The sequence below is a fragment of the Adiantum capillus-veneris genome, chromosome 2 (genome assembly GCF_014529385.1).
Source record: "Adiantum capillus-veneris isolate H3 chromosome 2, ASM1452938v2, whole genome shotgun sequence".
Classification (NCBI taxonomy): Eukaryota; Viridiplantae; Streptophyta; class Polypodiopsida; order Polypodiales; family Pteridaceae; genus Adiantum; species Adiantum capillus-veneris.
This window is the reverse complement of record NC_140932.1, coordinates 177,358,470-177,430,558: the sequence shown is the minus strand read 5'-3', so window position 1 is coordinate 177,430,558 and position 72,089 is coordinate 177,358,470.

The following is a 72,089-nucleotide window of genomic DNA, read 5'->3' as shown; positions in this document are numbered from 1 at the left end:
CTTTCTTTTGAGAAAACCCTTTTACCACAAGCCTAGACTTGTACCTTTTCTTCCCACCTTCTTCTTCCTTCAGCTTGTACACCCATTTGTTTTGGAGTGCCCGCTTACCTTTAGACAACTCAACCAACTCCCATGTTTGGTTACGATGTGGTGAGTCCATCTCCACTTGCATGCTCTTCGTCCATTCTTCTTCGGATTCATGTTGCATAGCTTCTTCGTATGATTCTGGCTCTCCAGAATCTGAGATCAAGAGATGGTTGAAGGAAGGAACAAACCTTTCTGGAGGTTTACTTGCTCTTGTAGATCTTCGGGGAATAGGTTGAGGCTCCTCATTTGGTTGATGTTGTTGCACATTGTCACCGTTTGCAGTCCTTGAGTCTTCACCGTCCTCAAGCTCCATGTACTCATCACCCGTTTCTTTTGTTTGTTTTCTTTCCAAGTAATCTTTGTACATATTTTGTTCGTTAAAAATTACATCCCTACTCCTTAATATTTTACCATCTTCAGGATTCCATAGGCGATACCCAAAGTCACCTTCTCCATAGCCAATGAAGAAACACTTTTTGGACTTTGCATCTAGCTTTGATCTTAGGCTTCTATCTATGTGCATGAAAGCCTCACACCCAAACACTTTGAAAAATACATAATTCACCGGTTTACCTGTCCATGCCTCTTTTGGAACTCCCCCATCCAATGCCGTTGAGGGTGACCGATTGATTAAGTACACAGACGTACTTATAGCTTCCGCCCCAAGCTCAAGTGGTAGGCATGCATGTAGCCGCATGCTTCATGCTCGCTCCATGATTGTCCTATTCATCCTTTCCGAAATCCCATTTTGTTGAGGTGTCCTTGGGGTTGTCCTTTGCCTCCGAATGCCATTGCTAGCACAAAAGCTTTCAAAAGCTTGGCTGCAATATTCGCCTCCATTGTCGGATCTGAGGTATTTAACCTTGGTACCTGTTTCATTCTCCACAAAGGCTTTCCACCTTTGAAATATGGAAAATACATATGATTTATTCTTCATGACATAAACCCATGTTTTTCTAGTTGCATCGTCTATGAATGTTACATAGTACAATGAGCCACCAAGTGATGGTGTACTTGCAGGACCCCAAACATGAGAATGAACCAACTCAAGTTTTTTATTTTTTCTTTCAATTCCTGATTTTTGAAATTTTACCCTCTTTTGTTTACCATAAACACAATCTTCACAGAACTCTAAGTCCACTTCTTTCAAACCTGGTAGAAGCTTCTTTGTTTGAAGGATTTGCATTCCTTTGGCACTCATATGCCCAAGTCGGTAGTGCCACACCGCAGTGTCAACTTCTGTAGTTGTTGCACAAGCTGAAGGTTGCGTGCTAACAGTACACAAGTAAACTGTACCGACTTTTTCACCCTTGGCAACCACCAAAGATCCCATTGAGATCTTCCACCGTTTGTTTCCGAATGCAATGTTGTGACCTTCGTCGTCCAATTGTCCTGTAGAGATCAAATTTTTACGAAGAGAAGGAACATGCCTAACATCTTTAAGCTTCCATTCATTTCCGTTAGCAGTTTTGACAGAAACTGTACCTTTGCCGATAATATCACAAGCTTCATCATCTCCCAAGTATACATACCCAAAATTACCTTTGGTGTAATCTTGGAAATGTTCCTTGTGTGGTGTCGCATGGAATGAAGCCCCGGAATCTACTATCCAGGAATTAGACACATTGTCTAATGAGAGAATTAGAGCATGTTGCTCTTCATTACATGCCACATTGGCCTCTGATGTTGGTTTGTTGTCTTGAGACTCAATCTCCTTCTTCTTCTTGGACTAGCAATCCTTCTTGACGTGGCCTTTCTTGCCACAGTTCCAACATTCAAGAACTGACTTTGTGCGTGACTTGCTTCGTCTTGAGCGATCACGACCCTTTTGGTTTTTGAACCTTTCCTTAGGCCTTCCTCTTGTTTCCACTGATAGTGCAACACTTGATGATTCTCCTGTACTTCTCCTTCGCATTTCCTCGCTTAGGAGAACACCCACAATGTCATCAAACTTAAGAGTATTTGTACCGGAGATAGAATTACTTACAGCCATCACAAGGCTATCCCAACTATCCGGTAGAGATGATAGTATAAGGAGAGCTCGCACTTCATCATCAAAATTGATTTTCACCGATGGAAGTTGACTTATGTTTGTGTTAAAGTCATTTACGTATTTTGCAACTGAACCATTATTTGCCATCTTTAGATTGAACAAGCGCTTCATAAGAAATACCTTATTGGATGCCGATGGTTTCTCGTAGAAGTGATCAAGTGACTTCATCAAGTCCTCCGTGGTCTTCATCTCCAAAACATTGAAGGCCACCGTTGACGCTAAGCTTAACCGGATTGTTCCCAGTGTCTTTCGATCAAGGAGAATACATGCTTCATCTGCCATCGTTCCGGGCTTCTTTGCAAGACCGCCTAGTGGCGAATAGAGGTCCTTCTGGTAGAGATAGTCTTCAATCTGCATCTTTCAATGTCGGTAGTTTTTGCCATTGAACTTCTCAATCTTGAGATTCCCTTCCTCCGCCATAACTCCCACTCAATTCAAGGAATCCTTTCCTTGAGATAATTTAGCTACGAGTAAACCTTGCTCTGATACCAGTTGTTAGGAAATAAGACATAGCTAAATAGATAAATGAGTAGATTACTTAATGGAGAGAGACAGATTTACATACACGAGATTATAGAGTAGAGAGAGAGAGAGAGAGAGAGAGAGAGAGAGAGAGAGAGTACACACGATATACGTGGTTCACCCAATGTGGGCAACGTCCACGGGAAAGCAGCCACTCAATGGCTTTAGTACTTCAAAACAAGAAGTAGTTTACAAAGGGATTATACCCTTAATGGAGCTCCCGCCTTGCTTCACTCTCACCACCTCACACTCACCTTGTTGCATCAACTTCACACTCTATGAAATGTGTGTAGAAATGGCCTCCTTTTATAGGCCAAAAGGGCTGCCCTCTCTCATGAGAGGCAGCCATGTGTAGCCGCCCTTGTGTGAATAAGTCCAAATCGGACCCTCCAATCGGCCCATGTGTGGCCGCCCTTGAGAAGACAAGTCCGCTTTTGAATTCGGCCACCGGCCACCGGCCATTGACTACCGGCCATCGGCCAGCCGACGGTTGTTTTCCGACCACTTTCTGGCCGCCGTCTGGCCATAATATTCCGGCGAGGAAAAAAAAAGTTTCGGGGGCGGAAGCTCCCGAGGCCCCTAAGGTTGCCCCTGATTCTTGGTCGTGAAAATTTTGGTATCCGGCGAGTGATTTTCCTTCACGCACGATGGCTTCTTCTCATAATGGGGGCCTTACAAATGTGTGATTTTACCACAGAAAATTAAAAGGGTAAATCAGGCTCCATACTTAACAACTATTTAGTCACTTACGTATCGAGCCGAACATTTCTTGAGGATATGAGTAAATGCCGTCAAAGAGCGATTGAAACTGAAGCAAGAGACTATGCTCTCATTGGAAACCAATTGTATCGGAGAGGTAAGGATCAACATTTACGTCTTTGTACAAATAAAGACGAGAATATTCTGATTATAGAACAAGCACATGCTGGATTAGTTGGAGGTCACTTTTCTAGTGAGACCACTGCAAGAGCAATCTTAATGGCAGACATATGGTGGCCAACACTTTTTGCTGATGCCAAAGAATATGTTCGAAGATGTGATGCTTGTCAACGAGCAAAAATGCCAACACGTGTAGATAGCATGCCCTTAAGACCAATGATGGGGGCTAGAGCTTTCGCAAAATGGGGTATAGACTTTTTTGGGTCAATACAACCACTTGCTTACAGAACCCAAGCTCAATATATTATTGTAGCTATGGATTAATTGACTAAGTGGGCCGAGGCTAAAGCAACTCAAGAAAATGATGCCAGAACCACTGCCACATTCTTATATGAGTATGTGCTCACAAGATATGGACTACCAATAGAAATTGTCAGTGACAGGGGAACTCATTTCCTCCATGAGGCAATTGAGTATTTGCTTAATGAATTTATGGTCATCCATAACAAATCAGCTCCCTATCACCCACAAGCAGACGGACAAGTTGAGCATACAAATAAGATTCTTAGCTCGGTATTGACTAAAGTGTTTAGTTCAGGAAGGACAGACTGGGAAATGAATCTCCATGCTGCTTTATGGGCTTATCAAGTTTCATTCAAAACAGCTTTAAATGCTACATCCTTTAACCTTGTTTATGGCCCTGATGCCATACTGCCAATAGAATTTCTATTACCCCCGACATTAAGGGTAGCAAACGATCTTGAGTGGACTGGACATGAATTCTCAGAAAGACTTGAAGATTTAGAGAAGCTAGATGAGCAAAGGCTAACTGCTATAGCTCACATCTATGCACAAAAGCGAAAAAAAAAGCTTTTTGATTCCCATCTAATTACAAAAATCTTCAAAAAAGGGGACTTAGTTCTAATCTATTCCCTTAAGCAACACATTCCCAAGTTTAATAAAAAGGGAAACAGACCGTTTATCATTGAAGATGTATCTCCAACTGGAGCAGTTAAGCTATCCACCCTAGATGGTGAACCAATGGCTAATTGGATTAGCGAACGTCATTTAAAGAAGTACAATTTTCCGCTAACCAATAAATTGTTAGAAATAATGCATGCAGCCAAGCAAAGGAAGATAAAACGATAGCAATTTATTGATGAAGCCCAAGAAGAAGCTCGGCTTCGGGTACTAAAAAAGAAAGCTACTCTCAATAAGCAACAAATACCTATTCCCATCAACACATTGGAAATAGATGACCGACAATGGGAATTGCCAAAATATGCAATGTCAACAGATAAGGAATGGTTAGATGGAATGACCTTCGTATCAAAGTACAGCTCAACAACCATAGCATGAATGCATCGTCGATACAGGAGCTTGAGTAAATGCAGTCAGTTATTCCACGTACAAGAAAGAAACAAGTCAATCGTTGATAGCAAGAATAGAGACAATAAAAGGATGCAACATGAACCCAACACCAACATTGTGAGTAGTCAACTTAAACGTGATAATACATGGATGTTCATACCCTCATCAATTTGTATGTTTACCAGATGAACACATGAATGAGACAATGATTCTAGGAATCTCATAGATGTGGACATACAAGGCAGTACCAGATTGGGATACGAATTAGCTCAAGCTATCACCTAAAGGCGAACAACTCATTAATCAATCTTCTCCATCCTATCGACAAGCAAATGCTACCAGTAGCATGCAAGGAGTCATGCAAATTTGGGTACCTAAAGCACAGCTTAAGGACAAACCGATTCAAACCTGGGTGCCCAAAACATCATCGACAATACCAAAGACGGCTCCAAAGGTTAAAACACAGAGATGAGCATCTTCGAGCAGGGAACCTAAGATGAAATGGATTCCGCAAACGGGAAAACCAATCGAGCAATGGCAAGTTAAGCCTCAGAAACCTCAGCCACACCATTTTGACCAAGACAAATCAAGGTATCAATGGAAAGTAAAAGCTCGACAACATCCAAAAGTGATATCAAAAGCTCAAGAAATCAACGTGCTAAAGCATCTTGATGACACAATCAAGCAAAGAGCACATAGGCTACAAGATTTGCTCTTTGGAAGACAACATCAGAAAGCCTCGACATAAAAAATCCTTAAGTTAATTACTCAAGACCCAACTCTTGCACAACATAATGGTTTGAACTACATTGATCTTCAAAGCATGGTAGAGCCAATTAAGGCTATGCATAGACACGATTGTTCAACCCATGCACACAGTCGTCCCGGAGTACGCCATCTATGAGGGGTGGAAGAGTACTAAGTAATTAAGGACAATGTTTGAAGAGGGAGAAAAAAGTTTGATGTTAACGTGTGATTTTTTGAAAAATTACCTAATAATTTCCTTATAAATCATTAATAGGGGAATTTAATTGATAATATCTCTCCGATGAATGTAAATAGTGTATATACTATAAAAAATAGTCATTTTTTGATTATTTTTTATCATTTTTTCCAATATTGAGACTTAAACATGGACAAATCCAACAAAAAACAAGAAAGCCGTGTTTTTCAATGGATTTTCTTAATTATTGGATTTTTACTTTGCTTTTATAGCACATTATGTTATTTTCTTTGATTTTTTCAATAAACAGGTAAAACATTAATAATAAATAGCAAAGGAGCTCAAATGGAAAAATTGAAGACACGATGGTGATAAAAAAGACAAGGTAGACAAGCACGAAAAATTTCAATGAAATCGGAAGATGGAAGCAGGAAGCTTAAATTAGGCGGCCAGACCTACTTTTGCAGAATTCTTGCAGAATGATCTATAGGAATTCGATTGGGCACATTTTTGAGTTTAACATAGATTTCATGGCCTAGTAGGACTAACTGGGGAATCTCACGAAAATTGATTCGGGAAGTCCGAGTATAGATGTCCAAGGTAGTGTAAAATCACCTCATTTCCACTTGTTGCCTTTGGAGAGAGAGCTTTTTGACCTCTTTCGCGCGTCTTTTCTGGAGTATACAGTCACCTGTTTTTAGCACCGTCTCACACGAGACATGATGGATAAGTTCTTTACTCAATGATCCATTTTGTACGGTCGGAAGCTAGTCTAAACCCCTAGAAAAAACCCTAGACTCTGAGCAGTGCACGAAGACCTACGACCAAAAATTGACCATTGCGGCCTGTCAGCTCAACCAAATCAGCTGATATTTGAACTGTAGCATGCCCCAACATAATAGAACACTTCTATATCACCAATTGACTATTCGGCAAGGGTCAAGGGGTCCCAAGTAGAAAAGCTAGGTTTTTGACAGATGCGAGAATTGCATTCTGACTCCACAGACAGCTTGCATACGAGGTCTATACACAATGTATATGATTGGTTTTGTGAAATCAATCAAGCAAATCCCTCGAAAAGTAGAAAATGGCTCGAAGGCTATAAAGCATCACATTTAACATACGAGGTCAATCTGACTCCAAATGGGCCAAAATTGGATGAGTTGCTTCACGACTATGTTACGGATAAGTCCATAGCCTCAAAAGCGACTAACCAACTCAACAGGCAGTGTAGTCACAAAAATCAGAGATTTCAGAGTCAACAAAGCACAAAGTGATGCCGGCAAGACCAAACTTTACCAAATTCAATTTAGGACTTGCTTTAGGTGTATAGAATGTGTTTAGGTCAAAAATTTTAAGTTTTACAAGAAAAATGTGACTGTTGTAAATAATCGCGATTATTTACTTTTGCACTATTTTGGCTTCAAAGTTGCATCATCACCTCACCTATCACTTATACACACCTATTACATGCAAAATTTCAAGTATGAGCCAAAATAATCAACTATAACTTGGAAAATTGCCAAAAAACGCAAAGAAGTCCTTGCAAGCCAATTTCTTAGTTATGAGCCACATTTTTGATCCAAATCACCTCATATCACATACACAGGGTCTAAAAAATGCTCATTTTGGAAGAAAAGTTAATCATGATTACTTACTTTTGGCCAAAATGGGAGAAATTTGTAATTTTGCCATCATACATCCAAAGTACATGATGTCCTAAGCCCACTAGCCAAGTTTCAACAAATTTGGAGCTTAAAATCTCAAAATCTTTTACATCTAGTGTTTCAAAGACCTAAAGCCTAAATTTGGCACCATTTTTACCCAATGCACTCAAATGAGCCCATATTTCACTCAGAGTATGTATTTGGTATATACTTTAAGCCTATAATGCCAAATTTGCAAAAAATTGAAAAAATTACTCACCTGTAAATAATCGTGATTATTTACTTTTGTTGCATATTTTTGTATTGACTTTATGAATTTGATCTTTACACGTTTTTATGCATCTATGCATGTTCAAAAATTGATTGGAAGCACATTGGACTAAAATTGTCAGCATTTCTAACTGAAGGACATTTCTAACTGAAGGACATTTCAGAGAAACTCTGTCAAATTTGCTAACTTTGACACTCTATTTACTCAACAAGATCCATGAAAACCGCAGAGAGGGCCAAGAAGAAGCTCTCGCAAAAGGAGAAACTGCAAGAGCTACCACCATATCAACTAGACCCCGATTCAATCAAGAATGCCAAAGCAACCTACCTCTCAAAGGAACAGCTTGAAGAGCACAACACCACAATGTTCACAGGCAGATTTAAGAGTGAGGAAGGACATTAGGTAGAGCTGCAACTTCTACCAAAAGAAGTGTATGATGTCGTTGCAAAGCCCGAGACCAAAGAAGCTAACCGAAGGCTAGGACTCAGGGATTTTTATGAACAAGAGTTGTGTGGAGTGGACTTTCAAAAAGCTTATGAGCTTTTGTCCCACGATCAAAGAAGATGGAACCGCTCAAATCTCTGACCAGCAAGGGAACAAAGTTGAAGTGGTGGTTATCAAATAGATAGTGGCAGAGGCACTCAAACTGCCAACATAGGGAATGACAATGAGGGCAATGGATAGAAAGACGACAGGGACCTTCACCAAGGAAACCGTCGCTGCAACATTTGTCGACCTCATTCAAAAACAGGTGGAAGAGCCCGCAAGGTTGTACCACCAACATTTCCATTTCCTCGCCAAAAGACCGCTAAGGTATACAACACCAAATCATGCACGTTTGCCACAACCTTTACACAAGTCCTCAAATCAACAACCAGGCAACCAATCGACCATGCACAGTATACCTTGTCCACATTGAAAGGGACAAAGTGTAAGAACTAGGAACTAGACTCTAGGATCCTCCTCCCAACCTCCCTTTATATAGGCGGGCTCTAGCCCCTTGCCCTAGACGGATCCCCTGTCCACACTGCCTAGTCCGTCAACCCGAAGGCTACTTCAGCCCATAAAGTTGTGTCAAGGGACGACACAGGCGAGGAGGGGGGGAATCTTAGTAGCAAGCTAACACGGATACCATTTTTCGGAGCTCCCATGTAAAAACACTTATTATTTTTGATAAATCAAGAATATTATCACTCCTATTTTTTGGATAAACATTGTAATTGATGAGCCGGGGCTGCAAGCTTCCAGATTGTATCAACCTATCATTGCCTATCTTTAGTTAGAGCTCCCAAATTATTAGTTTTGACCACCAAAAACCTTGGCTAAAGTATAAAAGCCAATTTTTGTAAGTTATTTGTAAGTTTTAAATAATGAAATACACAATGTGAGCTAACAGCGCTCACATCTCTCCTTCTCGCGCTTCCTACTCCCTCTTTGGTTGTCACATTGCAGTCGTGTTTGTTGTATTGCAACCGCAGGTAAGAGCTCTACACATTGATGTAAATACATCACAGTATTTTGTAGCTTTTGCCGTCGCCAACGCGCCGGCCTAATTTCATCATAAGTAGGAATTTACACTTCAAAATAAAAAACTAAGCATAGGCGGGGTTTTGGGGCATCATTGCTAAGCATTTAGGTGCATTCTGGGTCGAAAACAACTGGGTCAAAAATCCATTGTTGCTAATAATCACGATTTTGGCACTTGACCTAAAGTGGGGTTTGACACCATAGATACCATCCCAAAGCTCTTTGAGATACATAAAACACACATGGGTGCGCACACAAACACCTAAACAAAATCTAGAAAACTTAAGCAATGCCGATGACAATATAACGACAATTTTTTTGAATTTCCACTAACAGAATGCTTTACAACGTGGAATTAGGATTGGTTACATTGATCTATCAGATCAACTTAAAGACAGTGCGCTGCCAACCCTCCACTCCTCTTGCACTTTCATCGCTTCTTCCATCTGCCTACCAATGTGAAACAATAAAAAAACTTTTATTAAGACTGACATTTGGCACATGTAGACAACACAAAAATTCAAGAAGGTACTAGAAAGGTTTGCAATGCAAAATGCAAAACCAGTTTCTACACCTTTGGCCGGTCACTTTAAACTAACGAAGAATATGTGTCCAAAGACACAAGAGGAGATAGCCTATATGTCTAAAGTTCCATATGCTGCAGCGGTAGGTACACCCCGACCCTCTGAGTGATACGCTCGTTTTGAGCTATCACACACTTTAATAAAAAAACCGATCATTAAAAAACATTAAAGACATAAAAAAACGAGTGAAAACGGACGCCTAAAAAAGTAAGCGGTTAACCTTCGAAGTTATTCACCAGCGCTTGTAGGGTGCCAAAGGCACATGCATCTGCGCTCTGGTCGTGTGCTAGAAACGGAGCAACTAGAGAGAATTTTGACTTACGTGAGTTCTCAATATCCACAGACCTTAGGTTCCGGGCCCTCAGCGGTGACCCAAGGTAGTACAAACCAAGACCCGAATATAGCGGCTAGTGACTCTTCCTCTGATTATGACATCATGGAGGGTTTCCCAATGCCTAATCCCGATAGCTCAAGCCAAGACATGCATTCCATGGGCCCGCGGTCCAAGCCGAGCGTGCTTAGCCGCTTGAAGGAAACCTTTAGTAGAGCCACTCGCTCCGAACATGGAGCTAATGATGTAAATGAGGGAAGTGGGGAAGTAAATTTTCCATTCATGACCGACATAGAGCCTATGCCCTTAGAGAACGTGCACGTGAATAATTCATTCACTGCACCTCCTCACTCTTCAGAACTATTCTCCTCCAAGGTCATATTACCCGATGGTAGAAGCCTTGCCGAAGTGCAAGAGGTTGAGTGGTATATCCATGCAACGAGGGAAAAGGAAATCGAGAGCTTACGCAAGGCGGAGCAACGAAGAGAGTTAAAAGCGAAAGCCCCTATGTCAATATCCTTTCTAAGAGAGCAATCGAGTGCTCCTGACTTAGCAACCGCTAAGGGCCAACCCCTAGAAAGCAACATTGCATCTAGCTCAAAGGACACCCCTAGCACCTCAATCCTAGATGGAGCGTTCTTAAATGAGGACTGGGAGTACGAACTACAAACGGAAACTCTAACCGACTTATACACATGTCACACCTATCACGTGGGTTGGTAGATGTCCTACAATCCACAATTGGTGCTACTAGTGTGGAGGATCAACAACAAAGAATTTGTGAGGTCATCCATAGGGTCATTGAGTTAGAGAGACAGAACAAGGGGATCAACATGCCTTCAATGGGTCTCATGAGATTCTTGGATACAGGTTAGGCTAAACAACCGACCTTATCACAAATGGAGACTCCCTCGGTAAGTCCGTTGGATCCTCCATATGTTGTTTCTCCTGGGGTCTTAGTGCAATCTGAGCCCACAAGTGATAGCTTTACCTTTCCAAGTCTAGCTCATCTTTCCCTTGATGACACCACGGCTACCATGCCTACCCCAATGATGGGCATGCCAAGAAATACGCCATGGACCTCAATTATTAGTAAAGAACCACTACATGGTATCTCAATGCCTGCAACAATACCTACAAGTGTGTACCAATCGTATGCACCTATGGGTCATCACACTCATGCAGTCCCTATCCCTCCCATTATTTCAACAACCTATGCTCCACAACCACAACACCCAAGTTCTTATTTCCATGGGACTATACCGGCTAGCATTAGCATGTCACATCCGACGTCTGCTATGCCTAGGGCCACACATATGAACTTTGGGCCGCCATATGGCACAACACCGTACCAAACATATGCCTAGGTCTACACATATGAACTTTGGGCCGCCATATGGCACAACACCGTACCAAACGTGGAACCCAAGGGTTTCTTATGCGCCAAGCCCAATGCCAATACCTACTCCACATGTAGTCTCGGAGCGCCTTCACCCACGGTGCCTGCTCACTTAGGTGACTTGGCAACATTTGCTCAAGCTATTGGTCGATCTATTGCTGAGAATATGCGTAATACACCTGATAGAGAGCCTAGAAGTAAGGCAGTACAAATAGCCAAGCTCACACAAAAATTTAGTGGAGACGGGGATGTGAGAAAGCATATCGAAGTGTTTGAACAAATATACGATTCTCTAGGAGAACACAATGACCTGCATAAGAGCAATGCTTTAAGCTTAACCTTAAGTGGAAAGGCTGGGGATTGGTATAGAACCCTAAGGGTGGAAGAAAAAACAATTTACCCTACTCTTAGGAGACTGTTCTTGGAAGAATACATACGAGAGGGAGTGCTTTGGGGTGTAGCCTCTCAGCTCCAAAAAGCCCAACGAGAGGAAGGAGAGTCAGTGAGAGAATTTATTAGTCGCTTGAAGCATTTGAATTCTCGCTGTAATCCAAATGAGCGCTTCAATAATAATCAATTGCTTGATAGATTCATTAGGGGATTATGACATGAGGATATCTACAATGGCCTAGTCATTAGAGGTATCACCACTTGGGAAGCAGTCACCACCAATGCGATCCAATTGGAGGATAATTTAATGATTCAAGGAGAAAGAGTGTCTGTTGAGCCTAAATCTATTAGCTCGCAAGGATCATGGCATCAACCAATGACCCTAAAGCCTATTGCTGAGGAGCCAAAGATATCTGAGATGACTTTAGCAAATCTCACCAAGGCCATTCAAGAGATTCTTAGAGACAATCGCGCTCCGCAAAACATTCATATGTATCCGAGAAGAATGCAGCAATGGTGCTCAGTATGCTATGGACTGCATAGTACCAGTGAATGCCCTATGTTTAGAGTAAAATTCAATGGGAACTACAATGCCTGTGGGAGGTATGGTCATCAAGCTAAGGATTGCATAGTATTTAAGCGCGCGATGGCCAATAGACCGACCTTAGCATGGACAGACACACGTCGAGTCCCTGTACCTCTTGAACAAACGTCACAACACATGGTCCCTAGGGTCCAAAATGTTGTTCAAACAACACCCTTACCACCTCCAATTCTAGGACCGCAACCACCACATCCAAGAATCACTTATGTGAATCAAGTGGGTTGTGAGTCATCTATTGCTTGTTTGGAAGGCTATGAGGAAGATATAGATCCTAATATTGCCTATGGGATGGATGTGCTTGAAGAAAGTCCACAATACTACATGGAGGACTATTGGGGACAAGTCAAACCTGTCTATCAAGTATTCGCTCTTGCGGCAAGAGGCCAAAATATCAATTACACTGCTAAGAGACCACCTCTTCAATGCTATGAGTGTGGAGGTCCACATCGTGTAGCCGAGTGTCCTATTAGGCTACAAAAGAACGCCACACTAATGCAAACCAATCAAGCGAGCACGTCTACAATGCCGATACTCATGTGTAATCGATCTGGCATAGATCATTTGATGGCCCAATGTCCAAATAATCCGAATGCACCGAAGATTACACTATTAAACTGGATTGAAGTTACCGAGGAGTCATCACAAAGTACACATGTGGTTCCAGTAAACGTACTCACAGGATTGATGCTCCAAAAACAAAATTATATTCTTGAGAAAAGAGACACGGCATCAATTGCCCAATCTTAGAAAAAGAAGAAAACACGAAGGAAGAGATTGCAAAAAGCAGCGAAGTCCCCAGTTCAAAGACCAACATAGGGACTGTTGACGACCCCATATATATATGAATGATGCTGAAGAGGATTCTGATTCAGGTGAAACCATGGAGACCAAAACAACCACTAAGATAGAAACCAACAAGGAAGATCTTCATGAGCCACAATGGCCAGGATCCAAGAAGAAGATAGGAACTTATCCAAAACCTACAGAGGAGATTGAGCGAGTCAAGCAATTAAGGAGTTTGGTAGAAGATGCCCAAAGGGATCTAGAACCAACACTTAGGCAGATCCAGATTACAGACACCGTGTTCCCTATGCAACAACAACCTCACCAAGTCCATAGACCCTTAGCCATACCTAGTGTCATCCAAGAAGAAAGTGACTTAAAATCATGGGAAAGTGGCCATACTCACTTCTTGATGGAAAGAATGTTTATAGAGGGACTACCTGATCCTATCAAAGAAATTGAGATCCCATCTTCCCCACGTCAAGGGACTGAAGTCCAAAAGGTGCCGTTAAACATTGCCAAATTGATGGATTTCATGTCTTCAGAAGTTAGAACCACCATCATGTCCAAACTATATAAAGACCCTGAGCTAGTCTTAGCTCTTTGAGCCTTCCTCAATGGGGAACTAAAGTTTGGGCTACCACAATTTTCACATATGGATGGATCTGGGGAGATGCCAAAAAGAGGAGGAACACTTAGATCCGCAACCCAACCTAGATGAGAACCTTGTTATAGAAATACTTGTTAACAAGTTGGGACAATACTTTGAGGGTGATGAATCCAATGCGACCATACCATTCACCACTAAGGGATTAACTGTGAAGGGAATCATTGATGGTGGCGTTGGGGTTAGCATTGTGACTAAAAATTGTTGGGAAACTATGGGAAGACCTCACCTTGCAACCACAACCATAGTGGTGAAGATGAACAAGGGGTCTATTGTTAAACCTATTGGGATGCTAGAAGATCTCAAGATCAAGGTATTTGGACATAAAATAAGGATTACCTTCATTGTTATGGATTTCTCCAAACACACTATGGCATCGGAGATGATCTTAGGACGTCCTTTCATGAGGGAAGCAAAAATGGTGCATGACTGGTCTAAAAACCATGTCTACCTACAGTTCCAAGATTCTGTCATTAGAGTGGATCTTGTAACTGGTCAAGCACATCTTCTAGGAAAGAGGCTTATAATTGATCGTAGATCTGACACCATAGTTCACTCGGCTCCATTGCAGTATTGTTACACGTGTAAAGCGGACACTGATGTTGGGGAAGATTCTTCTTATATGGATGTACTACCTGGGATGAATGAGTCGGACAATGTGGATTGGGTCCACCTAGCAACAACCATAAACAATTGGAAAAATAGGAGGACGACTTGGGTAACACCTGAGGGGGATGAAATGCCCGTACCCTTAAATATGCTACAAGCAATGGATATAGCTTCTGACAAGATTCATCCTCATATAGCAAAGAGAACATACAAGTGGGTCCCTAAATCTTCTTTAGCGACCATAGCTAGTGCTAAAAAACCAAATCCTTGTAAGAAACGTCTCACTCGCCCCAAGAAATATAAGGAAATGTGGCATTGGATTCCTAAACGACTATTGGAAGCCCAAGGATACTATCAAGGAAATGATCAAATATGGGTGCCAAAATGTAGATTGTGTTCTTACTTGTCACTTGACCCATGTGAGCCCAATCCTGTAGCTCCAAAACAAATCAACGATCGCGGAAAGAAAAAAATCACAGAATGCTACACACCCGCTCCAGAGCTAGTTTGGGTACCAAAGAAAGAACGATTTGTTCCACCTAGCTCAGGAAGGGGAGAGTTCCATGAAGCTTCTAGCTCCTCATGTAATGCATCCATAGAGGTAAAAGCTTCTCCACAGCCTCCACCTACAATAGTGGACCTCCATGAAGCTACAAAGGAATCCACACCTCCCAATGTTCAAGAATCACCTGATGAACCACTTCAAGTTCGATCCTGGGAGAGTACCTTACCACCCTTGCAACTCGACGAGGCACCTAAGGTAATAGAAAACTACTGGAAAAAATCCTCACCCAGTACCAACTGGAACAATTGGTTTCAAAGGGTGACGAGCACATTTCAAACGGTATGACCTACCCAAGGAAGGGGGGAAGTCTTTATTCACGTCAGCCTATTGAATTATTTCCCTCTCAACCTTTCTCCCTGACCTCTCAATCTCCAAATCTTAGGGAATGTATATATAAAGCCTTATACTCACAAAAAACAAAAATAATAAAGAGCAAGAGCAATTAGCAAACGAGTATGCATAATAAAAGTCAAAATATTGACCCAGACCTACACATTCACATCCGGTACATTGAAACAGAAACCTATGTCATAAGACACCTTTGATCCTCATCACTCGAGTGATGGAGGGTAGGTAAGATAAGTATGATAGGAGTGTTTCTGTTTTAGAGTTGAGTGATTAACAGAGTTCTTTTTTACCACTGATGTGCCTCCTAGAGGTATTCTTGTGTTTCATAGTGTGTACATGAACATGTTACTGTGGTTAGGATTTGGACCTTCATGGAATCTTTCTCTCATTCACACTTCAAATCAAGCACAACCATCAACACAAATACGTGTTTCTTGTCCATTAGCATTGGCCCTTATCTTTTTGCATCCATGTTTGTCTGCTTTAATTGTGATTGGTAGTATAATATTCAACACAGTTGCTTAGTATCAAACATTAAATTCAATGTAATTTTTTGTCATAAGCACTTGTCTAGGTTTAAAAATCAAGCAATCTGACTAAGCTAGTTTGACCAAGCTAGGCGTTAGAGATCTTCTCTTAATACCATGAGGAATGGCTTCGTAATTATCAATGGTTACTTAGGTTCTTAATCCGATTTGGCAGCATTGTGTGAAATGTACTAAGGCTTTCTAGTGGGTTTAGTCCGTATTGACCTTTAGCTTAAGTATTATAAAGGGAGTTTACTAGTGTGATGAGCCTGGGGAGGGTAACAATGTTATATGACCCCCCAAAGTTACAAAATTAAAATGTTGAAAACGAACAAACAAAAAAATCAAAGTGCCACAATGTAAAATCTTAAGCTAGAAAAGAAATCTCAGCTTGATTTGTTACTTCACTCACATGTATCGCCTATGGTACTAGAGCCCTAGAGGTTCCCAATGTGGGTGCTTTTCCTTGAAAAGCAAAAAACCCAAGGGATACAAATAAGCACGCACATCAAAATTGAATCACTGTGAAAAGACTTTGGGGGGTCAAAGAAAAGGTAATCAGTCAGGCAATGATTTCATGAGAAATTTCTTTTATCGTAGCTTAACTACAAGTAGTTAGCCCTCGGACATGAAATACTTGGCTCTCACGATTAAACAACTTAATTGACCAGAGAAATTGAGAAGCTTGCCCATGGTATTAATAGTCGATCTTTAGTGCCTTTCGACCGTTGAATGAGCGACCCCGAACTTGTTTAGTTTTTTATCTTCCCAACTATTTATGCATTTGATTATATTGCAATTTAATGTTTATTGTTGATAAATGGTTTAAAATTCTGTTACCAATCAAATTGTCTGCCTACAACTGCATATGCTTTTTAATTGTATACGAGAATGCAATTACTGTGCCAATGTTGTTTGATTTTGCAGTGACTGAAGAAGGCTAAGGACATTCATCTCAAATGCTCTTCCACCTCGACGAACAAGCTTCAACTGAATAGCTTCCAAGGACGGAATCTACATTAGGAATGGGGGCATGTTAACCTTCACGCACATTCCTATCACCTAAGACAAACACCGTATTATTTATTTGGTAGAGTCAGATACTGGGCTTGTCGGTCCAATAGGAAAAGGGTAAGAGTGATCGGCAATGAGAGGCGCACTCTAACTGGAACATTCAAGGGATTAGTTGGCTAAGCATGGGCGCACAAGTGTGAATGGGGCGAGCTTATATAAAAGTCAACTAAACCTAAAATTCTCTCATTCTCTCATTTGTGCAATTGAAGAGTGCTCTTGCTCCATCTCCATCTTCTTCTTCTTCATCTTCTTGTGTGTGTGTGTATGCATGAGAGAGAGAGAGAGAGAGAGAGAGAGAGAGAGAGAGAGAGAGAGAGAGAGAGAGAGAGAGAGAGAGAGAGAGATAGAGAGAGAGAGTGCGATCGAGCATTGTGGCGGCACGACGGCGCTAAGGTGGTTGAGCGCGGCGTAGCGGCGTCTCCTTCTTCTTCGTGGCGAGGAATACTCCACTACAGCAAGCGTAGAGCGGTGAGTGACACACCATCGCCATCTTTGAGCTTACTAGTTTATGCTAGTTGCGTGCTTGGAGCCATTTGTGGCTCGCACACAGTGTATCGGCAAGTTCCTTGCATTGACACGTGCGACAGACGCGCACAGGCAATGTATTAGACAGAAATGCAGCCTCTCTTCTTGGTCAACCCCTCTTGCCAATTACTCATGCTCACCTCACATTGGCTCATTCAAAGCTTAGCCAATCACAAATTAGAAGCATAATTGATAGCCTTGTGACATGTGTCCCGTCTCCTCTTTTGTGAGAGCTTTAGGTAATTAAAACAATTTATTAAACTCTCATTAGAACTTTTAGTCTTCTGGCTAATAGGAATCAGGCAAGCCATTGGGCTGCTTAATGCTCATTGGACCCCTTACTTATATTGGTTATTTTATCAAGCATTTAAAAATTAATTAGACTAATTTTACTCTAGCCTAATTCTCATTGGTCCACCTCTATGCCATCCAATAGGATTTAAGAGAAGATTAGGGGCAATTCGCCTAGGAGTCTACAATGTGTCTAGTATTCCCTCTAGGGGGAAGCTTTGTAGTGTGTGTGTGTGTGTGTGTGTGTGTGTTTCTCTCTCCTCCCCTACTGTTAGGGCTCGCTGCCTCCTTGATAGGGATGTGGGAAAACTTTTTAGTCTTCCCATAACCATCCAATTTTCCCCTACTTTGGCCATTTGACAATTGAATTAAAATTTTGGAACCTTAGCCTATGGAAGTCTTAATGAAGCTAAACATTAGGTATTTTAAGCTCCATTGATGCACATTGCTCTTTTGCAGACTTCCCTCCTTTGGATCCCTACTAAGACCGATATTCTAGTTTTTACTCCCCTAGAACCTCCCTATATTACATGATCTATTTTAACATGAGAAAATCATTTGGGAGAATTAGATATTAGTGTTTATGATAGAAATCTTCATTTTTGTCCCATCCAACTCATGCAAGTATAAGTTGCATTCCGATATACATGCTTAACCATATAAGGACCAAACCATCTCTTTGAAAGCTTTCTTATTTTTGAATGTTGGTTGTCAAGACTACTGTCATACAACAAAACACAATCACCTCCCTCAATAGCTTTAGGTCTAAGCCTATGCCTCTTATCAAATTTGCCCTTATTCTTTAACCTTGCATCTTTCAATCATGCTACTGCAATTCCAATATCTTGAGGACTTCTTTCTAAGTGATGTATGTGCAAAGCTTGAAGGCCTTCCTACTCATTCGATTCTCCCAAGGCAATACATCTGCACTATGCTTCCATTGTCATCGACAATACGGGTCTCAAGGACTCCAAGAATAACAGTTTTCTTTTTATTAATGCCCTTGACTTGCATCGTACTCGGGGATAGGGGCGGTTTCCCTAATTGACACCAAACTCCATAGGATAACAAATTGTGTTTAGCTCCCGTATCTAATAAGGCATTGTATAGTACTTTCCCATAGGGGCTATTTAGCTCAATTGGGTATCGTAGGGGTGGCTTAGATTCTAATGAGTCGTCATCTCTGTCCTCGAAAAATACTTGCGTGATTCCCAGATTAGCCTCTCGTTGGCGTCTAAGACGTTGTTGTCGTTCTCGAGCCTCAACTCTTGATTGGATTTTTTAAAGCTCTGCTTGTTCCTTGGCAGCCTTCTTTTGATGGATGGCTTTCAACTCTTCCTGGCTTAGAGGATCATAATATCTTTTGAATTTACTCCCATTAAGGAATCCAATGGTTTCAACTCCATCTAGAGTCTCCACACGTATGGTACCTTGCGGGGTAATTTCACACACTCGATATGGTCCCTTACCAGCGTATTTCAATTTCTTCTTTTCATTACGTACCCCGTACATAAGAACTTTATCACCAACCTTGATGTCTTTATCCTTTAAATGGCTATCAAACCACTTCTTTCTCCTATCCTTTTTTGCTAAAGCATTTCGCACAGCTAATTGCCTTTCTTCATCTAGCCTTTCCAGGATATATAATCGCTCCACTAAGGGGTTACCATCCCAACCTTCTTGAGAAGCTACTCGAAGACTAGGAATGACAAACTCCCATGGCATAACTCCTTCTTGGCCATACACCATTTTAAACGGTGTGCAATTAATAGCAACTTTATAAGCAGTACGATAAGCCCATAAAGCTGATGTAAGCTTTAGGTCCCAATCAGTGCGATGAGCCTCGACTCTCTTTGTCAAAATGAAGATGAGAGTTTTGTTGGTACTCTCAGCTTGGCCATTTGCTTGGGGATAATAGGGTGTAGACTTGTGGTGAGATATCATGAAGTTTGATGTGAGTTCTTTTATTACTTCATTTATAAAATGAGTTCCATTGTCACTCACAAGTTCAAAGGGGCATCCAAAACGTGTGATAATGTTCTCAAAGAGGAACTTAGCTGTTGTTTTTGCATCCGCCTTTCGTGTTGCTTTTGCTTCAGCCCATTTGGTTACATAGTTGGTAGCCACAATGATATATCGTGATTGCTTGTTACGTGCAGCCAGACTAATCGGTCCTACAAAGTCTAAGCCCCACTTTTCAAAGGGTTGGGTTACCTTGATGGGATGTAGAGGCATCCTATCCCTTCTTTGTGGCTTGTTGAAGCGTTGGCATTCATCACATCCCTTTGCAAACAGTGATACATCCTTAAACAGAGTGGGCCACCAATAGCCTGACTGTAAGATCTTTCGGGCAGTCAAGTTTCCTAAAAATTGACCACCAGCTACTCCCATGTGTGCCTCTTGTAGAATATATAAATACTCATCCTCGCGGGCATAGCGTCTAAGAACATCATCTTTTCCTCTCTTATAGAGGGTTCCAGCCAGTAAGCAATAGGGTTCGCATTCCTTGATTAATTTTCGAGCTATATCTTTTCGCAGTTCTTTGGGTGGAAAACCATTAACTAAGAAGTTAACAATCTTTTCACTCCATTCAGGCATTGTCTCAACGATGAACAAAGGAGTATCAGGCAATTCATCATCAACCCCCGTAGGAGCTTCGCCATTAGGGATACAAGATAAATGATCCGCCATGACATGTTTCCTCCCAGGCCTCACAACAACGGTGAAGTCAAACTCAAGAAGAATTAACAACCATCGTGTAATTCGACCTGTGGAACACGTCTTGTTTACCAAATATAGCAATGCTTGATGATCAACATAAAACACAAACTTGGTAGCAAGAAGGTAATAGTGAAATTTCTTTACTGCGTAAATCATAGCTAGACCTTCGCGCTCTGTAGTAGTGTAGTTCATCTCGGCATCATTTAATTGGCGACTTGCAAAGCGAATAGGGTAGTCCAATTTATGTTCTCCTGGTTGAGTTAGAACACACCCAATAGCAAAATTTGATGCATCAATATGCAAATGAAAAGGTACATTCCAATCGGGTGTTCCCAGGATTGGAGCACTTGTTAGGGCCTTCTTTAATAACTCATAAGATTGATGACATTCTTCCGTCCAGTGAAACTCGATAAGAAGCATGTACAATGGATGCGCTATCTCGGCAAAGTTTAAAATAAATCTTCGATAATAACCAACATGGCCCATAAATCTTTGAACTCCTTTATAGTTCGTAGGTGGTGGCAAGTCGGCAATGGATTTAATCTTATTCTCATCTGAAAGTAGGGCTTTCACTCGTAGTATGTGGGCCCAAGGAAATTGAGCACCATTGTTGATCCCTTCTTGGATACATATGAGTGTTTTGTGGAGCACGATTACCCCTAAGGCTTTCTTGGATGGCCTTGGTGAGATCTGCCAAAGTCATCTCAGATATCGTTTGCTCTTTCACGATTGGCTTTATCTTCATTGGTTCATGCCCTGATGCTTGCGAGCTACTTGACTTCGGCTCGGCAGACACTCTTTCTCCTGCAATCATTAAATTATCCTCCAATTGGATTGCATTCATGGTGACTGCTTCCCAAGTAGTGATACCTCTAATGACTAGGCCATTATAGATACTTTCATGTCGTAGTCCCCTAATGAATCTATCGAGCAATTGGTTGTTGTTGAATCTCTCGTTTGGATTGCATCGAGAATTCAAATTCTTCAGGCGACTAATGAAGTCTCTCACGGATTCACCTTTTTCTCGTTGGGCTTTCTGGAGCTGAGAGGCTACACCCCAAAGTACTCCCTCTCGTATGTATTCTTTTAAGAACAGTCTCCTAAGAGTAGAGTAGATCGTTTTTTCTTCCACTCTTAAGGTTCTATACCAATCTCCAGCCTTTCCGCTTAGGGTCAAACTCAAAGCCTTACACTTATGTAGCTCATTGTGCTCTTCCAAGGAATCGCACACATGTTCAAAGACTTCCATATGCTTTCTACCATCTCCGTCTCCATTGAATTTCTGTGTGAGCTTAGCTACTTGAACTGCCTTGCTCCTAGGCTCTCTATCAGGTGCACTACGCATGTTTTCCGCAATAGAGCGATCGATAGTTTGAGCAAATGCTGCCAAATCTCCTATTTGAGCAGGTATAATGGGTGTATGTGCTCCTGGAACCACATGTGATATGGGAGTTGGCCTTGGCCTTGGCATACGCGCGGCTCTTGGGTCCCAAATTTCGTATGGTGGTGTACCAGACGGTGGTCCAAAGTTTACAGGCGTGGCCCTAGGCATAGGGGGTGCCTGATATGGCATGTTATTATTAAATGGCATGGATCCACTTGTATAAGAGCTTGGATAATTCCATTATGGATTGTAAGCTCTTGGAATAATCGGAGGTGTGGGAGCTACATGAGGCTGAGGTACGACAGGTGCACATGATTGATACATACATGTAGGTATAGTTGGGGGCACTGTGCTACTAGGCATCGGTGCAGTGTGAACAAATGAACTCCATGGTGTACTTCTTGTCATGCTCACCATTGGGATATGCATGGTAGCCGTAGTGTCATTAAGAGAAAGATGAGCTAGATCTGGGAAGGTAAAGCTGACACTTGTGGGGTCAGATTGTACTGAGGCTCCTAGCGAAACAACATATGGAGGATCAATGAGGCTCACTGAGGGAGTCTCCATTTGTGATAGGGTTGGTTGGTTGGCCTTTCCCGTATCCAAGAATCTCATTAGGCATTTTGAAGGCATGTTGATCCCTGTGTTCTCTCTTTCTAACTCGACAATCCTATGGAGGACATCACAGACTTTCTGTTGTTGCTCATCTATGCTAGTAGCACCCGATGTGGATTGTAGAACATCTAACCAACCCACATGATAGGTGTGTCCTGTGTACCGATCAGTTAAAGCTTCTGCTTGTAGGTCATACTCCCAATTTTCGTTTAGGAATATCTCATCTAGGCCTGGCGTGCTGGAGGTTTCGCTTGGAGTGGAAGCATTATTGCTCCACATAGCTTGCCCCTCCATGACTGCTACCTTGGGAGCACTCGGTTGCTCGGCTGGCATGATTGTTGTCATAGGAGCCTTTGCTTTCAGGGCTCGACTTTGTTCTAGCCCTCGTAGGTTCTCAATTTCCCTCTCCCTTGTTGCTTGCATATAGCGTTCGATCTCTTGCACTTCGGCAAGACTTCTACCATCGGGATAGTAAAACCTCAGAGGGAGATAGTCCTAAAGGATCCGGAGGTGCAGTGGATGGAACATTCACATGCACACTCTCAAGAAGCATAGGGTCTATTTTAGGTATGAATGACGAATTTACTTCCCCACTCCCTTCATTTATTTCATTAACCGCATGTTCGGAGCGAGTAGCTCTACTAAGGGTCTCTTTTAAGCGGCTAAACATGCTGGACCCGGGCTGTGGCCCATGGCATGCATGTTTTGACTTGAACTATCAGGGTTTGGTGTAGGATACCCCTCCATGACTTCGTAGTCAGAGGAAGAATCACTAGAGGCGATATGAGGATCTTGGGTCGCGCTACCTTGAGTCCCGGCCGAAGGTCCAGAACCTAGGGTGGAGGAATAATGGGTGCCCGCGTAAATGGAGACACTACCAATATGCTCGTGCTCTAACACTCGTCGAGATCATAGGTTCATATGACTTGGATCCCCTAGAAGTGTCAGTGAGGGCCCGTGAAGGCTGCTCACCTAGTAATTTTGGGTGTTTTGCAACCCAAGTCTTTTCTTACTTTTTGATGTTTTGGTTCTTTTTTTCTGACCCAGCTATAGAATAGAACGTATGATAGCTCAAAACGAGCGTTTCGGTCAGAGGGATATGCCGTGCTTTACAGCCCTCCGTTTGGTCACTTTATGCCCTCGGAATACCTAAAACCGTCAATTTCTAGTAGGGAATTAGGCCCAAATTAGAGAGTCTAAGGGTGCAAGTGGGAAGAGAAGGGAGGAGAGTGGAGGACTTGCCCCACATGCTCTCATTCCCTCTTGAGGGGGTAGGGTATATATATAAGAGTGAGTCTAGTATATATCATAAGAGTGAGGACAGAGGCTTGGGCTTGGGCTTGGGCTTGGGGAAATGATCCAAATCCCGATCAAAATTTTAGTGTGGCCACCCAGTCACTCACGCTTAAATATTTTTTTTATTATTTATTATTTATTATTTTTTTATTTTTATTTTTATTTTTTTTGGGCGACGACTGCGTGCGGTTTTGGTGACCCTTTCTTGGCCACACACACTGTCACCTACCTAACCTCCCAGTCAATAGCTCACAGCTCACAGACAGCTCACTACCTTATCTACTTACTAACAGTGCTGCTAACCACTAACTAATCTACTAACTAATCTGTTAACTGCTTGCTGACAGTGAACTAACTGTCGACCTACTTCCTCTCTCACTACCTTGCTATGCAAACACTGTGTGCAGCCAAACCTTGACAGAAAAACTGTGTACAGACTGTGTGCAAACATAAATTGCTAACTGCCTACCTACTTATTCATTCACTGCAAACAAGCTAACGACTACTGATTGTGCAAATATTGTGTGCAAACAGAAAACACAACATTATGCAGAATTCACAGAACTTGCAGACAACATAGAAATTAACAACTTGCAGAAAAACAACTCATTCCTCTTCCTCTTCCTCTTCTTTCCTACTACAAACAACTCATAGGAGAAGCACAAAGTGCCTCTTGGGCTTAGTGCAGGGCGATTCCCCGGCAACGGCGCCAAAAATGTGCGCTCCTTGCCGCACTGTCGAAGCAAGGGACTTGCCGATACACCGTGTGCGAGCCACAAATGGCTCCAAGCACACAACAAGACTAAGCTAGCAAGCTCAAAAGAGGGCAATGGTGTGTCACTCACCGCTCTATGCTCCTGCCGTGGAGGATTCCTCGCCGCGATGAAGAAGAAGCTGCAGTCGTGCCGCGCTCAACCGCTTCGCCACCGTCGTGCCTTCGTAATGCTCGATCGCACACACACTCTCCCTCTCTCTCTCTCACACATACACACACACACACGAGGAGGTGAAGAAGAAGAAGATGGAGATGGAGATGGAGATGGAGATGGAGCAAGAGCACTCTTCTATTGCACAAATGAGAGAATGAGTGAATTTTAGGTTTAGTTGGCTTTTATATGAGCTCACCCCATTCACACTTGGGCGCCCATGCTTAGCCAACTAATCTCTTGAATGTCCCGGTTAGAGTGCGCCTCTCATCGGCGATCACTCTTACCCTTTTCCTATTGGTCCGACAAGCCCGGTACCTGACTCTACCAAATACATAATACACGTCCGTCATAGGTAATGGGGTGTCCGTGAGCCGTGAGGGTTAACAAGGCCCCGCTCCTACTCGGCTCACATTTCAAACCCATATCCCCCTCCATCTTTGGTGAGCCCGATGTGAAACCGAGCCGGGATGGGAGGTTAAGATGGAGATGCCAGAATAGTTGATGCAATTCAATTCCAATGGATTTGATAAAAATCTAGAAGTTGCAGTTTTCCAAAACATGTGGAATTAGTTCAGGGATGTCTGTAGGAAGCGAAAGCCATGCAGATAAAAAAGGAGATTGACGATGAAGTAGAGATGGAACTTGATGCTGTATGGGAGCAGTATCGTGTTTTTCAAGGATATGATCCAGAAGGTTTTATTGCATGTTATGAAGCCGGGATGAAGAGCCAAAACGTTCCAAAAAATTGGATGATTGCAACTTTTGAAGAGGTCGTAAACTCAGATTTTAAAAAAATAGGTTCAAGAACTGGCAGAAGCATATCCCACACGGTGGGAATATTTTGCAGAATAATTTATTTGTAAAAGCTCAAGGATTCTAGATCTGGAAATAAAGGAGATTACTGAACGAAGCCAAATTATTTTCACTAAAGGTGAAGGTGATAAGATGCAGTTCCTTAAGTACGATCAATTCTGAGAGCATACTTATGTAAGAAGCAAAGCCAAAGCAAATGCAAAATTGGAAGTAGCAGATTCAGTTTCAGAGGAGAATATTTTGAGCAACGTAGAAAAGGTAAACGATGAATTTAATGTTGAAACAAAATTATCTGAATATTTTTCAAAGATTCCTTGCATGGACTCTACCTCTAATAATGGTCCCATTGAAGACGTAGACTGTACAACAAGTGGTTCACAAGTTGCTGACCTTGACATGGGTTATTATGAAGGAGTTTGAAGTTTGAGTTACTTACACATCCGTACCAGATTGGGCAAGTGCAGGTGATGGATTAGCGATGAAGAGAATGGATGGTCCTAAAGTGCTCACTTTATAGAGCGTGTCGATATTTTTAGATCAACGATTGGAGTTATGGCTGCCAAGACATTACCAGTTTAAGTTTCGCCGAGGTCCATTTCCATGCCAGAGTAGTCGCCTTGGTCAGCGTGACATTTGAGATGCTTTCAGCCTCACAAGGGTTTGTATGGAGACTATATGATGAGTGAAGGCTAAAGGAATTTACAGATTGCCAATCGAAGTTTGGAACTGTAAGAAATTAATGCTTGAATACGACGACAATGACTAACGATGAGGTTTGTTCAGAATATCATCTCATGCAGTACATTGATAGCAAGATATGCTCAATATGGTTGTGGCAAAGAAGCTCAGGGTAGTTGTGCGCTCCTTGCCGCACTGTCGAAGCAAGGGACTTGCCGATACACCGTGTGCGAGCCACAAATGGCTCCAAGCACACAACAAGACTAATCTAGCAATCTCAAGAGAGAAAAGGGTGTGTCACTCACTGCTCTATGCTCACCTTCGTGGTGGATTCCTCGCCGCGATGAAGAAGAAGCTGCAGTCGTGCCGTGCTCAACCGCTTCGCCGCCGTCGTGCCTTCGTAATGCTCGATCGCACACACACTCTCCCTCTCTCTCTCTTTCACATACACACACACACAAGGAGGTGAAGAAGAAGAAGATGGAGATGGAGATGGAGCAAGAGCACTCTTCTATTTCACAAATGAGAGAATGAGTGAATTTTAGGTTTAGTTGGCTTTTATATGAGCTCACCACATTCACACTTGGGCGCCCATGCTTAGCCAACTAATCCCTTGAATGTCCCGGTTAGAGTGCGCCTCTCATCGGCGATCACTCTTACCCTTTTCCTATTGGTCCGACAAGCCCGGTACCTGACTCTACCAAATACATAATACACGTCCGTCGTAGGTGATGGGGTGTCTGTGAGCCGTGAGGGTTAACATGCCCCCCTTCCTGATGTAGATTCCGTCCTCGGAAGCTATTGAGTTGAAGCTCATTCGTCGAGGTGGAAGAGCATTTGAGATGAATGTCCTTAGCCTTCTTCAGTCACTGCAAAATCAAACAACATTGGCACAGTAATTGCATTCTCATAAGTGATTAAAAAGCATATGCAGTTTTAGGTAGACAAATTGATTGGTAAAAGAATTTCAAACAATTTGTCAGCAATGAACATTAAATTGCAATGTAATCAAATGCATAAACAGATGTAAAGGTAAAAAGTTAAACAAGTCTGGGGTCGCTAATTTGACGGTCGAAAGGCACTAGAGATCGAATATTAATACCATGGGTAAGCTTCTTAATTTTCTGTGGTCAATTAAGTTGTTTAATCGCGAGAGCCAAGTATTCATGTTCGAGGACTGACTAGAAGCTATATCTAGAAGACCTTGTAGTTAAGCTACCATAAAAGGAATTTCTCATGAAATCATCGCCTGACTGATTACTTTTTCTTTGACCCCCCAAAGTCTTTTCACAGTGATTCAATTTGATGTGTGTGCTTATTTTGTATGCCTTGGGTTTTTTGCTTTTCAAGGAAAAGCGCCCACACTGGGAACCTCTAGGGCTCTAGTACAGTAGGCAATACATGTGGGTGAAGTAACAATCAAGCTGAGATTTCTCTTCCAGCTTAAGATTTTACAGTGTGGCACTTTGATTTTTTGTTTGTTCATTTTCAGCATTTTAATTTTGTAACTTTGGGGGGTCATATAACACTGATACACCTTTCTAGGCTCATCACACTAGTTAACTCCCTTTATAATACTTAAGCTAAAGGTCAATAGGGTCAAGGCCACTAGAAAGCCCTAGTACATTTTACACAATGCTTCCTAAATCGGATTAAGAACCTAAGTAAGCATTGATTATTAGGAAGGCATTCCCCATGGTATTAAGAGAAGATTTCTAACACCTAACTTGGTCAAACTAGTTTGTCAGACTGCTTGATTTTTAAACCTAGACAAGTGATTATGAAAAAAAATTACATTGAATTAAATGTTTGATACTAAGCAAATGCGGTGAATATTAGGCTACCAATCACAATTAAAGCTGACAATCATAGATGCAAAAAAGATAAGGGGCAATGCTAATGGACAAGAAACACCTGTTTGGTCGATGGTCGCGCTTGATTTGAAGAGTGAGTCGAGATAAAGATTCCATGAAGGTCCAAATCCTACCAATAGCAACACGCTCCTGTACACACTAGGAAACAAAAGGAATACCTCCAGGAGGCACATTAGGGGAAAAAGGTACCAACACTTATTGAACACAACAAAAAACATAAGGAACCCTAACCTAATTATTTGCACTCCCCCTAGAGAGTCAAGGGAATAGGATATTGTAGAGGTTGGGGGGAAACCCTAAGGCTAAACCGCTATCCTCGTCGTCGAGATAAACAAAGTCATCATCCATGAGACCATATGTGCCATCCGTGTAGTCGTGTAAATTTTCTTCTTCATCATAGGTGCCCATGTTTACTAAGAAGGTCACTAGACGCCTATAGTCATCTTGGTCAAAAGGGTAGGCTTGTGCAATGGGAGAAACGCTCTCTACTAAGTATGGATCGGACGTGGTCAAGAGACGTATCAGCCATTCTAACTCCTCAAAATTCCTCTCACATGCTAGCGTACCTATCAAATCCCATTCACATGCAAGCACTGGAAAGACCATGTGAAATATTTGTGAAAAGTAACGAGGGTACCTCTCACCCAAGGCAGGAGTGGATGACTCTAGCGTACTAGCCATATCTGTACATGCAAATAGATGATGGTTAGAGTGCAAATATTACAAGGGTCGTGTTCTTGTGCATAATTTGTTTTTATGATTTGTGTTATGGCTCTTGCTCTTTTACATTTTTATCTTGTTTTTGTGAGTATAAGGCTTTATATATACATTCCCTAAGATCGGAGATTAAGAGGTCAGGGAGAAAGGTTGAGAGGGAAGCAAGTGAATGATGGATGTCCACAAACACTCTTGGGTAGATCATACTGTTTGAAATGATGTCGTCACCCTTTGAAACCAATTGTTCCAGTTGGTAATAGGTGAGGATTTTTTCCAGTAGTTTTGTATTACCCTAGGTGCCTCGTCAAGTTGCAAGGGTGGTAAGGTACTCTCCCAGGATCGAACTTGAAGTGGTTCATCAGGTGATTCTTGAACACTGGGAGGTGTGGATTCTATTGTAGCTTCATGGAGGTCCACTACTATAGATGGAGGCCGTGTAGAAGCTTTTACCTCTATGGATGTATTACATGAGGAGCTAGAAGCCTAATGGAACTCCCCCCTTCCTGAGCTAGGTGGAATAAATTGGTTTTGCCTTGGAGCCCAAACTAGCTCTGGACTAGGTGTGTAGCATTCTGTGATCTTTTCCTTCCCACGGTCTGCCATTGGCTTTAGCGTTACACTGTTTGACTCATATGGGTTTGTTGTCGATAGGGAAGGACACATTTTACGTTTAGGTACCCAAATTTGCTCATTTTCATCATAGTAGACTTGGGCTTCTAATAGTTGTTTTTGAATCCATCGTGATTTGGTCTTGACTCTCCTAGGGCGCGCTCTTGGTTTTCCTGGGAAATTTTTTCTTGGAATGGATGGGAGGGTTGAGGTAGTTGGAAGTAAGGCCTTGGGGACCCATTGATATGTACACTTAGGTCGTGCAAGTTGAGTACTTGAAATATTACTGCTTGTTGCAACTACAAGTGTTGAAGTGCTAGATTCATGGGTAGCCGGCAAAGACGAGTTAACCACCTTGGCTTGTGAATGTTGGCTATCCTTCAACTTTGCTAGAGTTTGCAACGTAGGTGACTTTGCTTGAATGATAGGGGTAAAAGTCGGTGGTCGCGTCGTGACACTACCAGTTTCCCAATCAATAGTGCATTTGGTTGCGAACATCCATGTGCGTCCTAGGTTTACGTTGCCTTCCATAGCTCCCGCGGGCATGACTAGAAACCTCTGCACTATGCTTCCATTGTCATAGACAACAGGGGTCTGAAGGAGTCCAAGAATAGCAGTTTTCTTTTTATTAATGCCCTTGACTTTCATCGTACTCGGGGATAGGGTCGGTTTCCCTAATTGACACCAAACTCCATAGGATAACAAATTGTGTTTAGCTCCCGTATCTAATAAGGCATTGTATAGTACTTTCCCATAGGGGCTATTTAGCTCAATTGGGTATCGTAGGGGTGGCTCAGATTCTAATGAGTCGTCATCTGTGTCCTCGAAAAATGCTTGTGTGATTCCCAGATTAGCCTCTCGTTGGCGTATAAGACGTTGTTGTCGTTCTCGAGCCTCAACTCTTGCTTGGATTTTTTAAAGCTTTGCTTGTTCCTTCGCAGCCTTCTTTTGATGGATGGCTTGCAACTCTTCCTGGCTTAGAGGATCATAATATCTTTTGATTTTACTCCCATTAAGGTATCCAATGGTTTCAACTCCATCAAGAGTCTCCACATGAATGGTACCTTGCGGGGTAATTTCAGACACTCGATATGGTCCCTTACCAACGTATTTCAAATTCTTCTTTTCATTACGTACCCCGTACATAAGAAATTTATCACCAACCTTGATGTCTTTATCCTTTAAATGGCTATCAAACCACTTCTTTCTCCTAGCCTTCTCCACTACAGCATTTCGCACAGCTAATTGCCTTTCTTCATCTAGCCTTTCCAGGATATATAATCGCTCCACTAAGGGGTTACCATCCCAACCTTCTTGAGAAGCTACTCGAAGACTAGGAATGACAAACTCCCATGGCATAACTGCTTCTTGACCATACACCATCTTAGACGGTGTGCAATTAATAGCAACTTTATACGCAGTACGATAAGCCCATAAAGCTGATGTAAGCTTTAGGTCCCAATCAGTGCGATGAGCCTCGACTGTCTTTGTCAAAATGGAGATGAGAGTTTTGTTGGTACTCTCAGCTTGGCCATTTGCTTGGGGATAATAGGGTGTAGACTTGTGGTGAGATATCATGAAGTTTGATGTGAGTTCTTTTATTACTTCATTTATAAAATGAGTTCCATTGTCACTCACAAGTTCAAAGGGGCATCCAAAACGTGTGATAATGTTCTCAAAGAGGAACTTAGCTGTTGTTTTTGCATCCGTCTTTCGTGTTGCTTTTGCTTCAGCCCATTTGGTTACATAGTCGGTAGCGACAATGATATATCGTGATTGCGTGTTACGAGTAGCCGGACTAATCGGCCCTACAAAGTCTAAGCCCCACTTTTCAAATGGTTGGGTTACCTTGATGGGATGTAGAGGCATCCTATCCCTTCTTTGTGGCTTGTTGAAGCGTTCGCATTTATCACATCCCTTTGCAAAAAGTGATGCATCCTTAAACAGAGTGGGCCACCAATAGCCTGACTGTAAGATCTTTCGGGCAGTCAGCTTTCCTGAAAAGTGACCACCAGCTACGCCCATGTGTGCCTCTTGTAGAATATATAAATACTCATCCTCGCGGGCACAACGTCTAAGAACATCATCTTTTCCTCTCTTATAGAGAGTTCCAGCCAGTAAGCAATAGGGTTCGCATTCCTTGATTAATTTTCGAGCTATATCTTTTCGCAGTTCTTTGGGTGGAAAACCATTAACTAAGAAGTTAACAATCTTTTCACTCCATTCAGGCATTGTCTCAACAATGAACAAAGGAGTATCAAGAAATTCATCATCAACCCCCGTAGGAGCTTCGCCATTAGGGATACGAGATAAATGATCCGCCATGACATGTTTCCTCCCAGGCCTCACAACAACGGTGAAGTCAAACTCAAGAAGAATTAACAACCATCGTGTAATTCGACCTGTGGAACACGGCTTGTTTACCAAATATAGCAATGCTTGATGATCAACATAAAACACAAACTTGGTAGCAAGAAGGTAATAGCGAAATTTCTTTACTGCGTAAATCATAGCTAGACCTTTGCGCTCTGTAGTAGTGTAGTTCATCTCGGCATCATTTAATTGGCGACTTGCAAAGCTAATAGGGTAGTCCAATTTATGTTCTCCTGGTTGAGTTAGAACACACCCAATAGCAAAATTTGATGCATCAATATGCACATGAAAAGGTACATTCCAATCGGGTGTTCGCAGGATTGGAGCACTTGTTAGGGCCTTCTTTAATAACTCATAAGATTGATGACATTCTTTCGTCAAGTGAAACTCGATAAGAAGCTTGCACAATGGACGCGCTATCTCGGCAAAGTTTAAAATAAATCTTCGATAATAACCAACATGGCCCATAAATCTTTGAACTCCTTTATAGTTAGTAGGTGGTGGGAAATTAAAAATGGCTTTAATCTTACTCTCATCTTTGGATATCCCGTTCTTGGACACTATATGCCCTAGAATGACTCCATGCTTAACCCAAAATTGGCATTTGAAAGGGTTCAATGAGATGCGATAAAATTTGCACCTTTCAAATATTTTTCGTAGATATAACAAATGCTTCTCCCAAGAAGAATAAACACAAAGGTCGTCTAGGAAAGCTTCACAAAACTCCCTTAGAAATTCTTTAAACGCAGTGTTAATTAATCGTTGGAATGTAGCACGGGCATTAGTTAAGCCAAAAGCCATAACACGAAATGCAAACACTCCAAACTCTGTGATAAAAGCAGTTTTAGCTTGGTCCTCTAATGCAATTGTGATTTGATTGTAACCAGAGTACCCATCTAAAAAGCTATAAGCTTCCTTGCCAGCAACTCTTTCAAGCACATGTTCTGAATATGGCAAGGGATAATGATCTCTCCTAGTGGCTGCATTAACTTTCTTGAGGTCCACACACAGTCTTAGTTTCCCATTCTTTTTTGGCACAATGACTATTGGAGAAACCCATTCTGAGTGCTCAATAGGGTATATGAATCCACATTGGATAAGTTTTTCAATCTCCTCTTGTACAATTTTGGCGTACTTAGGATTCATTGGATAGGGTCGTTGCTGGACGGGTTTAGCAGTGTTGATCATGGGAATTGTATGTTGCACCACAGAAGGTGGAACGCCCTTCATGTCATGATATGTCCAAGCAAAGATATCCTTGTATTCCTTGAGGAGCTCCTTAAGTACAGCCTCTTCAGTTTCCGTAAGGTCTTGAGCAATAAAGACTGGTTTAGACTCCTCACCTGGTTCTGCTAATTCTATGTCTTTAACTACCGCTGGACCATCATAGACTCCGCTGCTTCCATTGGTAGGTATTCATTGGGCTTTGGCATACACAACCTTTCGCTCCCCCGTGGTATAAGATTTAAAATGTTCAGGAGCCGTATGTAAGTCAGCAGTCTCTTGTCCTGACGGAGACCTTTCTTTTAGTTCTGCCTCCTTTTGTTGTTGTGCTAACTCTCTGTTTTGACGTCTTCTTATAGTTCGACTCAATTTCGGCTCTGTAACCTCCAATTGAGCGAGGTCAATGGGTCGTGGGCTGCACCACATGACACTCTGGAGATGTTCACCCCAATTGTCTACTAGCTTTCGATGAGCATCACATGCCCCTAGATAGCTAAGACATTATGCAGTAGATCTTTCCTTGTTTATCCTAGCTCTCACATTTTCTCGATATCGTCGTCTCTTATATGACCTTTGTTTCTTGTTAAGGTTTTGATTTTGGTAAATGTTTGAACTTGACTCGCTTGATAGGTCTTCGCTTGTATCTTCTTCACTCTCATATAAATTACCATAGATGGTCGTACTAGACCTTGAGTGTTCAGTTTCTATACTTGGCTCACTCGATGTTTCCTCAGCATCTGAATCCATTTCTCCCTGAGATTCCGTTTCTGATGTGTATTGGCCTGAAGCCTTTGAGGAATCATCGGTTTCACTCTCAGGTAGGTGTGCCTCTTTCTTATCATCGGATGTTACATGCGCTACACCTAACATGTTTACTGGTGCAATGTGTGGTATCTCTTCCCCATCTGGTGTTACCCAGGTTGTTCCTCTAGCTCCCCATGTATCTATAGTTGCCGCTAGGTGTACCCAATCGACATTGTCTGACTCAGCCATTCCGGGTAGGATATCCATATAAGGAGAGTTCTCCCCAATATCCGTGTCTTCGTTACACGTGTAACAATACTGTAATGGAGCTGAGTGAATTGTTGTGTCTGATCGATTATCAATGATGAATTTATTTCCTAGAGGATGCGTTCGACCACTTAAAAGATCAGCTCGAATGACAGAGTCTTGGAACTGTAAGTAGACGTGGTTTTTGGACCAGTCATGCACCATTTTTGCTTCCCTCATGAATGGACGCCCTAAGATCATCTCAAATGACATAGGATGCTTGGAAAAATCCATAACAATGAAAGTTTGCCTTACCTTGTGTCCCAAGACCTTGATTCTGAGATCCTTTAGCATTCCAATAGGCGTAACAATAGATCCATTAGCCATTTTTACCACTACGCTTGTGGCTTCAAGGTGAGGTCGCCCCATAGACACCCAACAACTCTTTGTCACCATGCTGACTCCCGCACCACCGTCAAGCACTCCCTTTACAGTTAATCCTTTAGTAGTGATTGGCAGAGTAGCATTAGATTCATCACCTTCAAAGTATTGCCCCAACTTGTTAACGGGTACTTCAATTACAGATTCATGTCCCACTAGGTCAGATGGTGGTGCTAAATGTTCCTCATCATTCATTACCGAGTCAAGTTTGTTCATATGTGCAAACTGTGGTAATCCGGCCTGTAACTCTCCATTGAGGAAGGCTCGAAGAGCTGAGACTAGCTCGGGGTCTTTATATAGTTTGGACATGATGGTGGTTCTAACTTCTGAAGACATGAAATCCATCAATTTGGCAACATTTAATGGCATCTTGTGGGACGTAGGACCCTGACAAGAGAATGGTGAAGATGGAATCTCCACTTCCTCAAGGGGGTCGGGCATTCCCTCACCAAACATTCTCTCTAGTAGGAAAGGTGTGTGTCCACTTTCAGATGTCCTACCCTCACTCTCTTCCCGAATGATACTGGGTATACCTAACGGTCTGTAGTTCTTGTGAGGTTGAACTTGTGTGGGAAACACTGTGTCCGACATCTGGATATGTTTGGGTTCAGGTTCTAATGTTTGTTGAGTTTCTTCCACCAAACCCCTCGGTTGTTGGACTCGTTCAATTTCCACTGTTGGCTTTGGATAGGTTCCAATCTTTCTCTTGCAATCCTCTTTTTTTGTCTCTCATGGTTTATCTTGGGGGTTCGCAACTGGGTAGTTTAACTTTGAATACTCTTTTGGTGTTCGTCGTAATTCCCTCTCGTGATCCTTCTCACTGGCTTTTTCCTTTGTAGTAATAGTTTTGGTCTCCGTGGTCTCTATCGAATCTAAGTCATCCTCAGGGTCATTCATATACACGGGATCCTCTCCTGTCTCTATGTTAGTCTTTGAAGTAGGTTTTGAGCTAGAAGCATTAAGGGATTTATTTCTTCGTGTTTTCTTCTTTCTCGCTCGGCCAAGGATGCAACATCTCTCTCTTCGAGGATGTAATTTTGCTTTTGGAGCATCGACCGTGTGAGTGCATTCACTGGTGCTATGTTTATAGTTTGTGGTGTCCCATCAACAATCTCTATTATGTTCAATGGTGTGATTTTCGGTGCGTTTGGATTGTTAGGACACTGTGCGATCAAATGATCTATGCCACAACGATTACAAGTGAGTATTGGCATTGCCAATGCACTCCCTTGACTTGTTTGCATTAGTGCGGCATTCTTTTGCATTCTAATGGGGCACTCAGCTACTCGATGAGGTCCACCACATTCGTAGCATTGAAGAGGTGGTCTCCTGGTAAAACTATTAATGTTTTGGCCTCTTGCTGCTAGCGCAGTAGCTTGATATACCGGTTTGATTTGTCCCCAATGGTCTTCCATATAGTACATGGGACACTCCTCAAGCATGTCAACTCCATAGGTGATACTAGAGTTTATGTCCTCTTCGCAATCTACATAAGTATTAGATGACTCGCAACCTATTTGGTTCATAGGTGTAACTCTTGGATGAGGGGGTTGCGGTCCTAGCACTGGAGGTGGCAACGGTGTGGTTTGGACCACATTTTGGGTTCTAGGGACCATTTGCTGTAATGGCAACTGTTGCTCCATGGGTGGGGTAGGCATCAATGCAGGAACTCGTGGTGAGTCTGCCCAAGCTATAGGCGGTCTATTTTCCATGATGCGTTTAAGCATTAGGAAATCCTTCGCTTGATGGCCATACCTACCACACGCGTTACAAGTCCCGTTAAACTTTACTCTGAAAGTAGGGCATTCACTAGTAGTATGTGGGCCCAAGCAAATTTAGTACCATTATTGCTCCCTTCTTGGATACATATGAGTGTTTTGTGGAGCACGATTACCCCTAAGGCTTTCTTGGATGGCCTTGGTGAGATCTGCCAAAGTCATCTCAGATATCGTTTGCTCTTTCACGATTGGCTTTATCTTCATTGGATCATGGCGTGATGCTTGCGAGCTACTAGACTTCGGCTCGACAGACACTCTTTCTCCTGCAATCATTAAATTATCCTCCAATTGGATTGCGTTCATGGTGACTGCTTCCCAAGTAGTGATACCTGTAATGACTAGGCCATTATAGATACTTTCATGTCGTAGTCCCCTAATGAATCTATCGAGCAATTGGTTGTTGTTGAATCGCTTGTTTGGATTGCATCGAGAATTCAAATTCTTTAGGCGACTAATGAAGTCTCTCACGGATTCACCTTCTTCTCGTTGGGCTTTCTGGAGCTGAGAGGCTACACCCCAAAGTATTCCCTCTCGTATGTATTCTTTTAAGAACAGTCTCCTAAGAGTAGAGTAGATCGTTTTTTCTTCTACTCTTAAGGTTCTATACCAATCTCCAGCCTTTCCGCTTAGGGTCAAACTCAAAGCCTTACACTTATGTAGCTCATTGTGCTCTTCCAAGGAATCCCACACATGTTCAAAGACTTCCATATGCTTTCTAGCATCTCCGTCTCCACTGAATTTCTGTGTGAGCTTAGCTACTTGAACTGCCTTGCTCTTAGGCTCTCTATCAGGTGCACTACGCATGTTTTCCGCAATAGAGCGACCGATAGTTTGAGCAAATGCTGCCAAATCTCCTATTTGAGCATGTATAATGGGTGTATGTGCTCCTGGAACCACCTGTGAGATGGGAGTTGGCCTTGGGCTTGGCATACGCGCGGCTCTTGGGTCCCAAATTTCATATGGTGGTGTACGAGACGGTGGTCCAAAGTTTACAGGCGTGGCCCTAGGCATAGGGGGTGCCTGATATGGCATGTTATTATTAAATGGCATGGCTCCACTTGTATAAGATCTTGGATAATTCCATTTTTGATTGTAAGCTCTTGGAATAATCGGAGGTGTGGGAGCTACATGAGGCTGAGGTACGACAGGTGCGCATGATTGATACATACATGTAGGTATAGTTGGGGGCACTGTGCTACTAGGCATCGGCGCAGTGTTAACAAATGAACTCCATGGTGTATTTCTTGTCATGCGCACCACTGGGATATGCATGGTAGCCGTAGTGTCATTAAGAGAAAGATGAGCTAGATCTGGGAAGGTAAAGCTGCCACTTGTGGGCTCAGATTGTACTGAGGCTCCCGGCGAAACAACATATTGAGGATCAATGGGGCTCACTGAGGGAGTCTCCATTTGTGATAGGGTTGGTTGGTTGGCCTTTCCCGTATCCAAGAATCTCATTAGGCCTGTTGAAGGCATGTTGATCCCTGTGTTCTGTCTTTCTAACTCGACAATCCTATGGAGGACATCACAGACTTTCTGTTGTTGTTCATCTATGCTAGTAGCACCCGATGTGGATTGTAGAACATCTAACCAACCCACATGATAGGTGTGTCCTGTGTACCGATCAATTAAAGATTCTGCTTGTAGGTCATACTCCCAATTTTCGTTTAGGAATATCCCATCTAGGCCTGGCGTGCTGGAGGTTTCCCTTGAAGTGGAAGCATTATTGCTCCCCATAGCTTGCCCCTCCATGACTGCTACCTTGGGAGCACTCGGTTGCTCGGCTGGCATGATTGTTGTCATAGGAGCCTTTGCTTTCAGGGCTCGACTTTGTTCTAGCCTTCGTAGGTTCTCAATTTTGCCTCTCCCTTGTTGCTTGCATATAGCGTTCGATCTCTTGTACTTCGGCAAGACTCCTACCATCGGGTAGTAAAACCTCAGAGGGAGATAGTCCTAAAGGATCCGGAGGTGCAGTGGATGGAACATTCACATGCACACTCTCAAGAAGCATAGGGTCTATTTTAGGTATGAATGACGAATTTACTTCCCCACTCCCTTCATTTATTTCATTAACCGCATGTTCGGAGCGAGTAGCTCTACTAAGGGTCTCTTTTAAGCGGCTAAACACGCTGGACCCGGGCCGTGGGCCCATGGCATGCATGTCTTGACTTGAACTATCAGGGTTTGGTGTAGGATACCCCTCCATGACTTCGTAGTCAGAGGAAGAATCACTAGGCGCGATATGAGGATCTTGGGTCGCGCTACCTTGAGTCCCGGCCGAAGGTCCAAAACCTAGGGTGGAGGAATAATGGGTGCCCGCGTAAATGGAGGCACTACCAATATTCTCTTGCTCTAACACTCGTCCATAGCGTAGGTTCATATGACTTGGATCCCCTAGAAGTGTCAGTGAGGGCCCGTGAAGGCTGCTCACCTAGTAATTTTGGGTGTTTTGCAACCCAAGTCTTTTCTTAATTATTTATTTTTTTATTTTTTGGTCCTTTTTTTCTGACCCAGCTATAGAATAGAACGTATGATAGCTCAAAACGAGCGTGTCGGTCAGAGGGACTTTCCGTGCTTTACAGCCCTCCGTTTGGTCACTTTATGCCCTCGGAATCCCTAAAACCGTCAATTTCTAGTAGGGAACTAGGCCCAAATTAGAAAGTCTAAGGGTGCAAGTGGGAAGAGAAGGGAGGAGAGTGGAGGACTTGCCCCACATGCTCTCATTTCCTCTTGAGGGGGTAGGGTATATATATAAGAGTGAGTCTAGTATATATCATAGGACTGAGGCCTGGGCCTGGGCCTGGGCTTGGGCTTGGGCTTGGGAAAATGATCCCGATCCCGATCAAAATTTTAGTGTATTCCCCCAGTCACTCACGCTTAAATGTTTTCGGTTTATATATATATATATATATATATATATATATATATATATATTAAATTTTTTAGTTTTTTTTAATAGGCGATGACCACACGCGGTTTAGGTGACCCTTTCTTGGCCACACACACTCTCACCTACCTAACCTCACAGTCAACAGCTCACAGAGAGCTCACTACCTTATCTACTTACTAACAGTGCTGCTAACCACTGACTAATCTGGTAACTTCTTACTGACAGTGAGCTAACTGTCCACCTACTTCCTCTCTCACTACCTTGCTGTGCAAAGACTGTGTGCAGCCAAACCTTGACAGAAAATTGTGTACGGACTGTGTGCAAACAAAAATTGCTAACGGCCTTCCTACTTATTCATTCACTGCAAACAAGCTAACGACTACTAATTGTGCAAAGACTGTGTGCAAACAGAAAACACAACATTATGCAGAAATCACAGAACTTGCAGACAACACAGAAATTAACAACTTACAGAAAAACAACTCATTCCTCTTCCTCTTCCTCTTCTTTCCTACTACAAACAACTCATAGGAGAAGCACAAAGTGCCTCTTGGGCTTAGTGCAGGGCGATTCCCCGGCAGCGGCGCCAAAAATGTGCGCTCCTTGCCGCACTGTCGAAGCAAGGGACTTGCCGATACACCGTGTGCGAGCCACAAATGGCTCCAAGCACACAACAAGACTAATCTAGCAAGCTCAAGAGAGCAAAGGGTGTGTCACTCACCGCTCTACGCTCGCCTTCGTGGTGGATTCCTCGCCGTGATGAAGAAGAAGCTGCAGTCGTGCCGCACTCAACCGCTTCGCGGCCGTTGTGCCTTCGTAATGCTCGATCGCACACACACTCTCCCTCTCTCTCTGTCTCTCTCTCACATACACACACACACACAAGGAGGTGAAGAAGAAGAAGATGGAGATGGAGATGGAGCAAGAGCACTCTTCTATTGCACAATTGAGAGAATGAGTGAATTTTAGGTTTAGTTGGCTTTTATATGAGCTCACCCCATTCACACTTGGGCGCCCATGCTTAGCCAACTAATCCCTTGAATGTCCCGGTTAGAGTGCGCCTCTCATCGGCGATCACTCTTACCCTTTTCCTATTGGTCCGACAAGCCCGGTACCTGACTCTACCAAATACATAATACACGTCCGTCGTAGGTGATGGGGTGTCCGTGAGCCGTGAGGGTTAACAATATTTTTAATCGAATGCGGAGGGAATGCCTTTCGGCAAATGCAATCACTTATACTTATATCTTGAAGGCACATGGCACTATTCAAGAAATCAAAAGGGGAAAAAAAATTCACGATGATATTGTCAGCCAAGGGATGCTTTTGGATGATATGTCGTGCGGGGCAATGCCTTGGTTATTTTGCATGCCAAATGTAGTGCCCTTATGATTTGAAGGGCCAAAGGCTACCCAAGGCAAGGGCCTTAGGGCCGCCCAATTGAACCAAGGGTGAGGCTGCCCATTTGGAAGTAAAAGAGGGCGCCCATTGTGGCATTAAGTGGGATGGAGGAGCTTGTGCCGGCCAAAGGAGGCTTTGGATGATGCAGAGCAAGGAGGAAAAATTTCCCAACAGGTGGAGTCGCTCCTATTTGGATCCAGTTTCGGAGGTTTTTGCACTACCATATCCGATGCCATGCCACATCATCAAAAGGCTTCACATCTAGCAATGACACTGCCGTCATTGCTTAGGGGGAAGGGGCCTATTTTAAGGGAGTTGAGGGTTATTGCAAGGGATCTTTTGAATGTGAGAAGGAAAACACTGTCAATCTCTCTCCGGCTCTCGACCTCAAGGAGGAAAGGATCTCTCTCTCTCTCTCTCTCTCTCTCTCTCTCTCTCTCTCTCTCTCTCTCTCTCTCTCTCTCTCTCTCTCTCTCTCTCGCTCTCGACCTTGGTGAAGTGAGGAAGGTGGAAAAGAAGAATCTTGGTGAAACGAGGAAGGCGGAGAAGAAGAAGCTTGGTGAAGCGAGGAAGGAAGAGAAGAAGAAGCTCCAGAGTTCTCTCTCTTTTTCTTTCTTTTTGTAGGCACAAGAGGCAAGCAAGGTTTATCTCTCACTCCAATAGAGAGATTTCTCTCTCTTAGCTGTAGATAAGCAAGGGGTACACTCTCTGTTGACCTTGGTGAAGCGAGGAAGCAAAAGAAAAAGGAGCAAGATGAACAAGATGAGGGGAGGTAAACCCATGAGTTTAAGCAAAGGAGAGATCAAGCAAGGAACTAGAACCAGAACTATGGAATCCTAAGCTATCGGCGAGTTTGGAAGATCCCTTAAGGGAAATTGAAGGATTAAAAGTGAGCTACTATGAAGGAGGTGAAGAACGAGAAAGACAGGGGGTTTTGCAGATCTCTCTCAATCTTTCTCTCAATTAAGCATGAGGAGGACGACAAAGGCGATTAGAGAATGCTACATAGAGTTAGTTTGCAGAGCTCATAAGGAAAACTGAAGCAGGAAGAGCCACATCGAGGAAAACTCCATCACCGTCATCAGATTGAAGATTGATTAATCATCTTGTTTAGTCCAGGTGTCGTTAACGGCCCCGATACTCTTGTAAAAAGGGAGCTTAAACTCCTAATTTTCAATTAATTCGAGTGACAGTGCTGCTAACAACCTGCCTTGGTCATTGATTAGACTAAGAGTCAAAGCATTATTCAATTAATTGACAATTACGGTGATTGCCAAAGCTTTCAGTGTCTGCTTTTTTCTCTCTTTCACACCTCCCAAAGCCAGAGGCCAAGTGCCTATCTGGCTCACGTTTTGAACCCATATCCCCCGATAACATACCACTTGCTTAGCATAACCGGAGGCCTAGGACCAATTTATTTAGTCTCTTGAGTGAAGAAATGAATGACTTACAGGAACTCTTGGCTATGTGTGTTTTGATAAATTGTTTCTCATTAACTCGCTCAATTTTATCGTTGCTCAAAAAAGTTCGCTCAGAGTTTGGGATTCCTCAATCAAAACAAATCCAAACATGGCCAAACTTCACTAATGCATCTAGGACAACTACATGCACTAGTCATGTGGTTACAAGTCAGATTTAGCTCTGAGGAGGTGCATGGATCACGATCCATGTTGAAGCACATTTTGAAAGTCTGATGACACCATCTGATTAAGCATGTTATGGGGATGCTATGGTTCAAATATTTTTGAATTTGGATCACTGGTTGAAGACTTGTACCCCTTTTCCAAGTTTTCCTTTGACTTAGAGAAATTTGGCATTTTGGTTATTAGGGTTTTGACATTCAAATGGCTTGAAACTTTAGGGTTAGGCTTTTCTTGATATTTGGGACCAATTGGTATGACTTTGACAGGGAAAGCTCAAAAAGGTACATGGATCACAATCCATACTCGGCCTCCTTTTTGGGTGAAACTTCGGGTACATGTCCCTATAGCCTATCCTAACACACCAATTTGGACAAGGTTTTTTCAAGTTTTCCCAATTTCCCAAGTTATAGCATAATTTGGTCCAACTTTGCCATATTTGGTTTTGGATGGCATCTTTAATCCACTATTGTGATCAATCTATTTGAGATTTTCCCCCTTTGATGGTTGTTTGTGAATTTTCACCTCCATTGGAGTCTGTTTGGACCTCTCAGGCCTCTGACAATTTTGGCTCACATTTGAAGGAGTTTTTGCATTATTTGAGGTACAACAATTTCACAAACTCCTTTTGACACCAATACTTTGTTCAAAATCACCATGTTTGTACTTGACACTCTGACAATGCCGAGCTTGACAATTGAAGCACTTTACATGATCAACACTAATATTTTTCCACATTGCACAATCATTAACTTGTACAAGCAATATACAACCATTTTCTGACAAATCTGCTTCGGGGGGACATGGATTGCGATCCATGTTTGGACACAATTTTTGATAAAACTTTGGGGATAGCTTCTGGGTATGCTCCCTAAGCTAGTGGTCCACTCTTTTTTGAGTTTTGGTCAATTGTGGGTCAAAATGACCATTTGGGGACCGATTTTCCAATTTCCCTTGGTTTTTGGTGGTTCCAAGGTCCAATTCACTCCAAACTTGTAGAGCATAGAGAATCTATTTGAGAAAAAATTTCTCTATTTTGGCATGTTGGGAGACATGAATCACGATCCACGTTCAACAAAATTTCGCAAATGTAATTACAATAGTGTATTGGCGCTTTCACAGGAAACATTTTGTACTACTCATCTTTGAATTCTGAGGTGGGGGACATGGATTACGATCCATGTTCCACCTCATCTGGCAACTGTGATTACATGGCTAGAGGGGGGCATTCCCATGAACTTATTTTTTAATTTGGACTTGTTTTCTCATCCAAAAGCCCTCTGACAGTTTTCTTAGATCCCTTCCTTGATTTGATTGATTCTGTTTTTTTGTGTGAGTGCTTGTGTTTTTGGAAATCCACAAGTGTTCTAGAGATGAAGAGAATCATACCTATCCAATCTAGTGAAGTGTGGGTGTTCGGTGTGGCTATAACAGGGAAAACATCAGCGGAGTGCTCTAGGTCACACAAAGGCTTTTTGGCTCTCTCTCTAAACTGATTGAATGCACATGAGGTCTATCTTGCCCATTTTGACTATATGTGCCCGGTTTACCCCAGATGCAATGTGCCTACTTACCTTGCTTACTCACATTTCTCATGACATACCACCTGCGGCTCCTATGGCTCATCATTTGGACACTTGGTGGTTAGTTGGCCCAAATTTTGACATGTCCCAAATTCTTCATATTTGACATGCTCGAAGCTCTTGCTTTGTAGATTTGGCATTTGCTTTTAGAACTTTAAATTTCCTAGCTTTGTTTATTAATTTCCGATCCTTATTAGGTTAAAAAGAAGGAAAGTTACAAAAAAATACTATTACTCGGCCAAAAATTTTGCCAAAATTATTCCTATGTACATACTCTCATTGTAGGCATCTCACCCGTCAAAATTTGTCAATATGGCTCATTATTATACCCGACAAGAGTCAAATTTTGTTAAAAGGAAAACAAAAGCATAAATTTAAGCAACAAAACACACTTTATACAATATTCACATGGTTTTTCATCAGATCTTGCATCTTAGAATCTTGCAATATGTTGTTCTAGCTACTGTTACTCTCCCCTTCCTATTCTGAGTCGTCCCGATCAAAGATTTGTGCCATGTGCATGGGTGCAAACAACATGTCTATGCAAGGCCATTGATGTGGCCCTATGTCTTTGCAGACGAAGATAAAGCTTCACGTTATCGTGCCGGTTTCCGGGCACGAGGTGAAAGATGAAAATTTGCATACAAATTTGAGGTTTTGACAAACTTATAGCCAGTGTCTCTAGCTGGTGTCTCAAGAGCCAGTGTCCAGTGTCACTGTACCTCGAGAGCCTATATCTCAAGAGCCAGTGTCCAATGTGACAGTATCTCAAGAGCCAGTATTACCAGTTCCAGTGTCCAACACCAGTGACAAAGTGTCTCAAGTGTTAGAGTCCCGAGAGCCAGTATTACCAGTTTTAGTGTCCAGTGCCAAGTGACAGTGTCTCGAGCATTAGAATTTTGAGAGCCAATACTACAAGTTCCAGTGTCCAGTGTTAGAGTATCTCGGGAGCTTGTGTCTCGAGAGCTAGTGTCCATCGTCAGAGTATCTCAAGAGCCAGTATTACCAATTTCAGTGTCCATCACCATTGCCAGAGTGTCTCAAGCGTCAAAGTCTCGAGAGCGAGTACTGCGAGTTTCAGTGTCTAGTGTTAGAGTATCTCGGGAGCTTGTGTCTCGAGAGCCAGTGTCCAACGTGAGTGTATCTTGGGAGCCTGTATCTCGAGAGCCAGTGTCCAGTGTCAAAGTATCTCAAGAGCCAGTATTACCATTTCCAGTGTCCGACGCCAGTGACATAGTGTCTCAAGCGTCAGAGTCTTGAGAGCCAGTACTGCCAGTTCCAGTGTCATGTCTTAGAGTATCGCGGGAGCTTGTGTCTCGAGACCCAGTGTCCAACGTTAGAGTATTTCGAGAGCCAGTGTCTCCAGTTCTAGTGTCTTGGGAGCCACTATCTAGAGAGCCAACCAATATCCAGTTCCAGTAACACTAGTACCAGCACACAAGTATTGAACTGAGGAGCTTTGGATTCCAAGTTAAAAGTTGTTTTGTATGGCCAGGCCAATCATACCAATATCAGTTGTACCAGTGCCTGTACAACACTGAAAATCTGAAACCAGTTTTGACTCTTAAGTGTTGAGCTGTGGCGCTTAAGGAAAGCTAATAATAGCATCTAGGGTCCAAAAAATAGAGAAAAGTGAGAGTTACACACACACACACACTATGAAAAGCTAAATAAAGATGGGAAGGCTAAAAATAAGAGAGGGGATGCATTTTAAAGGATAGTTTTTAGGTGGCAGGGATATATATAGTGTTTCAGAGGGGAGAGAGAAAAAAAAGGAGGGACTTTTCTAAGGAGACAGGGGAGTCAAAGAGGAAGAAGGAGGGACGAGTAGGGATAAGCAGGGTGACAGATTGTGTACTATTTACATCGGGTTTCGAATTATTTGAATGTGGGATTTCAAAGCGACCGGCATACCAATGTTGGAGTATGCAACCATTTTGTGTCAAAGGTTCCAGATATTTGATTAAGGGAAACATCTTCTGTTTTCTAGTCTTGATCAAGTATTTATATCTATTCTAAGTTGGATTTAAGCCTTTAACTCTAATATGATCCGTGATATTCTCTTACAAATCTCTCTAAGCAACACTAAATCACCTTATTTAATTTAAAACGGCCCAAAATGCACTGATTTACTTCGGTTCGCACCTTGTCTGCTTCTCCGTCTACAACCAAAAGCCCGACGCTTTCCTGGTTGACTCTGGAGAGACACACACTCCGACAAATTTCGTGAACCCAACGTGAAATTGACCGGGGTAGATGGAAGTAGTGATGTAAAGAGGCCAAGATAATGGTATGCAATAGTTAATGTCGCAATTTGTTGCACTTATGCATCAAGAGCATCTGCACCATCAGCAGATGATGACTCAAAGTTCGGAAATGGAAATGGAAGCTTGGATTTGTGAATCTAGACAAGCAGTGATGACAAATAAATTGGGGTGCTTTGAAGGTCGTGACATTTCTAAATTTTGCAAAGTTTATGAGCCGGTTATGGAAGACAAGGGAGCAGAGGAGCATGTTGTAGTGGAGAATTTTGTACTTGTTGTCGTGCCTAAATTACGTGCATGGATTGAGGAATTGAGGACTGCTCATGGTGCTACGTGGGTGGAGTTTGATGCATGGTTTTTAGGACCCCTTCTGAAGATGCAATAAAGGCACAGTCAGTTGTTGGGGAGATGAGGATACTCTAGTCCAAGGGATCTCGAAAGAGAAGAAAAATCTACTTCACAAGCACCAAAGAGTAAAAAGTGCCATGGACAGAAGACACGTGGGAACGAGCTCTTATGCATGCCTACAACCTATATCTTACAGAATAGCCCATTCTAGGTGTGAATTTCTAGTGAAATTTACACGAGGATGTTCGTGTGGACTCACAGCACAGCATACTCCGTTTTCACTTTTTTACCGACAGTAAATATTTTTTACCACAGTAAATATTCTTTACCTACAGTAAATATTTTTCACCTACATGGTAAATACAAATCACTTTTTACCTACAGTAACTTTTTTTTACCCATGGTAAATATTTTTTACTGTACCATAAGTATTTGGTAGGTAACAGTTCACTGTTACTAGAAGCAGTGATTGGGCATCAACAATGCAGTTACAGGAGGAGAAAAGGGGAAAATCTTATGGTAAAGGTGAGTCAACAGGGATAAAGACTTTTGAGTTGAAAAGAGATATGCTGATTTTTTCAAAGAACACATGTCAAAAGAAGCCATGGTTGAGGATTTTTTGAGAATTTGATATTTAGGAGGACCCAGCAGGTCCCCCCCTGACATGTGCAGAACCTCCAGTTTCAACAGCCACCTTACCTGCTCTTAAATGCTGGTCAAGGCCTTATCCCCATGTGTCACAATCAAAAAAATCAGCATTTACCCTCCCCTCTCACATCACTCTAGAGAATATCTTGATGGTGACATATCAGGTGACCTCAATCTGTTGACCACCCTAAGCAAAAAGTAACCCCAATCAACGGATTTAAGCATGTTTATCCCTAATCCTAAACCCTCTCAGAAACCTATATAAGGAGGCCTTCTCTCATTCAAAACCAACACTTCACCCCCTTCACCAAGCAATGAAGCTATGACGACATTGCTCACAATAAGGAGCTATGGATGGAGCTCTACTCTCTCTCCCTCTCTCTCTCTCCCTCTAGTATGCTACATTACTAGCCCTAAAACCTAAATAAGGAGTCTTCTCTCATGCTCCATGGCCACCATCCTCGCCATCATTCTCTAAGGTATTGATGTGTTGCTAGTAGGATCATACCTACTTGCTGGGTTGATTGTTTTTGACAAGGGATTATGCCATCCTTGGCTTGCTTCTCTATATCCTTGTTATGTATGATCAGATGCCGTTGTATTGTTAAGCTGATGTCTTGTGTATATATATGCTACATAAGGTACCTAAGCTTCGTTTCTATGTGTTTTGCCATATGTTTTGATGCCATCATAATGCCATAAGTTTCACTTGCCTATGTGCACTATGTGTGAGGTCCCTAAACCTCTTAATTTAGGGTGGTGCCCCCTTTGTTTTGTTCTTTGATTGTTTGCATGAGGCGTGGTTTGTGGAGTGTGCACGAGTACAGAGGCCACCCGATTGCACTGCTCTTTTTCCCGCTATCAGAGTTCAAACAAGCTTTCAAGGATGAATACTTTCTTGAGGATACAGAGCACGTTACAAAGAAGAGTTTTTTGAAGTGGGTGCAGCAACAGAATAAGGGGCTATCTACTTCTGAATTGTTAAGAGAATTTGAAAAAAAATTCGCCCAATTGTCTGCAATTGAATGGGTTTCTCTTAATTCCGAGAAAGTAGAACTCTTTGTGTAGGCTGTAGATTCGAAATTGCAAAAAAGCTTAGTGGATCTCCTCGAGGTTCCCATAGGGGAGTTGGGGCTAAAATCGGATTGGAAAGAAGTGATTGAAGCAGTTAATATGGTGGTGAAATGGCAAAAAATATTGGATAAGTTGGTTGGGATGAATGCAGGGGTGGGAGAAAAGAAAGAAGAGGTCCTTGTGCCGATAAATGAGAAGATTCCAAAGCTAGAGGAGTCGCTCATGGATGATCTTGTGAAGGGGATCCAGGAATTGAACATCAATTTGAAAGTTGCGAAGCTTGAAGAGAAAGGTTCGACCTCCTGATCAAGACAAGGTGGTCCACAGAGAGGAAGGTGGAGTGAATATTGTATGTGGTGTGACAGTCTTGACCATGTCAAGAATGAGTGCGAGGAGTTTGCTAAAGCCAAGCATAAAGATGTGGTTTTTTGGAAAGATGGTATAATACATTTGCGAGAAATAGGGTTGCCTCTACATACCAAATATGGAAGAGGTGGTATGAAGAAAAGCATGGAAGAGATGTTGCAGGAACATCATGCGAGTGTAGATGAAGCATTGACCTACAGTGTGCAAATTGAGAACAAATGGCATGAAAAACCAATTGAAGGTGTTAGCAGGAATGGGGCCTTATGGCCATATGCTATGACAAAAAAAAAAAGGAAAGGTTGGGTATCAACAGTTGTGTCAAGTGGGGAATTGTATTAGGAAGACTACTGGGTGGGAGGACCCTGTAGATTCCCTCTCAAAAAACGGGGCTTTTGTAGAAGAGAAGAGAAAGAGGGATGAGGATCTGGCTGGAATTCAAAGAGAACGACAAGATCATAGGTACCAAAGGGAAAGGAGTCTAGCTTGGGAGCACCTCCTACCCCACCCGACATCTCAATGAATGAAGCCGAGAAGGAGAAAAAGGCGAGAAAAGCACGAGGCCCTTCATATAAGCTGAGATTTGATATTGGACATGCTACTGATGTGAGAAAGGTACTTGAGGAACACATTCTGAATAATAGGGTGGAGTTTACCCTAGGTGAGATCCTAGGTATTGCAAAGCGGGAATTTCATGACAGTATTATTGATCTCATGAAGAGGAAGCGCCAAATATTGTATGGGCCTGAAAATGACCCAACCAAGACACAGGGGGTGCAAAGTATTTACGAACAAATTGAGGCTATTATGGGTAGTGTTAATGAAGAAGAACTAGCTGAGGATGAATGGGGAAGCATAATGGACAACAATGAGCTTCCAAGACGGGTAAAGCATGCCAAATTTCATGAGGATGAGTATGGAGAAGATGTACCTCGCAACCATTTTACACGAAATCATTGGGCCATGGCTACTACTAAAACTTTGGTAAAGGTAGGTGATTCAAAAGAGCCGGTTGTTGCATTGGTAGATCATGAATAAGAAGTAAACCTTATGTCAAAGAGCTTGTTCTTGAAAGGAAAGTGGTCTATTGATGTGGAACATGGCTGGCGTATCCGAGTTGCCAATGCACAATCAGGGGATTTGTATGGTGCATGCCCTAATGTTAAAATAACCATAGGGGATTTAAGTGATGAACAAATTTTTTTCCGTACAGGATCACTCTACATATCTAATCATCTTAGGGCAGCCATACATTACAGCGGGCGGTGAGGATGGAAACCAAGGTTTTGGATGATGGATCCACGTATGCTAGAATCAAAAGTCGTGAGGCAAGAAAGCAGTTCAATTTCTAACTGTTTGTGTGGATCATGCTAGGAACAAGGATACCTTAAGAGATCATCCATTACCAAAGTTGACGAAAGAGTTCAAAGAGAGCATGGGTTTTAAGGATTTTTTCCAAGTGTCATTGTAAAGTGGGACTATGATGGTGCTTTGGAGGAAAAGTTCTCGCTGATAGCGGATGTTTACAGAGAGACTCTTTCTTCAGGATTTCTGGGATTGGCTTCAGAGGGTTCGGTATGCTACAAAAAAATTCAATGATTTGTGCAGATGGGAGAGGAAACATGTTTGCAATGTTCAAGGCATACTTCAAGGATGTGAAATACTAGACCCAAATGAAGTAATTTTAGGTATCTTTAAAGAATACGCGCTTGTGGATACGATGGGAGAATTGGATATAGTCATATGATCTAATGATCAAGCTGGGATGAGTATGGTTAATGTAAACTCTTTTAACATGTATGATTTTATTTTGCAATTCAAAGAAGGGTTGGATGCAAAAGAGGTACAAGTGAATACAAAATACAAAACAGTGGCAAAGAAGGTCAGACTAGTGGCCATTCCGTTGCCAAAAGAGAGTGATACAGTTATGCAAAAGCATCTCAGCAACCTATTCTCCGAGATCTAGGTAAAATTGGGCAGTCATTTACTGAAGAAACTCTACAGGAGTTAAAGATTGGTGATGTGGATTTTCTAAATTAGGAAGACATAGAATGTTTTTGAGAAATTTTAAAGAAGCATGGAAAGGCTTTTGCTTTTCAACCAGGTGAGATCAGTTGTGTTGATCCTAGTATTGTAGATCCCATGGTGATATTTATTGTTCCACACTTGCCTTGGAATTTATGGCCTATTCCTGTTCAAAAGGCTCATCTGCCTAAGTTGGTTAACTTGCTGAATGAAAAGATTAAGATGGGCATTTTGGAGCCCTCTTGTGCTCCTTACTCTAATAGGTGGTTTATGGTTCCCAAAAAGAATGGTACATTGAGGTTCATATAGGATATGCAACCGGTAAACAAGGTAACTATCAGAAATGTGGGAACAGGTCCAGTGGTTGATGATTTTGTAGAGGCTTTTGTAGGAAGAGCTATCTATTCCATGGGGGACTTGTATTTAGGCTATGATTCATTTCAAATGGCTATGGAAAGTAGGGATTTAACAACCATGCGTACTCCTTTGGGATTAGTAAGAATGTGTACCTTGCCACAGGGAGCAACTAATTAAGTTGCTCACATGATGAATGGGATGAATAAAGTGTTGCGAGATTTCATTAGTCAGGTTACCATGCCTTTTATTGACGATGTGTAGATAAAAGGGGTGGAAGAGGGTGAAAAAGATGAAGTTAAAGATAAGAGGGGGTTCAAAAAATTTGTGGCTAACCATATTGTTGATTGTGATAGGATATTATGAAGGCTTGAAGAGGTCAACCTTACACTCTCAGGCCAAAAGTCTATGTTTGGGGTAAAAGAAGTCTTGATTCTGGGGCACTTATGTGGACCATATGGTAGAAGACCTAGCCCAATCAAAGTGGATGCTATCCAAAGAATGAAAGAGACATGCAATTCTATTACAGTAGTGCGAAGATTTTAGGTGCATGTGTTTTTTTACCTAATTTGGTTATTGCATTTTTCACATGTAGCAATTATATCAATTTCTTGGAAAGGGACAAAAATTTGTTTGGAAAGAAGAACACTCGAAGGCTATTCAAAAACTGAAGAAGATGTTATTAGAGGCTCCTACATTAAGGAAATCAAACTTCAAAAGTGGGAAGCCAATCATTGTGACGGTTGACTCAAGTCCCACAGGTATTGGGTGGGCTATTGGGCAAGATGATGAGAAGGGAAAAAGGTATGCTATCAGATTTGGTGCCAAAGTCTTAAGTGCTCAGCAGAGAGCATATCCGCAACTAAAAAAGGAACTTTGGGGCGTAGCAACTGCCCTAAGGTGTGATAAGGAGTACTTTATTGGTGCTTCTGTAATAGTGGAGACAGATTGCTTGCCATTACTCGGGATGATCACAAGTTGTTCTACACCAGGCATAGCTATGCTATGTTGGATTGCATTTATTAAGTCATTAAATCTTGAGTTTCATCACATTGCAGGCAAGGATACTCTAGTAGCTGACATATTGTCTAGGGCCAAATTTAAGGATGAGGAGACTATGATTTCTATAAATGAAGACATGGGCTTGAGGTTTTTCACCTCTACACAAATGCATGGAGAATGTAAAAGTATGGTTTATGCACTACAATCCTTTGCTGAGGAAAATTATGATGGTGAATGGCTACTGATTGGAAAATATTTCACACTGAAGAAGCAAGATGACTGAACTGATCAAGAGTTTAAACGAATCCGTAAGAAGGCTTATGGGTATTTTTTTGCAGGATGGGCTTCTATGGAGACATCCAAAGAAGCAAAGAGGAGCCCCTCAATGAGTGGTTTGGGATAGAGTAACACAACTCCAAGTACTTAGAGAGTTCTAAGAGTCATTGTGGGCAGGTCACACGGGAGTTTGGGCCACTTTTGCTAAAATGAAAGAACGATATTGGTGGAAGGGAATGTATAAAGATGTGGTACACTTTGTTGAAACTTGTAATGTGTGTCAAATGTACTCAAATGTAAATCACCAGGATGGGTTACATCCAACATATCCAGTGTGTATGCATTTCAAATGGGTGGTCAATTTGATTACAAAGCCTATAGGATTATGGCAAATGAGGTATATTGTGCTTGCGAGAGAAGATTTGACAAACTAGGTTGAAGGGAGGGCTTTGCAAACCAAAACTACAAGTGTGGTATGCAAGTTTTTACTTGAAGACGTAATATGCAGATATGGATGTGTTGGAAAAATTACTGCGGATAGAGAAGAACTTGATGCTGATGAGGCAAGATAATTCTTTGCTCGTCTAGGTATTAAGTTATCTCTCACTACGGCCTATAACCTGAAAGGAAATGGCAAAAGTGAGAGGGGACATCCCCCCATTATCAAGGCATTGGCTAAAGCATGCAAAGGAAGTACTGGTGATTGGCCTTGGTTGCTACCATATGCTTTATGGGTGGACCGTACCACACACAATATTGTTAGATGGTTCATGCCGTTGGACTTGATGTATGGTCAAAAACCTGTTATGCCTCTTGAGGAGACAATAGCTACATAGAGTATATTTCCCTGGGATACGAAGATGAGAAGAAAAGATCTACTTTCTTTGTGGATTCAAAAACTGGAAAGGAGGAATGAGGATGTGGAGACTGCAAGGGAAAATCTGAAAGATGCTCGTTTAAAGAACAAGGATGCTTGTGACAAACGACACATGCTGAGACCAAGAGCTATTCAAGAAGGGATTGGGTTCTTGTTTATGATAGCAGTCTAAATAATTAGTACACACAACTTTGTGCAACATGGTTAAGCAATGGTTTGGTTCTTATAAGGTCAAGCATGCTTTTCCTAATTCTACTTGCAAATTATGTGAAATGGACGGTACAAAGTTAAAGGTTCCAATTACGGGAAAACGCATCAAAATATATAAGAAAAGGGATGTAGAGATTCAAATTGGAGACGGAAACTTCAATGTGTCTAAAGATAGAAATTTAAATGATGAATTTGTGTCTTCTGGATGATGAGTAGTAGTTGCCATGGAGGACTTCTAAAGATTGGCACATATCGGAGGATGTGCAGGTTTAGAGGGGATGGATGTCATGCCGCTTTCCGGGCACGGGGTGAAAGATCCAAATATGCATACAAATTTTAGGTTTTGACAAACTTATAGCTAGTGTCTCCAGCTTGTGTCTCAAGAGCTAGTGTCTAGCGTCAGTGTATCTCGAGAGCCTATATTACCAGTTCTAGTGTCTAGCACCAGTGATAGAGTGTCTCGAGCTTCAGAGTCTCGAGAGCCAGTATTACCAGCTCCAGTGTCCAACGCTAGTGACAGAGTGTCTCGAGCGTCAGAATCTCGAGAGCCAGTACTACCATTTCCAGTGTCGAGTGTTAGAGTATCTCGGGAACTTGTGTCTTGAGAGCCAGTGTCCATCGTCATAATATCTCAAGGTCCAGTATTACCAGTTCCAGTGTCCAACGCCAGTGCCAGTGCTAGAGTGTCTCAAGTGTCAGAGTCTCGAGAGCGAGTACTGCCAGTTCTAGTGTCCAGTGTTAGAGTATCTCGAGAGCTTGTGTCTCGAGAGCCAGTGTCCAGCGTCAGTGTATCTCGGGAGCCTGTATCTTGAGAGCCAGTGTCCAACTTCAGAGTATCTTGGAGCCAATCTTGAGAGCCAGTATGACCAGTTCCAGTGTGTCCAACGCGAGTGACAGAGTGTCTCAAGTGTCAGAGTCTTGAGAGCTAGTACTGCCAGTTCTAGTGTCTAGTGTTGGAGTATCTCGGGAGCTTGTGTCTCGTGAGACAGTGTCCAACGTCAGAGTATCTCAAGAGCGAGTGTCTCGAGTTCCGGTGTCTTGGGAGCCAGTATCTCAAGAGCTAGCCAATGTCGAGTTCCACTTACCAGTACCAGCACACAAGTATTGAATAGAGGAGCTTTGGATTCCAAGTTAAAAGTTAAATTTTTGTATGGGCAGGCCAGTCATACCAATACCAGTTGTAGCAGTTCCAATACAACATTGAAAATCTAAAACTAGTACTGACTGTTAAGTGTTGAGTTGTGGAGCTTAAGGAAAGCTAATAATAGCATCTAGGGTCCAAAAAATAGGGAAAAGCGAGAATTACACATGCTATGAAAAATCTAAATAAAAATGGGGAGGCTAAAAATAGGAAGGAGATGCGTTTTAAAGGACAATTTTTAGGCGGCCGGGATATATATAGTTTTTCAGAGGAGAGAGAGAAAAAAAAGGAGGGATTTTTTTTGAGGAGACAGGGGAATCAAAGAGGAAGAAGGAGGGATGAGCATGGATAAGCAGGGTGAATGATTGTGTACTGCTTCCATCAGGTTTTGGATTATCTAAATGTGGGATTTCAAAGAGACCCGCATACCAACGTTGGAGTATGGAACCGTTTTGTGTCAAAGGTTCCAAATATCTGATTAATGGAAACATCTTCTATTTTCCAGCCTCGATCAAGTATTTATATCTATTCTAAGTTGGATTTAAGCCTTTAACTGTGATTTGATCCGTGATATTCTATTACAAATCTCTCTAAGCAGCACTAAATTGCCTTATTTATTTTAAAACGGCCCAAACCGCACTGGTTTCCTTTGGTTCGCACCTTGTCTGCTTCTCATCTACAACCAGAAGCCCGTCGCTTCCCCGGTAGACTTTGGAGAGACACGCACTTTGACAATGTTCACACTAAAGGGGAGGGGGTAAAAGGGTCAAAATCCAATTGCACCTCTTTGAGGTATAATTAGTGGAGGGAAGGGGGCAATTCAAAAACACTTACCCGCTTTAGTGAGTATGATTGTCTGGTTAAGGATTTGACTTGACTTGAATTTGGTTACCCACTTGAGGATTGGCGTTGGAGACTATAAAGATGGTTGCTGGTTTGATTGTTTGGTGTCTCCATTGCCATGTTGGTTGTTGTGCGTTTGTTGTCTTTTTTGATGTGAATTTGGGAATCCATTTGTACTTGGGTGAACTTGATGAAGCCTTGGATTGTTGTTTGGATCCTGTCCACCGTTTTGGCTTGGTTTGAGGGGTTATGGCTTCTTGAAATATTTGCTTGGCTAATTCAAAAATTTGATCGGAAAGTAATGCTTTGGGTATTTTTATTTGTTTTGGCTTGGTTTCCAAGATGGATTTCTTTAACCAAAGTTGTTTGACCTGTCTCCCTTGGATGTTTGGATATTGTTGTGGCTGGATGATTGTGTTCGGATCCTCAAACTCTGGCTATACATTCCAAATGTGATTTGTTTGTGCAAAGGGTGTAACATATGATGTATCCTTGAGGTTGTACTTCAGAGTTTTATCCTGCCAATCTGGAAATTCTTTGTAAGTGCACATCCACAAAACTCCCAAGATGATTTCTTCATTAAGATTTGTATCTTCCATGATGTGGAATTGATGTGGGTAGTGGTTACCATTGATATTGATTAATTCATTGGATTGTCCCAAACTAACCATTGTTCCTTTGTTACCTACCTGGAGCTCCATCTTTGTAAGTTCTATCACGGAGTTTGATAGTTTGAGGTATATAGAATATCACATGGAATTAACGTGCACTCTAGTATCCACAAGAGCTCTTTCTATTGCTCCATCGGCAAGCTAGACATACCTCCCAGCTAACTCTACTCTACTTCAATAGGAGGAGATGGTGTTTCTATTTGCCAAATTGGAGCTAGATTTCGCTCTTGTTTGCGGTTTAAAAATTACAACCTTGCTTTCTCCTTTGCTTATTCTTGAATAGATTGAGCTTTTTCTTCCTTTTCTTTGCTTCATGAATTTTTCTCCAACATGTCAGCAGTGAGAGGTAGATGGTATTTTTTAAATCTACAATCAATGATCTAGGTAGGCATCTCCTCTCCCTGTGTGGGACGCATGTCTAACCTCACCATCCTATCTTATTGCAGTATTAGTGAGAACAACGATTAAATTGTCAATCCATGGGACGAAGCTGACTTGACTAGTGCATAGAGGCTACAAGATGGTGTTAATCTCTTGGAAAACAACTAACAACTCACATCTAACTCAAGCTACACTCAAATGACTGAAATCACCAAAAGCCAATCGCTCTTTGGCAAACAAATCACATTCGTTACATCATCAAATGACATCCAAACGTAACGAAACTTCTAGGACAACTTTATAAGACCTAAGCACACATGCTTATGGTCTCAAACCCCACTTTAGGTCAAGTTCCAAAATTGAAATTATTAACATCAGTGGATTTTTGACCTAGTCGTTTTCGACCTAGAATGCATCTAAATGCTTAGCAATGATGCCCCAATACCCCGCCTATGCTTAGTTTTTGATTTGAAAGTGTAAATTCCTAGTTATGATGAAATTAGGCCGTAGGTCGGCGATGCCAAAAGCTACAAAATACCGTTGGCTGCTTACGTCAATGTGTAGAGCTCTTACCTGCGGTTGCAATGCAACAAAGGTGACTGCAATGTGACAACCGGGGAGGAAGTAGGAAGCGCGAGAAGGAGAGGAGTAAGTGCCGTTAGCTCACCCTGTGTATTTCATTATCCAAAACTTTAAAAAACTTACAAAAATTGGCTTTTATACCTTAGCCAAGGTTTTTGGGTGGTCAAAACTAATATTTTGGAGTTCTACCAAAGCTGGGAATTGACTGGCTGATACAATCTAGAAGCTTGTAGCCCCGGCTCATTAATTACAGAGTTTATCCGAGAAAATAGGGGTTATAATATTCTCGATTTATCAAAATAATAAATGTTTTATAAAGAGAACTCCAAAAAATGGTATCCATGTTAGCTTCCTACTGTTAACATTCCCCCCCTCCTCGCCTGTGTCGTCCCTTGACACAGTGAGGCGGTCCGGGGCGGGCAACAAGAAGAGCAACCTCTAGACACCCTTCAAGGCTCCCGTGCTGCTCAATGGGGCTGGGGCACAACACAACACAAACCAAAACAACAAACCCCCAGCCAAATCCCAACTACACAAGGGGCACCACCTAGTTTAAGAGCGAACTAGGACGCAAAAGAGGAGAATTGTTAGAGCAACCCACAAACAAGCAAGGAATTTACACTAACCCTAAACCAATGGAACACTCTCACACACTAAAACACGAGAGAGAGAGAGAGAGAGAGAGAGAGAGAGAGAGAGAGAGAGAGAGAGAGAGAGAGAGAGAGAGAGAGAGAGAGAGAGAGAGAGAGAGAGAGAGAGAGATAGTGCTCGGGCTGCTTTGAAACATATCGGCAATGATCAAGCAAACACAACTATATATTTAAGAAAGAGAGAGAAAGGGGGAGGGGGTGCTTGTTGCATTAATACCTTCTTACAAATTTGTCATGACAAATCAAAGTGAGATTAGTATTTGTTCAACATAGCTTGCGTAAATTTCACCACAACGCATCACAAGAAAAAACCACCCCAATCATTGTCTTAAGGCCAGGGGAGTCCTCTCCACCTTGTCGCCCTCTTACAGTATGTGGGATTTATGGCTAGATTGATGACAACACCAGAGACAAGCTATCAAGAACTTAACAAACAACACCAAGACACTTACGCATCATTGTTGTCCATTACTTCACGTTGGAAGGGAGACAAAGTATCCAAGCTTAGTCCAAATCCACCCTCCTTGATTCAGCAAATGTTGGGCTTACACTAGTAGGAGAAATGATAGATTTCCTACTCTCAATTGAATGAACACTCTCTCTCTTAAAAATGGCATAGAGTTCCCTTGCTAATCCCCTATTACAACACATGCACATGCATAAGACAATGAGCTTCCACTCAAGAGCTCCTTCTAGAGACGTTGAGCTTGGCTTCTCAAGCTATAGCATAGTGCTCTTGCTTATGGCTCCCCCTTTTGTGCTAGCCACACCCTCCTTTTATAGCAATTTTGAAGGCTAGGGTTACTCCTCTAACCATGGTTGGGTTAGATTTTTATCCATTTATCTAATTTCTTTTGCTTGGAATTATCAAGAAGTTGGTGGGGAAAGAGAGAGGAGAGAAATGGAGGTGATAGGACTTTTCATAGTGGGTTAGTGTTAGTAGAGTTAGTATTAATTTACAAATGGAATTGGATATTTACAATGGGAGTATCCATGTAGGATACAAATAAGGAAGAAAAACTCTTAAGAGGTAAGAAAAGGTGGATTTCTTACAAGGTTGATGCTCCAAGTGTCTTGAGTAGGGTCAATTTTGACGCTTGTTGACGGTCCACTAGCTTTGACGGTACATTTTTTCTCCACTCTTGACCTTCCTTGAGAGACAAGGTAATTGAAGCTGAGTAATCAACCACCATAATGCTGTATTTTAAGAGAAGAGGCTGAATTTTGTGGTTTTTTTGATAGATATGGGTAAATTGGAGGAGGAAAAATGAGACTAGGTGGTCAATTTTGGAATGGAATTGTGTGTGGGAGGTATGAGTTCACCATGGTTTCTCTTATTCTTCAAGGTTGAGGAGAAGGTGAGTAGGGTGTAGAGAGGAGTGGTGAGAGAGGTGGGGATGATGAGTGGAGAAGTGTGTGTGAAAGAGGAAAATGATAAAGTGGAAGAGAGAGTGTGGCTGCATAGCATGGGAAAACTGGGGTCCACTAATAAAATCATAGCTCACAGCTCGTAGCTCAAAACAATATGAAAAAATTTGAGGCAAAAGTTCAGCTCACGAGCTACAACTTTTGTTTGTATCAACTTTTCAAATTCGGAGAGCAAGTGAACTTTAAAAATTCAGCAAAACCGACCGTTTTTTTCCATTGCACAAGGTCCTTGTGGGGTCCTTCTTTGGATGATTCTTTTGAATACCTCCAAGAGTGAGCCCTCCATAGTGCATGTATGTATGCCACCTACCCTTGACCTTATTTGGTAGGTCTAGAATTGAAGATATTGTTGAGATTATGATATAAGTGAATAGTACAACTAAGAAAATCAAATATTGAGGGGTCTAAAAAATATGTACATGTCAAATATAAATAATATAAGTGGAAAAAAATATAAAGGGGTCAAAAGAAATCTCTCTCATTATGAGGCTACCATAAAAAGATAAATATTTTTGGTGTTCTAATGTTTTAGAAAAAAAAACAAAATAGATGTAGGAAGGAAAAAATCACAATAGTGAAAAAATATACACATAAATAAAACTAGTTTTTTTGGATTTTTGTTGGGGTGGAGTTACACCAAATATAAGAGAAGCTTACATGAAAATATTTCTATATGGAATAAAGAGTATGAAAAATGGTAAGAAAAAATTGTGGTAATGGTGAGGCAATGTACAGAGCATAAATAGCACACACCTAGGTAGAAATATTTAAATAAATACCAAAATAATTATGAAAAAATATTTTATTTAGGCCCTATATACAAAGAAATATTTACATACGCATGGGCCATAATATACTTATATTTTTTATTTTTTTTTATTTTTTTGGCTCAACTAGCCCAATGACTAGCTAATTGAGGGTTTTTTAAGAAGATATGGGAAAAGTCCTGTGACTCACGCATGCCTATGTACAGTGAAATGGTAGGGATAGCCACAGTGTTTGGGTGATTTTGGTAGGGTGAGGTAACTCACTGTGGCAATTACAAAGAGCCGAAAAAACGGCTATCATTAGCCCTCCCCCTGGATGATGGTATATTCATATATCATCATAGAGCATCTTTTCCAAAGAGAGTGCTTCAGAGTCCTTGACGAGATTTTTATTGTTTGGCCCCTCAGAATTTTGGCAAGAGTTACACTCATGCTTCATGTAATAATACTTACATGAGACAGTGGCCTTTTGACAGATCTTTGGTAGATCCTTTGGTAGAAGGTGACTCAAATAGTCCTTCAAGCGATACCCGTTTACTTTCCTGGAGTGCTCTTTACCATTCAAGTCCATAAGCTGATAGTGACTTGAATTGAAAGCCTTCTTGACTATGTATGGCCCTTGCCATCTTGTTTCAAACTTGGCATCAAAACGATTGTCAAGTCGATTGTCATACCTTAGCACAATCTCTCCTTCCTTGATGCCTTTGTCCTTCAGTTTCTTGTCGTGCGTTTCTTTCGGTTGTGTGGCTTTCCTCTTGTAGCACTCATATGCTGCTTCTCTTTTCCACTCAAGCTCCACTAACGTAAGAAGTCGATCCATCCATATCTCTTGATCATCTTGTGCTCCTTTGCCATGAAGTCGCATTGTTGGAATGTTGAGCTCGATAGGCTGTAAAGCCTCTTGACCATAGACCAAGTGAAATGGTGTGAACTCCGTGGCTTCCCTATATGTGGTTCGATACGCCCACAAGGCACCAACCAAGAAGTCATCCCACAACTTTGTCTTGTTTTTCACCATCTTTCTAATGATGCCTGCAATGACACCATTAGCTTTTTCTACCAAACCATTTGATTGGGGATAGTAGGGTGTACTGTGACGATGTAGAATGTGAAGTTCTTCACAGACTTCTGTGAGCAATCCCTTTCTAAACCCTTGACCATTATCATAAACAATCTCCAAAGGTGTGCCAAATTCACAACAAATGTGAGTGTAGACGAATTTGCTCACTGTCTTCTCATTTACCTTTGCCACACTTTGTGCTTCCACCCACCTAGTCATATAGTCTACAGCCACTAGAATGTAGAGTTTACCATTTTTTGTCCTAGGCAGAGGACCCACAGCATCAATGCCCCACTTTTCAAAGGGTCCATTTGCAAGAACTATTTGCCTCGGGCCATGCACCAACCTTCTATTTCCATTTATCTGACAATTGTGACAGCTTTTACACCAATGTTGAACATTCACATGCAAGCTTGGCCAAACATACCCCGCAAGCAAAATCTTCTTCACAGTTGATTCTTGGGGCAAAATGACCACCACATGCCTCTTCATGCAAACCTTTTAAAATGGCTGGAATTTCCTCGATAGTTGGTACTCTTCTGCACACTTGATCCTTCCCTTTTTGATAGAGGGAGCCTTCTAGGAAGAGATAGAAACTTGCCTTCTTCATGAGTCTCCTCTTCTGAGACTTCGTGAAGTCTTGTGGAAACTCACCCTCCAAAATGTAGCCAATAATGGGAGCCAATGACTTCAATCCCTAGTATCTCGGTTGCTTGACAGCTGCTGCGACCATGATGACCTGCACTTCTCTCTCAACACATGTAACTCCTTGTTGTGCAAGTAAATCGGCATCTTCATTTTGTTTCCTCGGAATATGATATAGTTGCACTTCCTCAAATTGATTAAATAGCCTACGGATGGTATGAACTTTGGCCCTTAGTCTTTCATTTTTGCATGCCCAGATGCCTAAAATCTGCTTCACAATGAGAAGTGCATCCCCTTTTACCATGAGACGTTGTATACCATGGCCAATGCATATTTTTAAACCATGAAGTAGTGTGTCATATTCTGCTTCATTGTTGCTAGCTGAACTTGGTAGATTGAACTTCTCTTTCATGACCACCTCTCCACTTGGGTTGAGCAACACTAGCCCTCCCCCTGCTTTTCCTGTGGCTCGACGAAAAGCTCCATCAAAGAACAAGGTAAAAGCATTAGGAATACTTTTTGGTGGTGGCAATGGTAGGGTCTTTACTTCAGGCACCTTAATCTCCTTTTCATGCACCCTATAAGTGAGAATCCCTGTCAATTGTGCACGCACACTATCTTCTAACTTGAAAGAGTATTGAAACTCTTGCAACTCCATAATCCACTTTGAGATCCTAGTACTAAGATTCATTTGAGATGACACCCAAGGGAACAAATTCTCTGCAGTGAGAATTACAAAAGGTTTTGGTAGCAGGTAGGATCTAAACTTTCTCACCGCAAACATGAGAGAAAGCATCATGAGTTCTGCTTCTGTGTAGTCTCTCTCCAAAGCATTCATGACCCTACTAGCAAAGTAGATGGGTCGCATCCTTGTACTGTGGGGATCTTGTTGTAGCAACACAACACCAATTGTTTCCCTTCCAACACTAGAGCTAACAAAGAATGTGTACTCCCAACAAGGAGGCATGAGTGTTGGTAGCTCTGACAATATGACTTTAATGTTACAAAAATACTCTTCAAGCTCATCAGACCATGCAAATTCTACTTGTTGTGTCAACTTTTGCAAAGGATGAAGCAACTCCGAGGCTAAGTGAATGAAGCGTGACATATACTTCACCTCCTGAATGAAAGAGATGACCTCCTTAAGACTCTTCGGTGATGGGAGCTCAATAAGAGCCTTTGCCTTTGAAGGATCCACCTCAATGCCTTTATAGGAAACCTTGTGACCGAGCAAGATCACTTCATCCTCACCTATGTGGCACTTGTCGGGGTTGAGTTGACCTCCCATGTCGTAGAGCTTCTTTAAACCTTCTTCTACCCTTTGTAGATGCAATGATTTTGAGCTATAAATACAGAAATCATCAATGAACACCCTAATTGACTTTCCAAAGAATGCTTGAAACACCATATTCATGAAACGTTGGAATGTTGCAGGAGCATTTGTCAGACCAAATGGCATGACTCTAAAAGCGTAACAACCCCAAGGAGTGATAAAGGTTGTTTTCAATTGATCCTCCAATGCAATCCCTATTTGAAAGTAACCTGAGTAACCATCGCACACAGTGTACTTCTCATGACCAGCTACCTCATTTAGTATCTCATCTTGGAATGGGAGGGGAAAGTGATCTCTTTTTGTTGCCTCATTGAGGGGACGGTAATCCACACACACCCTCCACTTGCCATTTTTCTTAGGAGTGACAATAACAGGAGAGACCCACTCTGAATTTTCCACTGGATAAATGAAACCTGCTGCTAGAAGCTTTCTTACCTCCTTGAGTAGAGCCTGCTCCTTAATGACTCCTAGCCTTCGTAGCTTTTGAGCCTTAGGTGTGGCCTCTAGCTTCAACTCAATCTTGTGTTGAACAACATCAACTCCACGCACATCGGTGTAGTCTTTAGCAAAAAGCCTTGGAAATTTCCTTAGCACACATTTGAACTCCTCTCTTTCATCCTTTGTAAGTGTTGTAGACAACATACCTTCTAACATTCCTTCATCTTCCACCTTTTGGTTCTCTTGGGAACCTACCTCTTCCAAACCTCGACAAGAGGTCTCTTGGTTGCTTGGCTTAAACCTTACCCCCATGACTTCGATGGAAGACTTCTCTTCAGTAATGCTGCTGCTACTTTCTTCTTCTGAAGTGCTATCGGTCCAACCTTCTTCCGTCTCACTTTGAGATGATTCTTCATGGAGCTCCTCTTGGCGTTGCTCCTTCATGTCAAAGACAACCTTCTTATGATTGTCATTCCTGCAAATTAATTTCCCACTCTCCCAATCCTACAAAGCTCGCATTTTCATTAGCCATGGTTTTCCTAGGATAAATGGATAACCACTTCCCTTGGTCGACATAACATAAAAATCCACTGCCTTCTTAATGCCAAAGGCCTCCACAAAAACATTTTTACAAATGCCTACGCACCTAGCCTTGCTATTGTTTGCCATTTTCACTTTGATTTCAGGTGTCTCATGGATGTGCATGCCTAGTCTTTGCATGAGCCCTTCTGTCATGATGCAAATTTGTGCACCCCCATCCACTAGACCTTTCCTAACCAATCTTTCTTTTATGTAACAATCTAGCACAGGTGTAATATCCTCGTTTATTTCAGCATGTGCAATTTTTACAACAGGAAAACTCTCTTTTACCTTTCTCCTAGTGCTAACTGCCTTTGTTAAATCCCTCCTAACTTGTGGGCATAATGCAAGAAACTGAGGCCATGAGATATCAGGACCCTTACCTCGCATGTCTTCCAACAGGTTGTGTGGAGCCATACCATGTCCAAGAGAGAAGTCTTGGAGATTGATACGACGTCGAGTCCTCTTAGCTTCCTTGGTCTCCTTTGCCTTCTTGCCTTGTCCATGGTCACTCTGTGATGGGACACCCTCTTTCTCTTTACCTTTTCCTCGGCCACGCTTAATGCCATTGGCTTCCATGTCAAACTCATTTGAATTTGTCACCTCTACCACATGCACATTTGGATCTGGCAAAGGTGGAACTCCTTCTACCCCTTGTGGAGGTGGTCTTGGTCCATTTGGCCTTTGTAGAAGCCTTGGTTGTTGACCAGCTCCTTCTCCTGCATTCATCACTGGGTAATTCAAGTTAGGTCTCCCTGGCTCTCCACGGGGCCAAGGACAATTATACATCCCATGTCCAGACTCTCTGCAATTCCAACATTGCAAGACTCTCCTAGTTCGTGGCTCTCTCTCTTCTGACTTCTTTGCTTGTCCCTTTGGACCTACAGCTTGTGCAAGGTGAATTGACAGGCTGCTTAAATATTCATTTAACTTCTCAATCACTTCAGCCGTTACCTCAGGAAGCTCCCTAGATGTTGATGCTTGTGACTTACCTTTGGGTCTAAGACCTTCTATTGGAACCTCTCCCCTTAAGCACTTGAGTTTCCTATACTTCTCAACAGCCCTAGTTTCCGCTGCATCAAAAGTAGCAGGTGCACCCGCCTCAACTTTTACCTTAAGGTCAGGAAAGAGTCCGGCTATGAACCTCTCCTTCTTTAAAAATTCTGCACCATCACCAGGGTTAGCAACATTTCGTATCCATAGAGCCCAAAGACATAGAAACTCTTGCTTGTACAAGTAGTAGTCATCTAAGTCTTTTTGCTTATGAGAAACAATGTCTTGCCATAGTTTTTGAGTGTTTTGGGGATCAAAGAAGTATCTCTTAAAACGATTCAAAACTTCTGTGTAATTCCCCTTAACTTCCTCAGGCAAAGAGTCAAACCAAGTACTAGCATCTTTCCTAAGGACCACCTCAAACATTTCTACACGTTCTTGATCGGTTACTATCCTCTTGATACGGCAAGACATCTTGAAATTTGCTAAAAATAATTCTGCATCCTCTCCAGGCTCTCCAAAGAAAAGAGGATATCCAGACATTTGGCGTTGGCTCTCCATTATTATGAAAGATTACAACAAGAGTTACAATAAGGGATACAATAGAGATTTAGAACCACTCGCCTGCAAATGAAGAAGTAAGAAAATACCACTCTAGGTTTTCTTCTTCAGCTATCCAAGCTTCAATGAGGTCTCGATTTGTTTGATCAAAACAAAAAGGTAGACTATTGATGAGCTCTAAGAAGGATTGAAATTCTTCAAAGCTAAGGCGATAAACAGAAATCTCTAGAACTTCATTTTCTGGATCCAAAAGAGCAACCACGTCCCAAGTGATAAATTGCACTTGCTCTACAATTCCCAACGCACAAGCGGTTTGTATAAAAACTAGATCTTCATGCTCATCGAAGGCCGTGAGAAAGTAACAATTGACTAGGAGCTCCTTTCCTTCGAGTTCCACACAGTCGGAGTGAGACAACCTCCTCACAATTTCATAAAGAACATCCTCATCAAGTCCAATCAAGTTTGCAAGATTTAAAGACTCCACTTGTGCTACAAAATTCCTGGACAAAAAATCCTTAGGATTATGGTTAAATCATTCAAAAGCATAAAGAGATTTACAATGTCTCTATGAACAAAGTGTCATAGAAAGTAGAGAAGGATGAGAATTTATACAAATTTGCAATCTTCTCTATGCTCTCTTTATTAAGACAAGCTCTGAATAGCTCCCTATCTCCTTTGTTGAAAGCGAAAGGAAGACTATTAATAAGACGCAAATGAGGGAAAAATTCACCAAATGTGAGTCTATGAAGCATGAACTCTGGCCGCAAGTTTCCTGAAGAGTCTTCCTCAATGGTGAAATGCACTCGCCAAACGCCAAATTTCACTCTATTTACCAATCTTAGGGCACACACTAGTTGGATGAATGCGCGGTCTTCCTTAGTGCCCAACAACAAGAGGAAAATGGAATCCATGCGTAGGACCTTCCGTCTTAACTTCACCACCCTCTTGTTATGAGGGAGACGCCTTACTACTTGCTCCTGCAACTCAATTGGTAATAGAGCTAGATCTCTAAGGATTGAACTTTCACTGCACACACATTCCCAGTTAGAACAAATGATCGTTTTTTTGTTTCTTGTAACAACTTAGACAAAGAAAAAACAAACATACACACTATTTTGCCGGGCTGCACTTCATTTTAAAATAAAATGAACACATGTACATCAAAAGAAGTGTGGTAGTTGAGGAGAGGTAGAATGACAGGGTTTGGTGATGCAAGAATTTCTCCTACTCTTTGGGCACCAAACATGAACACCATTCGTTGTTGAAAATGGATCTTTCTATTAATTGCAACATTTATTCTAATGTGTGAAGTAAAATGAAAGGGAAAAACCTCTATTCCTGGGCCATTATCCATGGCCTATGCATGTCCTAATGCTTAAAATAACACAAAAATATAGACGTCCAAGCTAATATCGTACCAAATGAGAGGCAAAATAAAAGGATTTACAGAAGTGTTTATCTCAGCTAACCTAAGAGGACCTAAAATTCTACGAAGTACTCGCTAAAATTGCAACTTAGTACTAACAATTATGTGTACCTTTTGCCTTGCAATGGGAATGAAGGGATCATACAAATTCTCGTGATTCATGCAAGCTACTTGATTATGCTAAAGGTTGAGCCTTCACAAAACATACACAAGCCTGTCCTCAGTGGGGGCACCAATTTGAGGCGGTCCGGGGCGGGCAACAAGAAGAGCAACCTCTAGACACCCTTCAAGGCTCCCGTGCTGCTCAATGGGGCTGGGGCACAACACAACACAAACCAAAACAACAAACCCCCAGCCAAATCCCAACTACACAAGGGGCACCACCTAGTTTAAGAGCGAACTAGGACGCAAAAGAGGAGAATTGTTAGAGCAACCCACAAACAAGCAAGGAATTTACACTAACCCTAAACCAATGGAACACTCTCACACACTAAAACACGAGAGAGAGAGAGAGAGAGAGAGAGAGAGAGAGAGAGAGAGAGAGAGAGAGAGAGAGAGAGAGAGAGAGAGAGAGAGAGAGAGAGAGAGAGAGAGAGATAGTGCTCGGGCTGCTTTGAAACGTATCGGCAATGATCAAGCAAACACAACTATATATTTAAGAAAGAGAGAGAAAGGGGGAGGGGGTGCTTGTTGCATTAATACCTTCTTACAAATTTGTCATGACAAATCAAAGTGAGATTAGTATTTGTTCAACATAGCTTGCGTAAATTTCACCACAACGCATCACAAGAAAAAACCACCCCAATCACTGTCTTAAGGTCAGGGGAGTCCTCTCCACCCTGTCGCCCTCTTACAGTATGTGGGATTTATGGCTAGATTGATGACAACACCAGAGACAAGCTATCAAGAACTTAACAAAAAACACCAAGACACTTACGCATCATTGTTGTCCATTACTTCACGTTGGAAGGGAGACGAAGTATCCAAGCTTAGTCCAAATCCACCCTCCTTGATTCAGTAAATGTTGGGCTTACACTAGTAGGAGAAATGATAGATTTCCTACTCTCAATTGAATGAACACTCTCTCTCTTACAAATGGCATAGAGTTCCCTTGCTAATCCCCTATTACAACACATGCACATGCATAAGACAATGAGCTTCCACTCAAGAGCTCCTTCTAGAGAGGTTGAGCTTGGCTTCTCAAGCTATAGCATAGTGCTCTTGCTTATGGCTCCCCCTTTTGTGCTAGCCACACCCTCCTTTTATAGCAATTTTGAAGGCTAGGGTTACTCCTCTAACCATGGTTGGGTTAGATTTTCAGCCATTTATCTAATTTCTTTTGCTTGGAATTATCAAGAAGTTGGTGGGGAAAGAGAGAGGAGAGAAATGGAGGTGATAGGACTTTTCATAGTGGGTTAGTGTTAGTAGAGTTAGTATTAATTTACAAATGGAATTGGATATTTACAATGGGAGTATCCATGTAGGATACAAATAAGGAAGAAAAACTCTTAAGAGGTAAGAAAAGGTGGATTTCTTACAAGGTTGATGCTCCAAGTGTCTTGAGTAGGGCCAATTTTGACGCTTGTTGACGGTCCACTAGCTTTGACGGTACATTTTTTCTCCACTCTTGACCTTCCTTGAGAGACAAGGTAATTGAAGCTGAGTAATCAACCACCATAATGCTGTATTTTAAGAGAAGAGGCTGAATTTTGTGGTTTTTTTGATAGATATGGGTAAATTGGAGGAGGAAAAATGAGACTAGGTGGTCAATTTTGGAATGGAATTGTGTGTGGGAGGTATGAGTTCACCATGGTTTCTCTTATTCTTCAAGGTTGAGGAGAAGGTGAGTAGGGTGTAGAGAGGAGTGGTGAGAGAGGTGGGGATGATGAGTGGAGAAGTGTGTGTGAAAGAGGAAAATGATAAAGTGGAAGAGAGAGTGTGGCTGCATAGCATGGGAAAACTGGGGTCCACTAATAAAATCATAGCTCACAGCTCGTAGCTCAAAAAAATATGAAAAAATTTGAGGCAAAAGTTCAGCCCACGAGCTACAACTTTTGTTTGTATCAACTTTTCAAATTCGGAGAGCAAGTGAACTTTAAAAATTCAGCAAAACCGACCGTTTTTTTCCATTGCACAAGGTCCTTGTGGGGTCCTTCTTTGGATGATTCTTTTGAATACCTCCAAGAGTGAGCCCTCCATAGTGCATGTATGTATGCCACCTACCCTTGACCTTATTTGGTAGGTCTAGAATTGAAGATATTGTTGAGATTATGATATAAGTGAATAGTACAACTAAGAAAATCAAATATTGAGGGGTCTAAAAAATATGTACATGTCAAATATAAATAATATAAGTGGAAAAAAATATAAAGGGGTCAAAAGAAATCTCTCTCATTATGAGGCTACCATAAAAAGATAAATATTTTTGGTGTTCTAATGTTTTAGAAAAAAAAACAAAATAGATGTAAGAAGGAAAAAATCACAATAGTGAAAAAATATACACATAAATAAAACTAGTTTTTTTGGATTTTTGTTGGGGTGGAGTTACACCAAATATAAGAGAAGCTTACATGAAAATATTTCTATATGGAATAAAGAGTATGAAAAATGGTAAGAAAAAATTGTGGTAATGGTGAGGCAATGTACAGAGCATAAATAGCACACACCTAGGTAGAAATATTTAAATAAATACCAAAATAATTATGAAAAAATATTTTATTTAGGCCCTATATACAAAGAAATATTTACATACGCATGGGCCATAATATACTTATATTTTTTATTTTTTTTTATTTTTTTGGCTCAACTAGCCCAATGACTAGCTAATTGAGGGTTTTTTAAGAAGATATGGGAAAAGTCCTGTGACTCACGCATGCCTATGTACAGTGAAATGGTAGGGATAGCCACAGTGTTTGGGTGATTTTGGTAGGGTGAGGTAACTCACTGTGGCAATTACAAAGAGCCGAAAAAACGGCTATCAACAGCTTTATGGGCTGAAATAATCTTTGGGTTGGCGGCTAGCGAGGCAATCTTTAAGCGCATCTAGTGCCTTCTGGTATCTGATTTTTCTTTCTTTGTCTGGCACTTGCATTAATTGCATGGTCACTCTGTTCTTCAGCTCCACCGCTGAGTAGCCTACAAATCTGGATGTGAAGTTGCGGATCACAGGCGCAAAGATCTTTGTTCACCAAGTGAAGAATCCAGTGTAGAAAGCTTCCTCAAATGCCAACATATTGCTTGATGGTAAAAACATACATCTGGCATAGAAGCCGTAATGTACTTCTTCGGAAGGTTGACTACTTAGATCATAGCATAACCCCTTATTTCCATCAAGGAATGACATCCACGGGGTGTCTACTTGCTCTGGCTCATGAAATACTTCAATACAAGTGAGTAGCATTTGGAATATTTTATATAACATGGCGCATGAGAGATCCGGTAGACTTTTGAAGAAAGACATGTCGCCCGTTAGGGTTTTCACCATGTATTCCTCTGTTGCTTGTCCTTTCTCTGGAGCTGTAGTCTTGGGTAGTTAAGCCAAGTTGGCCTCTTCTTTGTCAGTGCCTCATGCTCTTGCCATGTCCTTACTCTGGGTAGAAGACAGAAAGTTTGATCTCTTTGAAGGGCTGCAAGTGCTCTTGTGAACAGAATCAAATACTGCGGATTCTTGTTCAACTAGCTCAACCTCCACTTTGGGTGGTCTTTATCTGCGCCATCTTCTTGCATGTCTTTGTAGAGCCTCTCTTTTACCTGTAGTGGTTCCACTTTGATGAGAGGGTATGGTAGGGATTGCTGATGCCATTGCGCATTGATCTGATTGGGAGTGAGTTGAGTGACGTTAACAGAGTGTAGAACTCTCAACTCCCAATCCATTGCGGATTTCCACTGCTCATCCACCTCTTGGGTGATCTTCTCTTTCAGTGCGTCCTCCGTAGCTTTTGATAGCTGGACGATAGGCACTGTGTTTGCATCTGTGATGTTAATCTAAAAATCCTCTTCATCACTCGGCTGTGCTGTGGACTGTGTCTCCAACTCAGTAAATGAGACCGAGGGTAAGTCTATCTACGGAGGCTCTGAAGTGCCTACCTCTTCCTGCGTATCCGGCCTTCCTTCCCTCAGGAGCTGGTTAACTCTCTTGAGCTCAGCTATTTCTTTAAGGAGCTCTTCTTCTCTCTGGACCCGCATCAAACCAGGTCCCTGCGCTATGATTGCTCCAACTTTAATTGTAACTCAAGGTCCTTGTTCTTATTTTCTAGTGCCTTGTATACTTCATCAGTCCCTTTGATCGAGGCCACGGCTGGATTTTCTCTTATTTTCCGTAAGAAGATTGCTTGATCATTGATTCGCTGTTCAGAGTACTGTAAAGAGGCATTTGCAACATCCAATTGCAGTTGAATTTTTTGAGCTGACAGGGATTTCGTAAGAAGTTCATTTGTAACTTCTGTCAGCTGCTCGTCTTTTGCTTTGCAAGCATCGGATAACTTGGTGAGCAGATCACCTAACTCCTTCATTTCTTTCTGCTGTCTATCTATAGCTAGCTGATGATATTCAGCTTCTGCTTTCATCTCCTATTTGTCGGAATTTTCTCTGAAATGTCCTTTAGTTTGAAATGCTGATAATTTTGGTCCAATTTGCTTCAAATCAATTTTTGAACAAGCATAGATGCATAAAAACATGCAAGGAACAAAACTGTGAAGTCAAACAAATTTTGCAACCAAAGTTAATAATCGCGATTATTTACAGCTGAGCAAATTTTTCAATGTTTTGCAAACTTGGCTTCATAGGCTTGAAGTATATACCAAATAACTTCTCTGAGTGAAATATGGGCTCATTTGGATGCATAGGGTGAAAATGGTACTAGATTTTGGCTTTAGGTCTCTAAAACAGTAATATAAAGGAAATTTTAGATTTTGAGCTCCAAATTGGTTCAAACTTGGCTAGTGGGATTAACACATCATGTACTTTGGATGTATGATGGCAAAATATCCAAACTTCCCAATTTTGGCTAGAAAGTAAATAATCGCGATTATTAAATTTTCCTCCAAAATTAATATTTTTTGGTACAAACTGGTTCTAAGCATTGTATAGACCCCTGTATGTGAGATATAAGGTGATTTGAATCAAGAAATGTTGTCCATAACCCAAGAGTTGGCTTGCAAAGACTTCTTTGCGTTTTT